General features: G+C 44.5%; 2 protein-coding genes across 2 annotated transcripts; one reads left to right on the forward strand and one right to left on the reverse strand.

The window, feature by feature from the left end:
• The first annotated feature begins 4,386 nt into the window (after window positions 1-4,386).
• On the forward strand, window positions 4,387-13,174 carry CT47C1 (cancer/testis antigen family 47 member C1). The gene is made up of 4 exons (XM_068532681.1): window positions 4,387-5,016; window positions 5,737-5,895; window positions 11,952-12,029; window positions 13,088-13,174. The coding sequence occupies exons 1-4, from the start codon at window positions 4,387-4,389 to the stop codon at window positions 13,172-13,174; spliced, it is 954 nt and encodes a 317-aa protein (XP_068388782.1).
• An 899-nt stretch (window positions 13,175-14,073) lies between these two features.
• On the reverse strand, window positions 14,074-42,565 carry KIAA1210 (KIAA1210 ortholog). The gene is made up of 12 exons (XM_068532682.1): window positions 42,538-42,565; window positions 36,738-36,906; window positions 30,132-30,258; window positions 29,691-29,816; window positions 26,185-26,340; window positions 23,332-23,395; window positions 23,036-23,140; window positions 20,298-21,260; window positions 18,561-20,072; window positions 17,229-17,392; window positions 15,714-15,816; window positions 14,074-14,249 (listed from the first exon to the last, which is right to left on the reverse strand). Exons 1-12 carry the CDS (start codon window positions 42,563-42,565, stop codon window positions 14,074-14,076), a joined length of 3,693 nt encoding a protein of 1,230 aa, XP_068388783.1.
• Window positions 42,566-71,887: the final 29,322 nt, after the last annotated feature.

Here is a 71,887-nt window from a genome sequence, read left to right on the forward strand (position 1 = left end):
AGTTACGGGTGGATGGCTGGAGATGGAGGGCAGGCAGCAACTGAACACCAGTGATAGGGAGTGGGACGTCCTGGATGGGTCTGCACCCCTGGGCAGGCTCAGGCAGATGACTGAGGCCCTGGAGACTGACCCATGGACTTCTGGGCCACGTACTTGCCATGAAGAGAGTCCCAATATCAGAGCTGGGAGGAGACTCTCCCTGTTTTGCTTTAGGTACTTACTGAAGGCACACTCGCTCAGCATTTTCTTTTCTTCTTTGTTTGCTGGTGCCAATTAGTTCTCACTCCCAGGGACTTGGACCCAACTCCAACCTCCTAGGGAGATAGCTTGCTGCCGCTGCAAAAGCACCATCTCCTCCAGGGTCCTCTTCACTCCTGTCATTTCATAGCTATAGTTTTTCATTGGCAACAGCTTGCTCCATGACAATAGCTTTCTCCATGGCAAGCCCAGTGCCCAGTCCCACCTCCCTGCACAAAGAAGAGGCTCTAGGTGCACACTTTGTTACCAGAGACTTCATGATTGACAGCAGTCATCATGTTGTGTTTCAGCCCTGTTGAGAAGTAGAGGAGACAACTGGAGAGGATATGATTGAGTGTAAATATCAATAAATCGTGGCAAATATATCGAAACACCAGCACTGTGTGCAGCTGGGAGGGCCCAGCTTCCAGAGGTCTCAGCCAACCCCTCCAAGAAGGGCCCAGGAATGACGGTGGGGGAGACAGTCAGATGGGGACCGTGGACAGTTCTGCCATCTTTGAGTTTCACGTGTCAAACAAGAACAGACACAAATGACAGTTCCAATGGCGAGTGGCATTGGTACATTGGAAGTTACCCAATAAATTTGGTAGATGTGTAAATGCATGATTTAATGAATAAAACTGATAGGTTTGGGTAGGAGGTGAAAAGGATGGGAGGGCACTGAGCTAGGCAAGAGAGGAAAGGATTGGTGGCACAAACAGGAATATGTGCTTATATAGGAGGTAGAAGACTTTCTTAGTAATAATTTTAGTAGTAATAATTATTAGTAGTAATAATTACGGCCTCAATCTGCTTTCCAGGCCCATCTGCCACGCTGCCCATGCTGGAGCCATTTCATTCCCTGGACAGGTACACATGCACACACATCTCTTCTACTATGCAGGCTGTTTCCTTTCCATGCAGAGACCTCCTTCCCCTTTCCCTGCCATCCTTCATTGCTAGGTAAACTCCCAGTGATCCTTCTAGGTCCAGGTGAAATGCCTCCCCTTGAGTACCTTCCCAGGCACCAACCCACTTCCTTCCTTCCCCTGTCCCAGTTAATCATTCTCTCTCCCATACTCCCATAGCACTTTGTGTTCATCCCTGTTTTAGCACTTGACACTTGTGTCATCATTGTCCAACTGTCTGCCTCTAGACCATGAACTAGAGCAAGTCATGAGACTTAGGCATCTGTGAGTGAGGCCTCTCTAACACAACCCTGGGTATATAGGTGGGTACTCAATACTTGCCTGGTGAATGATTGAATAGCTAGGATCTGTAGTGTATGTCCTATAACTTCATGGGTCAACAGATGGTATTAATATTGCTAGGCTGTTGTTGTTTATTTAAGGAGTCAACGCTGAATTGTTGTTTTTACATTGTTTATCTGGGACTCTCTTCATATATGGGTTTTATGAAGGGCAGACTGCATTGGACTGGATTTTTCCTAACAAGTCCATAGAACTATTGCCAGCTTTCTTGTCTCTGATCATAAGAGGTAGAGAAACTTTCTGATGAACTGGAAGTGGTGAAGCAGTGTGCTCATTCATGAATAAAATACTTATCTTTGCCAGCTAGACTTATCAAGAGTAAAACATCACAAAGAGAAATTGCAGAAACCACTATACAAAGGCCCGCATACCCCTCATGCTTTTCTACCAGTGGACATTTATTACCAAGTATTTTGATAATGGTTTGTCTGAATTCCTTGAATGTCTTTGATTTAGCTGCTGTGTCTGCTTCATATTGAGTGTCATAGAGACTTGACTCTGATGGTCTTAAGCTATGTAGCTGCTTTTTGTTAAATTGGGGTGAGCAATAAGGGACTTGAAGGTACCTTGAACTCCAAATGAAAGATCACCTTTCATTGTATGGACAGAAGCACTGTTTTAGCATCATATCCTATACCGGCACTACTGTTCTTTATGTGTGAATTAGGACTCAGCTCTGAAATCATTAGTCACAGTAATCTTGGCCATTTCATAGCTGTTTTTCATTGGCAGCTTCCTAATGAGCTCGTCTTTGGGGTGCCAAGTGGCAGAGCTATGGGACTTCTTTAACAGATTTGAGAGATATAGTCAGATAGTCAATTAGCATTTTTATTTACTTTGGGAGAGATTTGAATTCCAAGACCTGCCTGAGATTTTCCTGGTAGTACTTGCACTAACAAAACATGTCAAAAATTTCATACTTGTCATCCTAGGAGTTTGGCAGTAACAGTATTGAGCAGACTAGGACTGAGGTGGGTGACTGCTGAGTTTAAAATGACTGACGAATTAGTAGCTATGAACAGTCTGCATGGAACTACTCTGGGTCAAATATTTTTGAAGAAGTTGAAAAAACACTTAGTATAACCTGAAGTGGAATCTGCTAAGATGTGTTACAACCGATGGTGTTAAAAAATACGTGTGGAGAAGAAAAAGAGTTAGTGAACAAATATACAAAACTTGTGAAAACATAAGGTCTTTATCTCAGAGTTATTCATTATATTATTTATCAGCAGTTACATTGCAGACAATATTTGAATCTCTCATGTGTCATTAAACTGATAGTGTCAAAGGGGACCATCATTCACTCTCATTAACTTAACCTTCACAGTTCTGTGAACTTTTGTCAGAAATAGAAGCTGAATATCCTGAATTTCCCTACCACTGTGTGTGTGTCTGTGTGTATGTGATTTTTTGAGCTCAAGGTGGAGACTGAATTATTTTTGATTGAGAACATCTCCCTCAATTGTTATTATTGAACACTGAATGGCTTTGGAAATTAGCTTTTGGTGTAGGTTTGATAATATTTCTTAACGAACTAAACCTAAAATTACAAGGCAAACAGTGCTCATATACAAAACTTCTATCATGGTAAAGTCATTTCAATGACAACTAACATTATTTGAATCAAAGTAATGTCAGGCTGCTTTATACTCTTCACATGCTTTCTAAAGTTAAACTAAGAAGCAAATCTCTATTCCCATACAAATTTACAGTAGATATATATTCAAGCTCAGACTATAGTTCCAGCAGCTTTTTTTCAGACCTCTATGCAAGTACAAAGGAAATTTCCATATTTCAGACCCACTTAACTCTGCAGTTGAGGAGCTTCCACATAAACTTCAATTGGAAGGGATTATTCTGCAATGTAATGACATGCTAAAAGGCAAATATCAAAAGAAGAACCTAATAGAATTCTACAATTCCCTTCCAAGAGATGAATATGCTAAATTAAAATCATATGCTTGTGGATTGATACTAGTATTTAGAAGTACCTATCTCATGGACTGATATCAATATTTGCCAATATCTGTGTGAAAAGACATTTGCAAAGGTGAACTACATAAAACTTCATTTCAGAACAACAGATGAACATATGCTATTTTGATAACAGAGAACACAAACTCTGGTTGTCAATTAAGCAAAATGTTATCCTCCCAAAAGAATTCCATTCTTCTCATTAATAGACCTATATTATTAAAAAATTGTATGCGATTATTAATATTTTTTAGTTTCAACAGTAAAATATTTGTGGACATTTGTTTCCTCTTCTGTTATGTAAGTACCTACATAATAATCTCGATTTTACCCCTGAGCACCTCCAAACCCAAAATGTTAACTCTCTTCCCTTTACAGAAGTTTCCTCAAACCCAGGTTGTCAATATATTGGACCACTATGGTTTTTTGGACAATCATAAAATTAAAAGGACAGGAGCCTTGTGAACCTGAACTTAGGGTAACACCTGAGGCGTCAAAGAACAGGGAGGCGACTGAGCAATCCTACAACCGAAGGTCCTTGGTCGTTCGCTGGGCGCAGGGCACGTCAATCCTCGCTTGTCAGCAAATAAGCTTGGAGCTCGTGACGAGGGGGCACTGTCTACTCTTCTGGCCCCGCCCCCCGTCTGCGGCCTAGAGGAATCTTTCCCACACGGCCTGGCCCACTGCTATCTGAGGCCCAGCCTCGGTGGGCCGCTCCCGGCGTCGGCCCCCTGCCCTCCCTGTCGTGGGACCTCCTCTGTTGTCCCGTCAGCGGCCTCCCCGTCCGGCAGCCACAGCCCTCAGCCTCCCCTCAGGGCAGCCACCTCAGCGGCCACCGCCTCCGCGGTCGTCGTCGCCGCCACAGCAATCGACGCCCGCCTGGTTGAGGTAACTGCCCGGTGCCATGTCGGCCACGGGGGATGAAGACCCGGCCCCGGGAGGCCCAGAGGGCCCCGCGGGCGCAGCTGGGGCCCAGGCCGAGGCGGCCAGAGCCGGCGACCGGGGGCACCGCGACTCGGAGCCTCGCGGGGGCGACGCGGCGCCGGGGGCCGGGGCAGCTGGAGTCGCGGGGGCCTGGGGAGGCTCTGGGGAGGCGGCCCTGGAAGGCGGGGGCGCCGAGGAGGACTCGGACATCGGGCCGGCAGAGGAGGAGGAGGAGGAGGAGGAGGAGGCGGAGGCAGGGGGCCTGGACCTCGTTGTAGAAGTGCACCGGTTCCCCATGACGGGCTTCTACTTCATGCTCCTGGGGCTGGTGTACTCACTGCTGCGCCGCGTCCAATACAACGACCACGTCCTCGTCCCGCCCCCGCCGAGACCGCGCCACGGCTTGGCCTGGCTCCGCCAACTCCGGGCGCCCGACGGGCGGGGGCAGGGGCCCGCGGCCCAGGAACCCGAGGAGGCGGAGGAGGCTGCGGCGCCGGAGCCTGAGGAGGCGGAGGAGGCCATCGCCCCTGAGGGTGAGCGGCTGGCCGGGGGGTCGGTCGGGAGACCCGGGATCCCGAGGGACCCAGGCTCAGAGGGGGGGCCTCGGGAGGTGAAGCCGGGAGTCGGGGCCTCCAGGAGCTGAAGGCCAGAGGGGCCCAGTAGAAGCCCAACTCCATAACGACCTCTCCAGTTTCGGGGTTGGGGGGGGGAATAAGCTGCCCTCTACCAACCCCTGGTAACAGGTCTGAGATGATCGGTGCCATTTATGAGGCCACAGGTGAAGGTCAGTGGAGGCAGGTGTTCGGAGGGAGCTTGGGAGGAGATGGAAGAGAAAAGAGCAAGCAAACGGCTTTTGGATCCTGGCTTTTAAAAATGTCAAGATTCTTAGAAAGTTGATCCCAGTACATTATGCACTGATACGGGAGCACTTGGTCACGGTGAAATATCCAGGGGGGTGAGGAACTAATGAGCTTCACCACAGATTTTTGTCATCGAGGCAAAACATGTTTTTTGCAACAAAGTTCTGACCAAAACATACAGAATGCATCAGACCCCGACGATTCTGATCCATTCCCTAAAGGGCCAGAAGTAATCAGCAGCACAGGGTGACAGATTTACTGGAAAAAGAGAAATAATGTCACTGTGAAAATGATCAAGCAGGAGCAAAGTGAGGGCCCTGGAAGTGTGACAGCAGCCAGAAGGAAGGTGCCCAGCTACTGTTTTCTTAGTTGCTCCTATCCTTCTGCGTCTCCTGAGGGTAGAGTACTGGATGTTGGTTGCTATTCCTTTTGAATTGGGATTTTTTTTCTGTGAATGTCTCGTCCCAAAGTCTGTATTATTATTCACTAAAGGAACAACTAAATATCCGGATGAGAACGCCAATGAAGAGGCCCAAGGTGCTGAAAGTGAGGGGGAAAGAGAGAAGTTTAACGAAAAACAAGAACCTGAAAAGGATCTGAACCCAGCAGGACAGACCCAGAAAGTCCAGGTAGCTGTGTATAGCTTTGAAAATAACCCAACGGTGCCCAGGCACTTACCAATTTGTTTTCGTTTTTTCATTCTACCAGTGAATTAAGAAAAACATGTGTTTAAAATTAGTTTAACAGTTCAAATTTACCTAATAGAATGTTAATAGAACATTCATGCACCTAGTAATATAAAATGCATTATATACTGAAATATACTTCATGGCTACTCATTTGTCCTTGCGAGCTCTTTTGTCCTCTACCTGTAAGCCTACTAACAAGTTGTAAATGTATCAATGCCTAAGACCAATCTTTGTTTAGAAAACAGTTACTAGAAGCAGCAGCAAAAGTAGCTGGGCTGTGTGCACTAGTGGGGCCTTCATTACTTGGCCACAGAAGTGCAGTCTCCTGTACTAAGAGATGACGGCTTTTAGAATGTGACTACTTACAAATAGCAAAACGTTCAGAATTTCAGGTAGGACCACATTTAGTGATTAATACCTAAACATTTGTTCGGTTGTAGATTTTTTTATTTTATGTGACAGTCAAAAGAAAAGCAATTTAGTCACAGGATGACTCTCGTTTATCACTGAATTGGTAATGAAGTCTTAAGGTGTATCTTGTCTTTGAGTATATTTAAATGATTAACATTTTTTTCTGCATTTTCACAGCTGTGTATTTCATGGTAATAGCCTCTTTCTCATACGGTAGATAATAGAAACTGAAGGTCTGGGAGGGTAAGGGAGTATCATTTGTGGAATGAGCATAGGCTTTTAAGGTGGAGAGAGTGATTTAAATCCCAGAATCGCCTCTCAAGGGGGAAAAAAGCATTTATGGTGTGGGGCAAGAGGGAGACAAGGTCGGTATGATCACATGATTGAAGCCATCGGTTGTACAAGCACCCTGTATCCAAGGTGCAGGTTACAAGAGGAAAACGTGTTGTTCTTCTCTACTTGTTTAGATAGAGCCCTCAAATGCAGCACATACACAAAGGGCTGACCATTTTCTTAGATTTAGAAAGTCTCTGGTGCTGGTTAGTGCTGCATAATTGTTAATTTTCTCTCATTTTATCCTGCAGTTGGGAGGAATGGAAAGAAAATGAAGAAAGAAGAAAGGATCTGTTGTTCACGATTTTTAGGTTTTTCATTTTTCAGAAGCCCATGGGAATGTTAATAACAATGATTCCATTCCAAAGTTCGTTACCCCAAAAGTGATATCCAATAACATTTGACTTTTGTCTTTTACAGATATATTTGACAGCATTTTTTCTAGTTAAAAATAAATTTGTTTTAAATTAATAAAAATGAAATGCAGGCAGATTTTATCTACATAAATAATCCTGCCTCAAATCTCTTTTACCTTTCTTTAACCCACTTTACCTTCGTTGAAAGGCATCACTTTCTACCATTTGGTAAGCCTGTTTTAAATTCTTTTACTGCAGCCCAAAATAAACTAAAATTTCAAGTTTAAAACAATTTTTGTGAAGACAGAAATGGAGGTCGAGCCTTTAGAGTTGTGCTGTTTACTACATTAGTCACTAGCCACGTGTGGCCGCTGAGCATTCAGAATGTGGCTAGTCTGAGTTGAGATGTGCTGTAAGTGTAAAAAATACTGTAAAGTCTCATTAATAAACTACACACTGAAATGATAATATAGTGTTAAACAAATATAACATTAAAATTACTTTCTCCGGTTTCTTTTTACTTTTTTAATGTGGCTACTAGAACATTTAAAATTACACATGACTTGTGTTATATGTGTATTTCACAGTACTGCTGTGAGCTTCTGAAGGAAACCTGATGGATGGCCCAGCTTGCCTGGAGGCCAGATGGTGCTGCAGAGCCTGAGCCCAGACACTGATTTGGAAAACTGGTTCTCAAAGTTTGGTCCTTAAAATAGCATTATCAGCATCACCCAGGAATTCTTAGGCTCCACCCAAGACCTGCGAATCAGAAACTCCGGGAGTGGGGCCCAGCAGCCTGTATTGTAACAAGCCCTCCAGGGGACTCTGATGCAGCTAAGGTTTGAGAAGCACTGGTTTAGAGCCACACGGGGAGAAGCTGAGACCCACCTGTGGTGGGACCAGCCTTCGTTCACTGCCTTGGGACTGTTGTAGGTAAACTAAACAGGATGGCAAGGGCTGGACTGGGGAGGAGATTAGAACTCACAGGGGCTGAGACACAGAGAGGTTAAGAATGGGTGATGGCAGCAGAAAAATGCATAAGGGGAAAAGCTGGTTCCACAGGATAGAAAGCCCAGAGATAAACCCACACACATATATATGGTCACCTTATCTTTGATAAAGGAGGCAAGAATATACAATGGAGAAAATACAGCCTCTTCAATAAATGGTGCTGGGCAAACTGGACAGCTACATGTAAAAGAGTGAAATTAGAATGTTCCCTAACACCATACACAAAAATAAACTCAAAATGGATTAAAGACCTAAATGTAAGGCCAGACACTATAAAACTCTTAGAGGAAAACATAGGCAGAACACTCTTAAGACATACATCACAGCAAGATTCTTTTTGACCCACCTCCTAGAGAAATGGAAATAAAAATAAACAAATGGGACCTAATGAATCTTAAAAGCTTTTGCACAGCAAAGGAAACCATAAACAAGACAAAAAGACAACTCTCAGAATGGGAGAAAATATTTGCAAACGAAGCAAATGACGAAGGATTAATCTCCAAAATATACAGGCAGCTCATGCAGCTCCATATCAAAAAAACAAACAACCCAATCCAAAATTGGACAGAAGACCTAAATAGACATTTCTCCAAAGAAGATATACAGATTGCCAACAAACACATGAAAAGCTGCTCAACATCACTAATCGTTGGAGAAATGCAAATCAAAACTACAATGAGGTATCATGTCACACCAGTCAGAATGGCCATCATCAAAAAATCTACAAACAATAAATGCTGGAGAAGGTGTGGAGAAAAGGGAACCTTCTTGCACTGCTGGTGGGAATGTAAATTGATGCAGCCACTATGGAGAACAGTATGGAGGTTCTCTCAAAAACGAAAAATAGAACTACCATATGACCCAGCAATCCCACTACTGGGCATATACCCTGAGAAAACCATAATTCAAAAAGAGTCATGTACCACAATGTTCATTGCAGCTCTGTTTACAATAGCCAGGACATGGAAGCAACCTAAGTGTCCATCAACAGATGAATGGATAAAGAAGATGTGGCACATATATACAATGGAATATTACTCAGCCATAAAAAGAAACGAAATTGAGTTATTTGTAATGAGGTGGATGGATCTAGAGACTGTCATGCAGAGTGAAGTAAGTCAGAAAGAGAAAAACAAATACCGTATGCTAACACATATATATGGAGTCTAAAAAAAAAGGTTCTGAAGAACCTAGGGGCAGGACAGGAATAAAGAGGCAGACATAGAGAATGGACTTGAGGACACGGGGAGTGGGAAGGGTTAGCTGGGACGAAGTGAGAGAGTGGCATGGACATAATATGCACTACCAAATGTAAAATAGATAGCTTGTGGGAAGCAGCTGCCTAGCACAGGGAGATCAGCTTGGTGCTTTGCGACCACCTAGAGGGGTGGGATAGGGAGGGTGGGAGGGAGATGCAAGAGGGAGGAGATATGGAGATATATGTTTATGTATAGCTGATTCACTTTGTGATACAGCAGAAACTAACACACCATTGTAAGGCAATTATACTCCAATAAAGATGTTATAAATAAATAAATAAATAGATAGATAGATAGATAGATAGATAGATAGATAGCTAGCTAGCTAGCTAGCTAGCTAGCAAGCTGGTTCCGAAAGGACGCAAACCTGATACTGTGTATAGGAAGTCTAAGAAAACATTCAATCACCATATATTGATTGTGGATACATATAGAGAGTAACAGGCAATGCATGTGAAAGATGTATGCAAATGTAGCATACAGAAAGGCATGCAGTGGAAAGGTAAACACATTTAGGATGGTGGTCACCCCTTGGGGAAAGAAAAGGAGGGGGATCCTATTGGGAAGGGCTCCACAGGGGGCTTCAACTGTATTTGTAATGTTACATTTCTTAAGCTGGGTGGTGGGTATGTAGATGTTGATAGTATTATTCTCTATACCTCTGTGCAGGTCTGAAATATTTCATAATTAAAAATGAGAAAAATAAAAAGAGGAAAGGGAGAGAATAAGCTTAATATCTAGACTCCGTTTAAGAGGGAAAAAAGGTTAAGTCATATTTGATCAGAGGATCAGAGATAGGGAAGGGACTGGGGGGTTGAGACTAGACAGCCTCATTTCTGCATTTAGTTAAGGCTTCCTCAGTGCTCTCTTGGTAGCATTGATACCTTCTCTCATATTCTGTGGTAGCACATCTCATATTCTAACTTATATTAGCATTATTTTTTTATTTGAGGTGATGAGTTCACTTAAAAGCAACCATTTAAAAGTGAACAATTAAATGACATTCACAATTCTGTGCAGCCACCACATCTTTAGTTCCAAACATCTCCATCACTCCCAAACCCTGTACCCATTAAGCAGTCACTCCCCATTTCCCCAGCCCCCAACTCTCTGGCAACCACCCATCTGCTTTCCATCTCAATGAATTCACCTATTCTGGACATTTCCTGTAAACGAAATCATACAGTATGTGAACTTTTGTGTCTGGCTTCTTTCACTCAGCATAACGTTTTCAAGGCTCATCACGTTGTAGCGTGTATCAGTACTTCATTTTTATGGCTGAATAATATTTCTGTTGTATGTATATACCGCAATTTGTTTAATCCATTCGTCTGTTGATGGACATTTGCGTTGTTTCCACCTTTTGGCTATTGTGAATAGCGCTGCTATGAACATTCATGTCCAAGTATTTGTGCATTATTTATATATATGTGTATCTACTGCCCCCACCCCACCACCCCCAGGACTGTGAACTTCTGAATGGCTGGGGCCTTAAAAGCTTTTATCTTTCTTTCCCAAAGTCCTAGGCACTGAGTTTTCCACTTAGTAGGTGCTCCACTAATGCCTGTTAAAGTAAACTTAACACTTCCACAATCCTTTTTTTTTTTTTGTCACCAGTGTTGATATTTTAAAATGTATTATCATGTATTCCTTATGGCTAGAACCACATGGTGAGACAGAGGCACAGGCCCCTTGTCATCATTACTCAAAATGAAAGGGCAAGCCAATAGACAGTTTTCCATATAGGGTGATTTGAGGGGCTTCAAACTAGTTCTGATTTGTTAGCGTTTATGCCGTGCTAGTTGTTAATATAGTATTGCTTCTAGGCCCAGGCAAGAGATATCTCTGTCTTGAGCTCTATGCTTTAGAGGTCCCACTTTGGCCTTCTTCCAACCACACCCGTCCCTATAGGGCCAGGAGCCCAGCCCATGGGAACAAGAGGTATGCCCCTGCTAGCCCATTCTCCAGGCACCTGGCACCCCTGAACAGTCCCAAGCCTGCTTCCAGGGCCTGTGTGCTCCTCTTAGAGCTGTCCTGGGGAGGGCTGACTGCACTGCCGGGGTATGTGCTCCCAGGCCTTAGGGGAGGGGGGATTGTATGCCCAGAACAGGGGATGGGGCCTGGCCTAGGAGCCAGGGCATAGGCAGGGGGAGGGGAGAGGGGGCAGCTCTTCCCACAGCATTGGGGCAGAACTTAGAGATGTTGGCGAATTCTAAATCCCAACCTGGCCTTTCAGGTCATTATGAAAGTACATTTGTCTTGGAAGGAGATCCAGCATGTTTTATTTAATGGTTTATTAGGTGACTTAAACATTTCAAATATTCAGATATATCTTACGTGGATTCCCAACTGAACTCTTCTTCTGAACGCTGCAAATATTACAAATGTTACAGGAGGGCCAGGTTAAATATTCACTCTATCACCCCTTCCCCTTGCTCATTCTGTGTTACACTGTTACCTGAGCATAGCGGGGCCCCTTCCTTTTGATAATGGCTTGTTCCAGTAGCCCATCTTGCAGTAGGACTCAGGCCTAGTCCCGGGGCCAGGCTGGAGTACAACCACCATCTTGTCCCCTCTACTCATCCCCATCTGCATGTTCTCTCCCACCCGTCTCTTTGCTCCCCAGGTATTTACACATGTGAACACCTCCTCTTCAATACCACCTCTCCCCCATACAAACACCCACCTGGAGGCCATCAGCTTGGTCAGGCACACCTGCGTAGGGGTCCTTTATGCTCCGCACAACCTCTTAAGATCAACTTGGTTTTCTGGCAACCCTTGGGTCTAAGTTGTCAATAACCTATTCAATTTCCCTCCCCCCGTGACAGACGGAGACAGACTACAGAACAGGCTTTATTGAATTTATTTGCTTTGCATATAGCAGAAATCAAGAATGCTAAAAGAAGCTGAAAACTTGTCAAAATGTGCCTCTAGGCATTAAAAAAAGACTTAACCTCTTTACTGAAAACAGATTTTTGTTGCTAACTGTGAAAAGGAAATTGTTAATGGAGAGTTCTTAGAGTAAGAATAACCTAATAGTGGTCCACCCTGAGAAAAGGGGGAAGGGAGGTATAACAGTTAATCTACCAGCATTGCCTGGGTAAAGGGCATCTACCTTAATGAACTGTTCACTATGGGAATACAAAGGAAATCAAACCCAATCAATCAATCAAAAACCTAGCATTATCAAAAAGGTAAAGATATAGTATGAGGAAAAATAGATGTTTTACAGAGAAAACGCAAAACCAGCACATGATTGTACAATATCACATTATACCATCATCAGGAAAACCAAGCACCAAGGGTTTAAATTAGCTCTGGCACCTCACAGCCTCTCTGAATTTGTTTTTTGCATGAGGCAGCACCCTGCTTGGGAGTTAAAGGCACAGTTATGTCTAGGTCTGCATTTCTGTTTAAGCAAAGTAGCCCCAAGGTGACAGAGGCAGACACAGTGAAAGGTATACTAAGACACTTCTGGGTTTCCTGAGAAAATGAGCTAGGTACTGTCCAGGCATCCAAAGGGAGCTCTCCATTAGTGTTTAGTGTGTTTGGGGTTGGAATAGAGGGGAAGGACTTGGGGTGGCTGGTTCACTGGGGAGGTGGGGGCTGTCCAGCCTAGTGACTGTTGAGGTGTGTGTGCCTCTAGGAATGAGGGGAGGGAAAGGCTGCTTCAATCACTTCAGGCTTCCCGTTAGCAGAAAGTCAGTTGTTCTGTGGCTTTGAGGGTGCAGTCTTGTCTTAGGTTAAAATCTTCTGAAACAGAGACTGCTGAGGGAAACGGACAAGAAACTGGGCTACTCGGAGGTTTCCACCTTAAGGCTGGAGACAGGGCATAAGACAGCTCTCTAGTGGCCCCAGACTTCCTTGTGGAAGGCTTCCCATCTGCTCCATTGAAAGCACAGCTTTTGGAATTTGCAGAATTTTGAATTTCAACAGGGTCTTAAGTGCTTTAAAAATAGGATATGTATGAAGTGCAGTACACTTCTGAGCAACTAGAAAGGGTCACAGTGGCACTGGGGCAAAAGGTCAGACACTGATGGGCTAACCATCCAGAGGAATATGATAATCCCCAAGGAATGTTATGCCCCATAGGAAGGTGCTCACTGCCGCCAGACTTGTGACAGGTTGACATGGGACACGTGCAAAGAGAGGTCTGTATAAGTTGCAGGTGTTGGGAGCCCTCAGGGATACAAAGAAGGTGTTTCAAAGGGCAGTGGGCTGATTGGGGGACTGGCTGTGCAAAATTTTTCTTGGAGACCCAGAATTTTCACTTCTACCACCTCTTCTTAGGGGCTTTGCAAAGTTTGGAGCAGCAACCAAAGAACTGAAGCATTTAACTAGGCTCATAAAACCTAAAAGCCAATCCTTGGACCAAATCATCTGGACATTTCCATTAGCATGAATTTATTTGATCAAGGGAAATGACCACCTCTTAGTTGCTCCAACAAAATGCTTTCTCCCTTCTACAGCACATTGTTCAAAGTTAAAGTGTTCTCAGTTTGACAACAGTGCAAACATTTTACACAGTCTTTATAGAGGAAATGCTGGGTTTTCAGATGCTGGCAGTGACTGTACTGAAGGTTAGGCATTCATGGCATCTGTGTCATTCAAATAATTATTAGCTTTAATTCCCCTTTTAAGGCTCTTATGCTTAATAAAAATGGTTACAGTAAATAATTCACTACGTGGCATTAATACAGCTACTGGGAATTATCATTTAAAATGCTGACACTCCACCCAGGAGCTATTTATTGCATGAGTTTTGCTACATGGCTCCATGCTTTGGCTTTCTTCTTGGCCAGGGAGAACCAGACTGGCTCAGCTGGCTCAGCCGGCTGTTGTAGCATGGCTGGGAGAGTTGAAGACCTTCTGGTTTCTTTTTCCATAGAAGGTACTTGAAATATCTTCTCATCTTCGAATCCCACTGGAACCATAGCAAATAACACACAAGCAGTAAGAAGCCCCAGAGATACTGAGGTATGTTTATGGGATGCAGTAAAAATTTTCCTCCTTTCAGGTTTCCTCTGGCTTCGAAAAGTCAGTGCATGCGCAATGCCATAGGGTGGTATGTGAAAAGGGTAACATCAATATGGCTAGAGCCACAGGGGCCTGACATGGGAAGGCCTGAGAGAAAATACCTACAGCTATAACTGCCAATCTTTGGGTGGTTATTATTGGATTGTCTTACACTTTTGAATTGAGACCAGAGAGGAAACATGTTGTATGGTATCTGTTCAGTTTTTAAAATTTCATATTAGGTAATATTGTTTTTGTTTTGCCAATCCATTATGTTGTATGAAATGATTGTTGATGACTCAATAGATACACCCAGTAAAAGTCTACGCTAAATAACATTATATCAACTACTCCTACCTAGCAGCCTACTTCACTGTTCCCCAATCCTACTCCTTCCCTCATCCTGCTTTACGGTTGATTGACTTAGTGGCTTAGACTCAACCAGTGGTTCTCAACCCTGGCCACACAGTAGAACCACCTAGGGCTCTTTTTAAAAATACAAATGCACATGCTATTTCCTGAACTAATTGAATTAGAATCTCTAGCAATGGATCCAGGGCCATCTATAATTTTTAAAAAGCACATCAGGTGATCCTAATGCACAGTGAGAGTTGAGAACCGCTTGATAGGATTACTGTGCCCATGAGACTGTTCACAGCTATAAGCAGGTCAAGTGCTGCTATATCATGGCCAGATGGTGGGTTCCTAAATTCCTAGTTTAATTTCTTCATGAGGCGGACTAAGGCAGAGAACAAAGATGACTCAATATAAATCTATCCTCCCCTCCCCCTGCTCCTTCTGAAAAAAAAAAATTCCCTCTGGCACATGACTCTACTGATGAGACCCCATTCTGTTCTATCACAGCACAGTGTTTTTTTTCAGCTTTCAACATTTCCCCACCTCTCATACCTCTGCTCAGAATACAGAGGGGCTGAAACAAGCCTTTTAAATAGTTAAAAACCAATTCAATACCATTGGGCATTTATAGTGGATTATTTTCCGCAGTTTCACTGGGAATGTAGAAGGTGAGAAAATACCGTTTTGCTATGGACTAGAAAGTGGCTTGGTTCTTCCCTCTTGAATACCAGCCACAGGAAAGTTCTAGTGAGTGATCACCATTTTGTTCCGATACAGCTTCCTCGATGGGGTAAAAGACTGGAAGACCCACTGAAAATTACACATTGGACTGACTTATAGTAGTCATAATAATTGGATTTTCCTAAAACAAGCTAATATCTGTATCTAATGGAAGACCCATGAGAGAATCATAAGCTGATTTGGGGGAAGAGACATGTATTGTCTGAAACTGCATAAGTTTTACAACTTCTGCCAGGGCTATTTTGGGAGTGGGGGGTTGGGGTGTGTTTTTTACCTGCTTTGGTAGACTTCGGTGGCTTCGGTGCCACCTTCTCCCGTCTGTTGACATCAGAAGTGAAAACCCTCCTTGGTTGGTTTTCATCTGCAAGGCCAGTTCTCTTTAATACAAAAATGAAAACAGAAAGCTTGTAAGTCCTGACATGAAAACAGCAAATTACTTATTCAGATCACAAGGTGCAAGTCCTGTCCTGGGTATTATAAGTTCAACATTAATCAAAAGGAAAGAGAGAGATAAGGAAAGAAATAGCACAGAAAGCACCTTGGTTCAGAACTCATGTTCACAAAATCTAAGCTGGTTCAACTTTATCACCTTTCTGAGCTGGGAGAAAAGGCTGTCTAATCATACAAACAGTGTAAACAGGTTAACATGAGAATTATGTAACTTGACAACAACCTTTTCTCTAGGACTTTGCCAGCACTTAACAAAAAGCTAACAGAAATGCGGTGGTCACAAACAAATCTTATCAGTTAACTGACGTGAGTTCCATAGATTTCTACGTAACAAAACCTATTTACATCTGACGCGCGCTCCTTGCATTACAAAGTGATATAACGATAGGTCTTTTCAGAATTGTACAGTTTAAGCTTTTCAAATTAACCTCTCCACAACTGGTCTAAATTAATTAGTTTATATACCCTAGTGTATTTCCCTCTGACAAAGCTTTAACCAAGGTGGACTTTGCCCCCTGTATGAAAAGATCTTTAAAGCAAAGAGTTAAACAGATTTTCACATGATCCCACAACAAATTCAGTAAGCACCTAAAAATATAGGAACTTAGACATCTCGATATGTAAATTTCATTGAGTTTTCTTGAGTCAGTTTTATGTAGTTTTGACAAGAGGGGTTCTCATTCTAAAACTTCCAAAGACATTGAAAATGGGACATTGGAAGCAAGACATCATCCCAGCATGCCTGATCCACATGTGGTACCATTAGCCTAGTTCATCACATAACTTCTCTTTTAACCTACAGGGAGGTGCCAGACCAAACCAAATCAATATATGGAAACCCAAACACCAAACATTACCTTTATTTACGTAAAGTTAAATCATTATGTACTGACATGGAAAGGTGCCCAGAAATAAAATAAGTGAAAAATAATATGTATAGTTTAATTCCATTTATATTTTCTTAAATACATATTTATAGGCCTAAAATATCTGTAAGAATAGTTACTCAACTCTCACCCCAGTGGTGACCTTTGGGGATTTTTAATAACTACTTATTTCTCAACCAATTTCATGGAATCCTGCTCTAGAATGTTTAGGACAGGATTTGATTTACAGAATCTTCTCGTATTCATTACTTTTCACAAATCCTTTAAGAACATAAAGTGGAGCACATTTCTATGAGTATAAAGCAAGTCTTTTCCCCCAAAGAGTTCCCTTGCCTTGATTAATACATCCAAAGAGCTGGGGAGCTGCATGTCTGGGAAAGTTCCCAATGTAAGCTTAATCAGTTGGCTCCAGCACCCTTTTGGAGTGTTTTGTGGGCTGCTCCAGGTCTTACCCCATATCTAGGTTCCTTAGTCTCAGCCTTGGCTCCAGCTCTATTCTTGGTTTTTGGCTCTTTCACAGGAATGTTGGCCTGGAAACTCCCCTGCCTCTGCTTTATCATAGTTATCCAAGCTGGCTCTGAGGTGGCATGATCTGACTGTCGACCAGGAGCTTTTCCTGAGAAAGGAATGAAAGAAGTTAGAACTAAAGTGAGGCAGGGGCTTCCCTGGTGGCGCAGTGGTTGAGAATCCGCCTGCCAATGCAGGGGACACGGGTTTGAGCCCTGGTCCGGGAAGATCCCACATGCCGCGGAGCAACTAAGCCCGTGCGCCACAACTACCGAGCCTGTGCTCCAGAGCTCGCGAGCCACAACTACTGAGCCCGCGTGCCACAACTACTGAAGCCCACGCGCCTAGAGCCCGTGCTCCACAACAAGAGAAGCCACCACAGTGAGAAGCCCGCGCACCACAACGAAGACCCCCCAACACAGCCAAAAAAAAATAAATAAAATAAAGAAATTTATTTAAAAAAAAAATAAAGTGAGGCAGGCAGGGTCTTGAGACTGGCTGGGACCTACCCACAATAATGTCCCAAATGGGGATCCTTGTTAACTGCCAAATGAAAATAAAAAGATAACATACAGAGAAGGGCCCCCTTCTTTTGTGCCCTCCCCACAACTTGGCAAGGCAGGAGTTCCTTGAGTAGATAAGAAGCTGTACTTCAAAGTTTGCAAACCATCCTCTTACTGGTCCCTTTGCCTCCCTTGTCCATCCCTCTTCCTATCCCCATTTCAGGGTAGGACAATGGGTGCCAGGTGAGCTGGGAAAATTCCTAGGAGGCCAGACGCTTAGGTCACTGATGTCATTTCTCTAACTCCAAGGAAAATCTTATTGCATTTGTTACTTCGTGGTCTCTAATGCAAGTGTGTGGTTAAATGGATACGGTTACAGGCATGGACAAGACTGTGTGATGATGAGTCTGAAGGTACAAAGGCTTTGAGAGCGATAAATGCTCAAAAAATCACCTAGCCGTGGATTCTTAGACATTTCAGGTGAGTTAAGAAGCTGTGGAAGTACAAACATTTACAATAAATTAAGATTTCAAGCTGAGGGTCTGAACATAGTGCTCTGTTAATGAGCTGGCTTTTAAAATCTACATGGTGTTGAGGGGAGCATAATCCATGTAAAGGTATTTTGAGAAAAGCATAAACTCCCATCTACATGTAAGGTGTATGGGGAAAGGGGGATGGGGAGATGGTTATGTGTCCATTACAGAGTGTGGACAAATGTCCAGAGGGGACCCCTTTGGGAAACAGAAGGAAGCTTGGTAAAATCTTTTTTCTCACCCTTATACTTCTGTGAGGAAGAGGTTTTTCTCAGTCGGACCCCAAAAACGTTTTCAATGTCAGCCCAATTGGTGGATGAATTTGAATGGCTGTTATCTTGATCACCACTCTCAAGAACTTCCTCCTTAGAGTAAGTGCCCCCAGAAGTGGACGTTTGCCAGACAGGAGCATCGGTGAACTTCACAGCTTTGGTAGCAGGAATCAGGATGTTCTTAATGAGGTCTTCGGAGCCTTGGCTGTGTTTCTTGGTTTTGTCTGGAGAAGCTGGGTCTCTCCATAGGGACCAGCAGCTAGGATCGCTCTCCAAAATGGTTCCCTCAGCAGCAGCACTCATGGGACTTGAATAAGCCTGTTGCTGATGTGCAGGGACTGCAGGAGCCTGAAAAGGGTGTCTGGGATGCAGGTGCTCCTCCGAGCCGCTCCACTCCGCAGGTGCACTCACTGGGCCTGTTGAGAAAGCCTGTGGCTGAAATTCAGCCTCATCTTCGGCTTGGCCAGGGTGTCTGCCAGGCAGCTGCTCTTTAGAACCACTCCACTTTACAGGACTGCTCTCTGAACGTGAGAAGACTTCTTGCAGGCCTTCAGGCCTCCCCAAGCACGGTAAAGGGCTTTTCGTAGGCAGCTGCTTCAAAAAAATGCCTCCCTCAATATCGGTACCCTCGTAGCCTGAGAAAACTTGGTGCTCGACTTTAGGCCTCGACAAAGATTTGGAAGGTTGATTTGAAGACAGAGGATCCTCATAGGTTCCCTCCTCAGTAGAAGGGCTCTCTGAAAAGATTTCCTGGACCATAAACTTCATGAACAACTGGAAAAGATGATTGGAAAGCAGCGATTCCTTAGATATGCCTTCTTCAACTGCCATGCTCTCTAGACGTGAGGACATTTCCTCAACTTTAAACTTTTTAACCGACCGGGCAGGATATTTGGGAGGCAGTGACCTCCCAGAAATGCCCACCTCAACAGCAGCACCCTCAAAACTTGACATTTGCTGGAGTGTAGGTCTCACAGTGGACTGGGAATGTTTGGAAGGCAGGAGCTTGGTAGAAGCACCCCCTTCAATGTCGACACTCTCTGGACCTGCAGAGATTGGTTGTTTGACTACTGGTCTCATCGGGGCCTGAGAAGTCACTCTGGGAGGCCGCGGCTCCATGGAAATGCCCCACTCCGCAGCAGCGCTCTCTGGACCTGCAGAGGCTTGTTGCTCGGATGTAGGGCCCACCCAGGACTGGCAAGGGTGCCTGGTAGGCATCTGCTGCACAGAAGCACCCCACACGCCAGGTACGTTCTTTGAAGCCCAGGAGACTTCTTTTTGGTCTTTGGGCCTCCCCAAGGCCTGCGAAGGGGGTCCGAGAGGCCGATTTTCCTCACAGCTGCTCCAATCCTCAGCACTACTGTACTTTTCGACATAACTATTTGCTCCTGTGGAGACTTCATCTTCAGGCTCCCCCAGAGCCTGGGAAGCGCATCTGGGAGCCAGCTGCTCATGGGAACTGCTCATTTGCACGACAAAACCTGATTCTGCAAAGACTTCTTGGCCATCTTTGGACTTCCTCAAAGGCTGGAGAGAGTGCCTGGGAGCCCGCTGCTGCCCAGAGCCGCTCCCCTCTTTGGAAGCACTCTCGTAACACGAAAAGACGGCTTCCACTTCTGGCTTCCCCAAGGACTGGGAAGAGTATCTAGCAGCCCACTGCCTAGGAGACTGCCGCTGCTCGGGACCGCTCACTCCCACGGCTGAACTTTCTGATTCTGGGAAGACTTCTTGTTCATATTTGTGCTTCTTCGAGGGCTGGAAAAAATATCCAGGAGCCAGCTGCTGCTCAGAACGACTGCCCGCCTCTGAAGTGCTCTCTGAATCTGAGGCAACGGCTTCAGCTTTCAGCTTCCGCGAGGACGGGGAAAGGCTTCGGGGAGGCAGCCTCTCTGCAGAAATACCTCCCTCTACCAAAGCTCTCACGGTATCTGAAATGCTTGCCGTAAAGGCCTGGAGAACGTTTCCAGGAGACTTTTCTTTGTAGGTATCTTGATCTGACTTCATTTTAAATTGGACACTTTTCAAATCAAAGCTGGACACTTCTTCCTCTTCTGACTGGCTATGAGAAGGATCCAGAAACCCCTGATCCTCCAGTGTCACTGAGAAAATATCTTGGGTTGTAGAAGGGCTTCCTACCACGGGTAAAAGAGCAGCTCCGGCTTCCGTCTTCGTGGCTCCAGAAGCCCCATCTTCATGGGATGGTGATAGACCACTAACCATGGACTCTTCCATGTCTTCAGTTACGGGTTGTGATGCTGATGCTTTTCGGGCTTCAAAATCTATACCGGCACTTCTCCTTCCCATGTCATCTTTACCTGAAAGCAGCTCCTGAGGAGTAGCGCTTTCTGTTCGTGCCGTTGGGGGCTGCTCCATGACTTGCTTCTCCAAGGGCAGGTGCCAGGAGAGGAAATCCCTGGCAGTCTTACCGGCAGGTGGGGACCCAGCTCCATTACCTAGGCCAAGTGCTCGACTGGATGGTTTAAAGCTTCTCCCTTTGGATCCACGCTCACTTGCTTCTGAAGTACTTGAGCCTCTTCTGCCACATTGTCTTCTGTACGCTGCTGGAAATGCGTAGCCCTGACTCTCAGCAGCATCTCTGTTTGCAGCCTGACCTGTTGTCTTCTGTTCATAAATCCCAGTTTTGTTTCTCTGTTCCCAGCCTGAGGCACCTGTACCAAATAGAAGTAGGGAAAGGAAAGATGGGTACTTTTGATTTTGTAAAATAAGAATACTCCTCCCTGGCCCAATGGGTACCTATCTGCTATTGAATTCCCTAGCGTGGAGAAGTAGCTATTCAGAAGACAGAGAACAACTTGGTCACTATTAGCCTTCTGTGGTGGGAAATTTTTAAATCAAAGTGAAATCCTGTTTTATGAGCTGATTCCAAGTTTGGCACGTCACCATTATATCAATACTCTGTTCCACCATTAGATGTGAGACACAGCAAAAGGCAATTTCTGAACTTGTAACAACGATTACCTTTTAGGAAACTGACTGGGGCAGGGTGAAGGGAAATTTTACTTCCTATCTAGTATTTATATTTTCTACTTAATTCTACTGAATTTTTAGATAATATGCAGGTATTGCTTTATTTTTTAGAAAGGTGTCAACAGGGGTTATCTGGAAGGTAGGATTATGGCCCCCCATTTCTTCTGCTTTCAAGTCTCTTTATTAAAATAATCTGATGTAATATACATGCAAAGCCATTCTTGGAAAGCCTTAACAATTGCATCGGTCCACAGGCTTCAGGTCAAGCACAAGGCAGCAGTTCTACAGACTGCTCCTCTCCTCTCTACTACTTTTACTAAGGAACTTATTTTAATCCCCAGGTGGGAGGGTCCTCGGGGGCCTCCCCTCCCTCCCTCATCATCCACTGGTCCCTAGCTCCATCTAGTGGTTTCACATCCAGCATATAGTGCCAAGCATGGGGTGCTGTACTCCAAACCACTCCCATGACATGGAAAACCAAAGTATCTGCCCTCATGGACACTGAATAAGTATTATCCTCTGTGTGTAGAAGTGACAGCTATTAAAAATAAATATGAAAAGAGGATAAAAAGAAAGCAAAAGAAATTACTCATTTAATTTCTTTCTTGTTTTGTCGTTGTTATGCAGAAGAGTTTTGTGGTTTTGTTACTTTTCATGGGAAAACGTATTTAGGGATATCCTGCCTTTGAACCCACATGTGAAATCCTTTGTGGCAAAAATATGAAATAGCTGTTTGACTTAATTTGTGGAACAGGAATTTTGGTTTATCAAGTATTGCTTGAAATTAGATTGCCATCAGCTGGAGCTAACATCCACGTACACACACACACACACACACACACACACACACACACACACACACACGCGCACACACAGAGATGTTCACTCCAGTGGTATTTGTTGTTTGGGGATTTGATGGGTGTTGGCTGCCAAGGACATCTGTCTGCATCTGCCCAAGCCCTCTTTGCCCATGGATATGGGAACTGGTCTCACTGTTAACACAAGACCTTTTCTCTCTACTGGAAGAGAAAAGCAACTTTAAAAAACCAGGGTTTTTTTTCGCCAGTTCTGTTATTATTATCTGGTTCTGTTGCTGAGGGGGAATGCTGAAGGGGAAATCACTGGCTGCCCTCAGATATCTGGGCTCACCGAGGAACTCAGCATGTACATTAGACCTAGAATTAAACAAACTTACAAACAAACATAAAACACCTCTCTGGTTGGAAATTCATTTAGGTACAATAGGAACCCAGGTAGGACCCTTTACCTAAATCTCACACAAGTGGCAACTGTATTAATTGGGCAGTTTAGATGGATAAACTTGGACCACATTAGTATGCATCTTAAACTGAAAGCTCTCCGAGGACCAACAACAGCAGGCCTGGGTTCCTGTCGCGTAGCACCATGCCATTAAGCTTGAGGACATGTTTCTGGGTGAGGGTGAAGATGTGCCAACCTGTACTGTCTTTCTTCGGCTTCTTTTGGTCAGCTTCTTTCGGTTCGGTTGTGCTTTTCTCTTCTTCAGAAGCCAGTGGAAGGCTTGGCTTCTCCTGCTTTGGTTTTGCCTAAAAGAGGGAAAGAAAGAGCTTGAATCAGACTTAAGTGCTCTGAACCCACCCCTGCATGGTTGCCGAAGAAAAAAGCATCAGGAAAAAAGTCCTTACTATCCAAATGGCTCTGTTGGGAGCATAATAATACAATTCACAATGGAAATTATTTCCAATGGCGTCCATAACCTGGTGATCATTTTACCTATTGGAAGTGGTTCACCTAGATTTGAAGTTTCTGATCTCTGAGTGATATGCTGCAGGGAACTCTAGAAAACACCCCAGAAATCACTGACCCACACTGCAAGGCCATAAATCTGAAAACAGGGTTGCTGGGCCTGACAACAATCATACTCAACCAAAACAGGTAATTAAGAAAACACTTCCATTTACAATAGCATCAAAAAGAATGAACTAATTGGAAATAAATTTAACCAAGGGGTTCAAGACTTGCACACTGTGAACTACAAAATATTACTGAAAGAAATTAAAGAACTAAAAAAATGAAAAGACATCTCATGTTCATGGATTGGAAAACCTAATGTTAAGATGGTGATACTCCCCAAAGTGATCTACAAATTCAGTGCCATCCTTATCAAAATCCCAATGTGTCTTTTTGAAGATATGGAAAAACTGATTGTAAAATTCATACAGAATTTCAAGGGATCTCGAATAGCCTAAACGATCTTGAAAAGGAAGAATAGAATTGGAGGACTCACACGTCTTGACTTCAAACCTTACTACAAAGCTACAGTAATCAGGACAGTGTAGTACTGGTATAAGCATAGACATATAGAGCAATGGAATAGAATTGAGAGTCCAGAAATAAACCCATTCATCTACGGTTAAGTGATTTGCAGAAGGGTGACAAGACCATTCAATGGAGGAAAGAATAGTCTTTTCAACAAATGGTGCTGGGACAACTGGATAGCCACATGCGAAAGAATGAAGTTAGACCCTTATCTCACACAATATGTAAAAATAAACTCAAACTGGATCAAAGGTCTAAATATAAGAGCTAAAACTCTTAGAAGAAAACATAGGGTAAATCTTCATAATCTTAGATTTGGCAATGGTTTCTTAAATATGACACCAAGAGCACAAGTACCAAAAGAAAAAAATCAATAAATTGGAATTCAACAAAAATTTTAAAATTTTGTCCAATTTCGTTCTCTTGATAAAGTTAAAAAACAACTCACGGAATGGGAGAAATTTTTTGCAAATCGTATATCTGATAAGGGTGTAGTGTCCAGAATATAAAAAAAAAACTTTTACAACTCAACAACAACAACAAAACAACCCAATTTAAAAATGGGCAAAAGACTTGAGTAGACATTTCTCCTAAGAAGATAATACAAATGGCCAATGAGCATATGAAATGATGCTTCACGGCATTAGTCACTAGGGAAATGCAAATCAAAACCGCAGTAAGATACTTCACACCCACTAGAAACACTGTATATAAAAAAAGGAAAATAACAAGTGTTAGCCAGGATGTAGAGATATTGGAACCCTCATATATAGTTGGTGGGAATGTAAAGTGGTGTAGCTGCTGGGGAAAACAATTTGGTGGGTCCTCAAAAAGTTAAGTATAGAATTACCATATGACCCAGCAGTTCCACTTCTAGGTATATACCTAAATGAATTAAAAACAGGTGTTCAAACGAAGACTTGTGTATGAATGTTCACAGCAGCAATAGCCAATGGTGGATAGGACCCAAGTGTTCATCAATGGATGAACAGCTAAACTAAACATGGGACATCCATACAATGGAGTATTATTCAGCCATAAAAATGACTGAAGTACTGATCTGTGCTACGACATGGATGAACCTCAAAAACATTATGCTAAGTGAAAAGAAGCCAGATACAAAAGGCCACATATTGTATGATTACATTTACATGAAGTATCCAGAATAGGCAAATCCAGAGACAGAAAGCAGATTAGTAGTTACCAGGGGCTGAGAGGGAGGAGGAATGATGAGTGACTGCTTAGTGGGCCTGGGGCTTCCCTATGCAGGAACCAAAGCTACTCTGGAAGTGGAGAACGGTGATGGTTGCACAACACTGTGAATGTACTTAATGCCACTGAATTGTACACTTAAACATGATGAATTTTATGTTATGTGTATTTTACCATGATAAAAAATGTTATCTAATTCAATCCTTCCACCAATTCAGACTGTTCCAATTTGTCTGACTTAGTGCTATTGTTGTAGCCTAAATTCATAAATCAGTGAGCATACTAATTTGGCTTTGAGAGTTTGACGGCCATCTGTCCTGAGCAGGAGCAGAGCCTATGACAGAAGCAAGCATGTCAGCTCCATGACAACAAGGAATGTTAAAGCCTGTGCTTTAACTTTGGTCCTAACCAAATTGTTTTTTTGTTGCCATATCTAACTGAAGGCTGCTTCCCTCCATAGAATCTTTTAACATCAAAACAGAGTTTTGCGCTGACTGGCCAATTATCTTCATAATAAATTACCTTTCTGTATACTTTTTAGTCCCCAAGGTTAATTGTTCTAAACTCTACTTCACTCTAAAAGCCCTCTCAAGTTCAAAAACAACCAATCAAATTAACCGCACAATAGTATGAGAATGGAAGTGTTGATATGAGCACAATCTGCTGATTTTCCAATTGTTGATCGGTATTTTTTGGTTGGCAAAGCTAGACATATGAAATACACATACCTGCCCTCTTGTGTCAAATGACTTTTCATACGAATGTGTGTCTATCAAACAATACTACATGACCTAACCTTTGAGATTTTGGCATTTGAATCTGTAGAGGCTTTACTTCCATAAAAATCTCTATTGTTTTCTTTGTGAAATAACTGAAAACATCCACAAACTTTTTTTTCAGAAATACGGTCTTCCATTGCTTATAAATTACAGTGCTAATTATTTGGTTTGTAGAATTGGACAGAAAATGTAAACCACCAGGCAAATCAAAAGCAAGAATGGCAGCTCCTTCCCCAGACATCCCCCTAGTATTGAGCTACAGCAGGAATAAAAGCGTCCCCCACAACCTGCGACTTAGGATGGAGCTAACACTTGCCTTCTTCAATGTCAAGGTCATGTGTGATGAACGCTTCTTTCGTGGGCTCTTCGGTGACTCATCATCAACAGAGATTTCTTCAAAATCCTTAGAGACTGTGTCAGATCGAATAAGAGGTGGGCTGATGCTGGGTTGGCGTGGGCGCCATGGTGGGATCTGTCAAGGAGGAGGATAGAAGGAAAAAGTTAAAACTTGTGTGCCTTCCTCCAAATTACTTGTTGCTTAATGATTGAAGGGCTAAGAACCCAAAGTGAAAACAATGAGCCAAGGAAAGAATCTCCTACCTCCTTGGATTCCCTTCCAGTACGTACTCAAACCAAAGACGAATAGCCTCGGTCCACTCTCTGGGTTGCTGCACACTTTTGCCAATCCCCAAAGACAGAAACTTCAAATTGCTTGTTTGATCAAAACCAGAATCCTGGTGTTACCTCCTACTGATGCCAACTATAAATCTTGTTTGAGTCTGATCTTTGTTTTGATCTTGGCCCTGTCTTTGGAAGTCCAGATCTTGTGAAGGTGAGTCTTTGAGTTATGATCTGGGCTTGGCATCCAAACTCCAATCCTGATTTCTATCACTCTATCAGTCCAGGAATTGTCTGGATCAAATCTTGACCGTGGTGGTTGCTTATCTTAAGCCTGTCAAGATTGATTTTCTGGGATTTTTAGAAAATCTACAGAACTAGTCCTGGTTAGAACTGGTTTACTAGTTTTCTGAAGTAGATAACATTGATCATTTGGGTTTACCTTGAGCTTCAGCAGACTGATTTAGCTGATTCCAGTTTGAAGTTCATGGTACACTTGAATTTGAGGCACTGGTCCCTGACATGGTCCTCTTGATGTGGATCAGAATACCTGATTTTATCTTTAACAAATGCTGGCTAAGCATGTACAGTGTACCATACCCATTTTAGGCAGTGGGCCTACAGCAATAAACAGAACAAAATCCTTGTTGTCATGGAGCTGACATACTTGCTTCTGTCACAGGCTCTGCTCCTGCTCAGGACAGACGACAGTCAAACTCTCAAAGCCAAAGAAAAGGGGCCACAGTGAGTTTCTGCCTGTGGGGTACTCCCAGCCAATGTCTAAGGTGCCCTCTTATTACTACCAGGCCCCACTGGGGGCTCTTGAGGAGAGACCTTGGGGATTAACCATCTCCAAGCCCAACTGTGATAATAATCACTATACTAATGGCAGCTAACTTTTACTGAAGGCTTTACTCTGCTTTAATCTTTATTATTTCCTTCCCCTTGCTAGCTTTGGGTTTAGCTTGCTTTACCCTTTCTAGTTCCTTAATCTGGAGAGTTAAGTTATTGATTTGAGATTTTTCTCCCTGCCAGGCAGGGAGTGCTCTCCATAGATGTATTTCATTCAAACCTTACAATTCTTTGAAAGCATTTGCTCTTGTGGTCTCCATATTACCGATGGGGAAAACCAGGTCTGAGAAATTACATGACTGGCCCTAACTCTCACAGTGGCAGAGCAAGCATCTGAAAAGGTCTGCTTGTCTTTAAGCCTATGTTCTTAACCCATCTGCACTCCTGTCTCCTAACTACAGGGGCCAGGAAGGGGATGTCCCATACTCAAGTTCAGGAAGTTTAAAGGCAACAGCCAGAAGAGGTGGTGCGCCTGCTTCCTTAAGAAGGGCTGCAGAGGGAGAGTTGGGTCTGTGAGCAATAAGAAAAGCTGCTTTGTAGTCTCAGTTTCTTAAATTACTGAATTCAGTTTGATTCAACAATAAGAAGATGCTAATAATCTGCTATTACCTCTTCTTGTCAATTTGTCCGCAAATAAAAAGAACATGAAACATCTTGAAGAGTAATCTAGGCACCCACATTCCTAACACTTCAGATAGGACGTCAGGTGAAAATTTGCCAGTAGCATGTGCTTGTCAGAGATGAATCCATGCGTGTCTAAGTATGCACAGCTGGGGCGGTGAAACTCCGAATGGCTCATGAAATCACTTATGGGTCCTTTGGCCGTTCACTCCTCTCCTACTTAGATAACTGTGGTAATTCTAGAGCTAATACATGTCGATGGGCGCTGACACCCCCTCTCGGGGGGTGGGGGATGCGTGCATTTATCAGATCAAAACAAAAAATTGGCTCGGTCTTGGTATTTCTAACAAAACTGTATGCCTGGATTTCCTCTCCCGCAATCTCCCAGTTGCTCTGAATGTCACTTAATCCATTAAGAATCCTGCTCCTTCAAGGGACCCAACCATTGGCCAAGTCCGTATTTACCCCAGCTTCTATGCAACACTGCATGTCAGGACCATTGACTTAATGCTATCAAGCACCCTGTCATTTAGGAATGTCACCCTGGCACTTAAGGGAAGTTTCCCGCGCAAACATCAATCTGGTTGTTGATGACTCAGCTTCTGTTAACACCCTACTCCATCTTCAGCCCTGTTTCCCAGGGGAGGGACTAAGGGAGCAAACCAAAAGTATGAGGTGTGGGCCCAAACCAGACATTTAAGAAAACCTGTCTTTGGGCTACTGTAGTTTTCCCTGCCCCCTTCATTGTGGGAAGAAATGCCCCTAGAGTCTTTTTCTTATCTTTTTTTATTTTAATGGGCTATCTCTTCTATAAGAGTCTCTTTGTTTCTGGGACTGAGAGGAGGAAGAGAAGGAGGAGTCCAGGAAACAGTTTTCCCCTTTCTGAATGTGAGAAATAACCCCGTGGCATTTCGTCATGTGTACCTGGATTTTTGCCACTGGATGCCAAGGGAGTATAGCTGTGGAGACAAGGGAAAGCTGGTGTTGATGTTTAAAACTGAAGAAGACTGGAAAGTTCATGGAAGTGACTTTTCCTGCTGTAGTGCAAGAGGCCAACAGTCTGCTGACCTAGGGGCTGCTCTACAACCATAAGATCAGCGCTACTGGTGACCATCTCAGTGTTTGCTTCTCCACCCTTCATGGCTAACGTACCCAGCAGAACTTCCACACACAGTATGAAAACCAGAGCGAGAGATAGGGGGCCTTAAGCAGACATGTCAGAAATAAGCCCCAGTTACCTCTTGCCAAATGCAAAATAATCAGCTCTCTAGTGGAGAAGAGTCTGACTGAGCAATGGGTAGGGGTAACTGGAGGTAAGAGACTTTTCTACGTATGTGTTGCATTTTACAGAGACTAAAGATGTACCCTCCTTCCTGTGAAGGCAGGGCCAGAGAAGCTCAACATCTTAGAGATTGGGGTAAGGGAAAGACTATGGGTTTGGAGGTCAACACATCTGGGTCAGAGTTCCAGGTCTACCACTAACTATATGGGTCAGCTTGAGCAATTTCTTTAATCTCTCTGAATCTTTATTCAATCCTCACGAGCAACCCTTTGAGGTAGATATTAATATTATACCCAATGTAGATGAGGAAAGGAAGGCTTAGAGAGGTTAAGCAATCAGCCCAAAGTCTCAGAGTCAATAAGTAGCAGAGCAAGGATTCAAGTGTAGGTCTATCTGTCCAACTTTGAACAATTCTCCTCGATTACCTCAGTGATCTTGGAGCCTGCTACCTCAGTGATCTTGGTGCCTGCAACCCAGACTCCACTTCTGGGCACATATTGCGGTGTAGCTCCAAACACAGCCCCGTGCGTACTACCAGTCCAAGCTCTAGGCAGAGTTCTAAAATCATGAGATCTCTGTGGAAGAAAGAAAAAACATGGGGGTTGGAATGCCTGCACATTAACAGTGGAATGTCACTGTCATAATACTTAAAGCATTCTTGGGGTGTGTAAAGAGAAGTGAATATGGTGATACCAGCCAACACTGTGTGCCGGGCACTAGGTAAGCACATCATGTATTTATTTGTTCTCTCATTCAATGTTTCCAACAGTGGGGTAGAATCAGCTGAGAAGCAGGTCCAAATTCCTCCCTCCTTGTTTTTTGACAGGAGAGGAGTCGGGAATGGAAGATGAGTAGCCCAATTAGGCACTGATGCTCGAGTTCACTATTACCTGAAGCAGTCTGCCTCTCTGGACCTCTGGAGAGGGGCATATTCTGCTTCCTGATCTTTCAGACTCACACTCCAACATGAAGATGCTGTCATGGGACAGGGCTTTGTTCCCCATGCTGCTCTTGGCCCTGGACAGGAAGGAAAAAGTCTTATGAAAGCAGCCAAGGGAACCAAAGGAACCAAAGACACATGTATCAATATGTCTATAATATGGCCCACCATAGACACCTCAGAAGCATATGTGCTGACACAGAAAGTTGTCCGTGAGATATAGAGTGAAAAAAATAAAGAATAGTATGGTCCCATTTAATACATATACATATATTACATACATACGTAGTTTGTGTTCATAGAGAAAAGCCTGGAAGGATATCCACCAAATTGTTAGTGGTGGTTCCCTCTGAGGAATGGCACTAGGAACAGGAGGGGCATTTTCATTTTATACTCTATGTACTTCTGCATAATTTTGATTTTTTTAAATGATCAACACGTATCTTTTTTATATAATAGCTTTACTTTTACTGAGATATAGTTTACATACCATACAATTCACCATTGAAAGTTCAGTAGTGGCAACACTGTGGAAGGGGAGGGAAGACCCTGAATCTTGCTATTATTAAGATGAGAGTTATAAAATATCTTTCACACCCAATTTGTGTCTAATGTTTTTGTTTTGATTAAAAATATCAAATATGTGCCCAGATGCTGGATACTTTCATTCACCAGGTCTTTTCCTCTTTCACACAAGGGTTCTGCAATATATTTGTCCTGTTTTCAAAGTCATCTTATGCACCCACCCTACCCACCTCCAGCTTGCTAAACCCAGATGGAAACACCTTCTGATTGGGAATGGAACCAGGTTGATAAGAATTACATTAGGACAAATCAGGGGAAAGTTAGAAGCAAATGAAAGGCTAAAGGCACAAAACACTCCTTTGGGGATGTGGGAATATATTTCACCTTTTAAAGTTTTCAACCAAAGACATCACAAGAAAAGAAAACTACAAACCAATATATCTTATGAATATAGATGCAAAAATCTTCAATGAAATACTAGCCATCTGAATCCAGCAACATATAAAAAGAATTATACACTATGACCAAGTAGGACTTGCAAGGAATGCAAGGTTACTTTAATATATGAAAATCAATTAATGTAATATACAATATCAATAGAATAAAAAGAAGAAACCACATACATGGTCACTTCAATAGATGCAGAAAAAGCATTTGTAGAATCCAACACTTTTTCATGAAAAATACACTCAACCTTGACGGAGAACATCTGTGAGAAGCACACAGCTAATATCATAATGATGAAAGACTGGATGCTTCCTCCCTCGGATCAAGAACAAGACAAGGATGTCTGCCCTCACCACTTCTAGTCTGCATTGTACTGGGTTCTAGCCAGGGAAATTAGGTAAGAAAATGAAATAAAAGGTATCCATACTGGACAGGGAGAAGTGAAATTACCTCTAATCACGGATGACATAATCTTGTGTATAAAACTCCTAAGGAACCCATTAAAAACTACTAGAACTAATCAATGAGTTCAGCAAGGTTGCAGGATGCAAGACCAATGTACAAAAATTGATTGTATTTCTATATACTTGCAATGAACAATCCAAAAGTGAAATTTAGAAAACACTTCCATTTACAATGCCACCAAAAAGAATAAAATATGGATGGACCTAGAGATTATTATGCTAAGTGAAATAAATCAGACAGAGAAAGACAAATACCATATGATCTCACTTACATGTGGAATCTAAAAAACAAAACAAAAAACAAGACAAAACAGAAACAGACTTATAGATACAGACAGCAAACTGGTGGTTGCCAGAGAGGAGGGGAGGTGGGGGGCTGGGCTAAATAGGTGAAGGGGATTAAGAGATACAAACTCCCAGGTATAAAATAAATGTCACGGGGATGTACTATACAACATAAGGAATATAGTCAATAATACTGTAATAATTTTGTGTGGTGACAGATGGCTACTAAACTTATCATGGTGATCATTTCATAATGTATTTGATCAACTCAGTATGTTGCACACCTGAAACTAACATAATATTGTATGTCAACTATACTTCAATTTAAAATTTTTTATAAAAAAGAATAAAATAGGAATAAATTTAACAAAAGCTGTGTAAAACTTATACTCTGAAAACTATAAAACACTGATGAAAGAAATTAAAGAAGACCTAAATAAATGGAAAGACAACCTATGTTCACAAATTGGAAGACAATCTTGTCAAGAGGGCAATACTCCACAAATTGATCTACAGATTTAATGCAACCTCTTTAGAAATTTCAGCTGCCTTAAAAAAATTTTTTTTTGCAGTAATGGACAAGCTTATCTTAAAATTCAAAGCGAAGTGCTAGGGACCACAAATAGCCAAAACAATCTTGAAAACGATGCATAAAGTTGGAGGACTCACACTTGCCAATTTTAAACTTACTACAAAGCTACAGTAATCAAGACAGTGTAGTACTGGCATGATAGACATATAGATCAATGAAACAGAATGGAGAGTCCAGAAATGAACCCATTAATCTATGGTTAACTGATCTGCAAGAAGGGTGCCAAGACCATTCAATTGGGAAAGAATAGTTTTTTTAATAAATGGTGCTGGGACAACTGGATAGCCGCATGCAAGAGAATGAAGTTAGACCCTTATTTCATGCCATATATAAAAATTAACTCCAAATAGGTCAAAGACCGAAATATAAGAGCCAGAACTCTTAGAAGAAACCATAGGGGTATATCTTCATGACCTGGATTTGGCAATGGATTCTTAGACATGACACTAAAAACTTAAGCAACAAAAGGAAAAAAAACAGATAAATAGATTTCATCAAAATTACAACCTTTTGTACTTCAAAAGACAACCCACATAATGGGAGAAAAACTGTATACCTGATAAGGGACTTGTATCTAGAATATATAAGAAACTCTTACAATTCAATAATAAAAATAAAAAAGAATGAAATTTTGCCATTTGCAGCAACATAATGGACTTGGAGGAGATTATGCTAAGTGAAATAAGTCAGACAGAAAAAGACAAGTACTGTATGATAGCACTTATATGTGGAATCTAAAAACTACAACAAACTAAGAATAAAACAAAAAAGAAGGAGACTCACAGATACAGAGAACAAGCTAGTGGTTACCAGTGGGAAGAGGGAAGGTGGAAGGGCAATATAGGGGTAAGGGGGGAAAAGGGTTACTATGGGATTATATGAAATCATGTGTGTGAAACTTTTGAAAATTGTAAAGCACAACAGAATTTAAAGAATCTTTCATTCAAAAAATAAAAAATAAAAATATAGATAACCTAATTAAAAATGGACAAAGGATCTCAATAAACATTCCTCCAAAGAAGGCATACAAATAGCTAACAAACCCATGAAAAGATGCTCAACATCATTAGTCAGCAGGGAAATACAAATTCAAACTATAATGAAATGCCACTTCATACTCACTAGAATGGCTAGAAACAAAACTAAGATAACAAGTATTGGCAAGGTTGTAGAGAAATTGGAAACCCCATACACTGCTGGTGGGAATGTAAAAGAATTCAGACACTTTGGAAAACAGTCTGGTGGTTCCTTGAAAAATTAAACATTAAATTACCATGTGACCCAGCAACCTCACTCCTAGGTATATACCCAAGAGAAATAAAAATATATCTATCCAAAAACTTATACACAAATCTCCACAGCAGCATGCTTCATAATAGCCAAAAGGTAGAAATAACCCAATATCTGTCAATTGATGAGTGCATAAAGTGTAATATATCCATGCAGTGGAATACAATTCAATTTTTAAAGGAATAAAGTACTGATACATGTTACAACATGGATGACTCTTGAAGACATGCTAAGGGAATCAAGCCAGTCACAAAAGACCATACATTGTATGATTCCATATATATGAAATATCCAGAATAAGCAAATTTATAGAGGCAGAAAGTAGATAAGTGGCCACCTATGATTGGACTGGGGTTAGGCAGGAATGGAGATTGACTGCTAATGGGTACAGGGGTTCTTTTAGGAAGGGATGAAAATGTTTTTAAATTAAAGTAATTTTTAATACTTCAAATACTTTTTTTCCATTTATTATCTTTATTACCAAATTATACATGTAGGTTGGCATTTTTAAAAAGAATCTGTAAATGGTAACTAGAGTAGCAGCTCAGGCAGTGTAGGGCTAGCACCCACCTTGTCATTGTGCCTGGCTGAGGGATGAGCACGTGGGATATTTGACTGTGACACACTCCGAGGACAATGTGGTGCTCTGGGGATTAAAATGGCACCCACGCTGAGGTGGCTTGTGGGCCAGCAGGGGAGGAGAGGAGGCAGATGTCTGCCACTTTGAAGTAACGTCCTACCCACACTTTCCCTAAAAGGTGGCCCTGGTGGCGAAGGTAAGATTCTCTGCTTTATGAAAATAGCAGAAAATTAACGTGACTCTAGAGAAACACAATGGAGTTGTTTCTGATGCAGCACTGGGAGAGCATCTCTACACGTTCGCTCATTATGCACACATACACACTTCCATTCACTGCTTCTCTATGACCTGCTGGCTCAAATCAGGCTCGAGACCAGTGTAGGATCTGTGACTACCCCACCTCCCCTGCTTTGTGCAGAAAAACTGCAAGGAAATGTTAGGCCATAAGTGGGCTTAGAAACTCTGGCCTTTCCATGCCGTGCATCAGCCAGAGTATAACCATTGAACTGGCTCTCTAGTGTCAAGCCCTCCCTGATCAAAGGATTACGTTAGCACCAGCTGTGGTCAGGGTTGTCGGAAACCAAACCTCCTGTCCACTCCCTGGAGGCAAAGAAAAGAAAACACATCCAAAATCCAAATAAAATCTTGGCCTTAATTAAAGGCAATAAAGTGTAGTACACCAGCACCCACGAAAAAATCAAATAGAGGAATGGGATTTGTCCGTTCTATCAGATACAGCTTAAAACACTCTTGGAAATAGATACTGGACCTATTGTACAGCACAGGAGAGGGCTGGCCATAAGTTTTGTTATGACTGATCGCTTCAATGGATGAAAAAAGCTGATCTCCCTAACTCCCGAGTGATATTCTCCAGGGTTTCTCCCCTAGCAATTAAGCAAGAGGTTCGGGTCAGGGGTGAACTTCAGGCCTCCTAAGGTATATTCTTAATTAATTTACGCTCCTTGCAAAAAAAAAAAAAAAAAAAAGACCAATCTCAGGTCCTTAGAAAAACACACTTCCTCATGTATGAACTAGTTCATGCACTTATACTCACTCCCTCTCACTCTCCCTTCCCCTCACTCTCCCTTCCTCCCTTCCGCCCCGCCCCAGAGGTGCGCATGCACACACCTTCTTAGTCTGGAGAATACATCAGACTAAGTGGACCATTTTGCAGGGAGAGGCGCAAGTAAAAAGGGGCAAGGTAGAACTTCAGTAGAGAAAGCCCTTGCCAATTTGTAGAGACAAGGCAGAATAAACCCAAACTTCCCTCTCCCACCTCACTCTCTGGTTTTTTTGTAGGGCTAGTCTTAGTTTTCCTTAGACCTCTAATGCAATGGTCTATAATGGTATGATTTGTGAGGTACGAGGCAAGCCCCTTTGCAAAACCATCTCCCTTGCTAGTAAAGCTATCTGAAATACCTCACATTCAATGCACTCATTAAGGTCCTTTTTAAGGAGACCTACGTGCTGTTAGTGGGCAGTATGACATGTTTGCTAACTGTCCCATTACCTCCAAGTAAAGCCTTGAGGGAACGGATAGCAGTACACGTGAGCTCTGTAGGGAGTCCAGATAAGTCTGGAGTTTAAGGCCAGGGGAACAGACCCAAGTGGAACTCCATAGACAGGAATCCAACTGATCCAGGAACAGCTGCAGGTACTGGGTGTCCAGATTTTCCACAATAAGATGTGGAAGTTGAGGCTTCAAAGATGAAAATTTGAATAGGAGTGGCAATGGTGGCTGAGAAACAGCCTTCCTCACCTCCTGTGACCGCTTAAGGCGTTTCCCCCAGTCTCCCGGGACGGAGGGAGAAATGAATTTGGATTCTTCGCTTGCTTGCTTTTTTGTTCTTACATTAACACAGTGATTTCACCCTTATGCCCCAACCCAGCTAGATGGCTTCACTATCTAAGACTTTAATCACGCATTACGAGATCTGGAGTCTGAGGGCTGGGCAAGCAAACCAGATCAAGCTTCCTAAACGACGGAGGCCATCCTGACCCTATGAAAGAGAGTCCTCCAGCTCCTAACTAATGGTAGGCCCCTACATCTCACTGTAGCTGTGACAGCGCAGGTTGCCCTGATCTACCCGCACCCTCTCACGCAGCACTCTTGGGGGAGTGGGTAGGCATTTGTCACGCTCCATCCAACCCACTGAGCTGTGCAGCCCAGACAGCAAACATATATATATATATATATATATATATATATATATACGCGCACAGGGAAAGGCCTCCAGACCCAGCTCCCACAGGCAGGGAGGCCGAGAGTCCCTGGGACCAAAGGCCCACTGGAGATTTGGCTGCCAAAGGGGGACCTGGATCTAGCTACCTGCCCCTTGCCCCGCCCCCACTCCCCGCCCCACCTGAGCTTACCCAGGCTTGGTTTGTTGACGTTCCCAAACTGGCTTCACAGAAGAGATGTTAATACTGTCACTGGACAAGCTTGGTTTGAGCCTCCTCTTTCCCTGGGTATCTTCAGGCTCTTTTTTCTTCTTCTTGCCAAAAAATCTCTTGAAGCCTTTAAATTTGGATTTCTCCTTTCCTGGAAGTTAGAATTGAAAGTGAGGCAGAGTGTGATGGTGGAAGGGAAGACAGGAGAGGAAACGGCCCTTGTTGCAGGAATGAGCACTATGATCCCAGAAGCCCTCCAGGTCTCGGCCCTCGGCCCCAGTGCCCACAGCACCTTTCATCTGGTTTGTTCTCTTCTTAGTAACTCACTAACAAAGTATCTGAGTCTCTGGTGAAAGCAGAAGCTCAGATCCCAGCTTGTGGCCTCTGGGCAGCCTCTATTCTGGCTCAACTCACCGTGCGTTCACTTGCCACTCAATTTCAACTATTAACACACACCTCTTTAGAAGTTCATTCATATGCACTAAGGAGTTCATTCATATGCAGCAATTCTTGAGCCAACATAAGCACTTGGTACCCCGGTCGCTGGAGTCATGGTGATCCAGTTGGGGAGCGAAGCTTCCACATGTGACAAACTCTTCAGGACCCTTGGAAATCCCTGTGGGAGTTGGTACTGCCCAACCTGTGCGCTGAAAGGATGCAGACCCAAGGAGTGAGTGCAGTGGGGTTGGTGCAGTCAGGGAAGACGTCCTCAAGGAAGGGATTTATGAGCAAGGGAGAGGGCTGGGAATGGGGAAGAAAGGGCTGCTGGGCAAAGAAGCTCCCCGTGCAAAAGACATGACAAAATCACCTACCAAAGAGTTTTGCAAGGGAGGATGTGTGTGAGTGTGTGTGTGTGTGTGTGTGTGTGTGTGTGTGTGTGTGTGTGTATTATGTGCATTGTGTATGTTCTTCAATTATTACTGATTGGTTCAGATTATCTACAGTGCTGATGCCCTCTGCACATGCAGATAATTGAAAGTTTGCTCTATCATAATAAAAAACCAGGGCAGCAGTGAGGAACGTGAGCTTTAAATGCTCCTCAGGCTCTGTTTGGGCTGATTAAACAGAGTTTAAGGGTGTGCTTTGCAACAAGACTCTTCTGAAACTTCAGCATGCCTATGTGTATGGTGAAGCGCCAAGAAACGGGGTAACGGTGTTGTCTCTCCAATGCATGTATGCAGAACGTCTGGCAAAACACACTTTGGGAAATGCTGAAGTAGGGCTCCTTCTAGAGCTGAATGCTATGGCCAGTTTGTGTACTGATTAATTCTAGGCCTGCCTATTCAAAAGGTTTCTAAACTTCAAGGCCTCTCTTAAGTCCAGTTTCCCACCATCACTACAATTCACGCTCCTCTCTGTACACCTAAAACTTGACTGTCGGCACCACAAGTTTTACACCTGAATGTTCTCTAGTCTGCGCATTCATTTATTCATTCACCTATTCAATGAACGTTTATTAAGGTCAAGCACTTACTATGTTTTGGGTATCAGTGAGAAAGGAATAAGATACAGTTCTATGTCTTAGCTACTGTCCCCCACATCTAGGCTGTAGGCGGGCCCTCTTTAGCAGCCTCTTTAGCAACTAGCACAGTGCAAAGCACGCAGTGACACTCAAGAGACAACTGAGTCCATTGAGGGGTGCAGAATACCAACACAGCTTGTCACTTCCCTTAAACTGAGATCACTGAGCAGAGCCATCCTTAAGCATCCTATAATTTATACACTGGCCCTTATTGGGGTTGACATAAATTATAAATAATGTGGTAAAGAGCTTGGCATAGGATCTGGCATGTAGTAAATGCTAATAAATGTGAGCTAAAATTAGGGAATCAATAATTGTCTATTAAGACCAGATTCAATTCTATCTGTAGAAATGATCTATCAATTCTATCCATCTACTCTATCTATCTAGCGATAAGGGGAAGAACCCCATATCTATAACTCAATAGTTAACTCTAAAATATACATGATTAGAAGCAGAAGCCAGGACGGGTTGGGGCAATACAAGAAGATGGTAGGGCTGTGTGCTTGGTAATCGTTGCTTAAGTAACTTCAGTTTTGAATGATCTGAGGAATTTCTCATCTACTAGGATGTACCTATATAGATAGGGTCATGGTTAGGATAAACTTGGCAATTCTACCTTGAGATAGACAGAATAAAGAGCAAAGGTACAATAGGAAACATGTTTTCCCAAGCTTCCTTCTTCAATTTTTTAAGGAAAAAAATTAAACTAATTTCTATGATAATAAATTATTTTAAATGATATTTGACCTCATAGAACCACTGTGAGGATTCAACGTGAAAGTGCTGAAAAGTATACAGGATGGAGTAGGCTGGCTCTAAAGTAATCTCTATTTTGCTCTCCGGCCTTCTTTCTTAATCTTCCCACCCCCAAAGGATTTCTAAAATCCATGAAATAGTGAGATTTTTATGTAAAATCCTGATTACTATACTATACTAATTACTATAATCAGTTTTTTGCTGGGATGTATTTACCAACTGGACCTCTGGGGAAAATGCCCTTATTTGTAATATTTGCCTACTTCTGTGGTGTAAATCCTCCCATCATGGTCAATTTCAAGCTACTAACATGACATTTAGGGAGAGATGTGCACAGCCTCCCAAGCCAGTGTAAGGTAGCTCCAACACACCACTAAATAACTCCTGCCCAGTGAGGATGAACTGGGCAGTGTCCCCTCACAAACGGGAAGGAGCCTTTGCAGGCACTGCCATTGTTCAAACAGAAGGAATGAGACTTATTGATTCTTGACAGGTGGATCCTCTTCTGGCCTTCTGAAATGAGAACAACTTTCTGCTCAGAGTGTTTGGAAACATAATGATTATTGCCCTCCTTGCTTTGAAATCCCAGAATGGAAGGGAGGAGGGCAAAGCTAGACGATTTGGAGTTGCAAACCTGCTTCTCACAAACCAGCAAAGACAGAGGGGACAGAATCAGTAGGTGGTAGCTCAGTCTGTGACACAATCTACAAACACTTAATAACTGAATAAAAACACTTCTAATAAACTTTTCAGGCTGTAAAACTGAATGTACCAAACATAGTCATTGTATGAGCAAACCAAATTATGCATTAACACATTTTTATGTTCCTAAATTAACCAAACGACTAGTGACTATAGAACTGGAAAAGGTGTTAAAAATTAAGTATGCATATATTCCAATGTTTCCCTAGTCTTCCATTTTTGCTCAGCAGAAACAACTTATTTTCCCACGAGGATTTAAAATACCTTAAGCAATGCATGTTTCTTTCAACCCTGGCCACTAGGAGGCAAAGAATGTTTCCTTTCCTCCCTCGGGGGTAGCTCTGGGTATAGTGGTGGTATAGCTTTGTTGGTAGGGAGTTGGGGAGACACCAAGAGGTGGGTGGGCTGCCCATGGATCTGGGGCAGTGACTTGAAAACTGGACATAGCCTTACTAAGCAACCCATTGCCAGACATCCAGTTCAGCTGCAAGAGTCCAAGTCTTCAGCCTGCTCTGGCTTAGGAGAGCTCTCCACCCCCAACAGCATCAGACCCCGTGTACGGAGACCCTGGGAGTGAGATACAAAGCTGGGAACTGTCCATGTGCTATGTTACTTTCGAAACCCTAATGGAATCCGAGACACTTGCCATATATTCACTGGTGTAAATTGGCCTTTCAAACTTTCTTTTGCAAAGGGGTGCCTTTAAATTGCCAGCAGCTGGGGCTTCCCTGGTGGCGCAGTGGTTGAGAGTCCGCCTGCCAATGCAGGGGACACGGGTTCGAGCCCTAGTCCGGGAAGATCCCACACGCCATGGAGCAACTAAGCCCGTGCACCACAACTCCTGAGCCTGTGCTCTGGAGCCCACGAGCCACAACTACAGAAGCCCTCGTGCCACAACTACTGAAGCCCGCACGCCTAGAGCCCGTGCTCCGCAACAAGAGAAGCCACCGCAATGAGAAGCCCTCGCACCGCAACAAAGAGTAGCCCCCCCGCTCACCGCAACTAGAGAAAGACCGTGTGCAGCAACGAAGACCCAACGCAGCCAAAAATAAATAGATAGATAAATAAATAAATAAATAAATTTATTTTTAAAATAAAATTGCCAGCACCTGAGCCCTGTGTGGGCTGGTTTCCAAAGTTGCTGAAAGTGTAAAGGTAGATAGACCTAGACAGCAGGTTTGGGTCAAAACCCACATTTGTATCCAGCAATGTCTATGGAGGTCATCTATACACTGGGTAGCTTATGCCACCACAAGGCACAGCAGTGGTGGTCAGTGAGCTGACAGCTGTTTGGACTTCTCCTGTAACAAAGCCATTGACTTCCCTGTCCAAGCCCAAGGACTACATATTCCCAAACAGGCAGTAGCTTTCAACATCCTCATCCACCGAGGCCCTGCAGTGCATCACATACCAGAAAACAACCCATGGAAGCAGTCCTCTCCCCTTCCCCCAGACAAGAACACACTTAAATCCAATGAAGAGATCATTGCTTTGGGTTGTATATTTGCTTATTTACCATGCACACAGGCAGCCCTTCTGGGTTGAACTTGAGCTTTCAAAATGCATCGCGCATAATGGTGACCTTGTTCTCTTGTGTTGCTGCTTGGAAAGAAGACTCCTCTAACCAGCCTTTCTTCCCTTCAACCTCCCAACAGCACCTTATTCTCTGGCTGGCAATGACTAATACTCAACATGTACCCAGATGCTTGGTCTCTGTAAGAAAAACATCTTGGGAACAGAGAAAGGGCACTTCCTTACCTCCACTCTTTATCAAGATGCAGCGCATTGACATCTTTTTTTCTAGGCACCTGTGTAGCTCATATCCAAAAAGATAGATCAGTTCATTTGGCAGTTGGGGTTGCCTTGGTGAGGAGGCCTATCATTCATTTATTTATTCGTTCATTCATTACAAACTTTTGAGTGTCTAATCACTCTCTCTGAGACCCAATACTGAACAATGGTGACACAGAGATGAAGCGCCAAGCCCTGCCCTCAAGGATCCATGCACCATGTTGAGATTCCCCAACTCACATCATTAGTGACGTCAGGCCTCCGGGAAGCCACAAGAAGGTTCCCCTCTCTCTGTCCTTCCAGACCAAGTCTTCTGCACCACACTAAGAAAACTCAGCAAACATTGAAGAACAACCCAGTGAACTGTTAAATTCAGTTCTGCCTTTAAGTTCAATGGCTCATCTTATGTCTTATGCTTCCTCCCCTTCCCCCCACCTTTTTTCAGTGTCAATAAAGCTTATCATTGTTTAGTGACCTTTGCCTCTCTATTACCCCACTCATGGTCTCCTATCATTCACAGGTGGCACCATAATTTATGCAATGGATAGGTTTTGTGAAAGAAATTTTTGTAAATTGATTCCCATTTAACAGAAGCCTATGGTGGCTTCTTCGTTACTATCCCCCCTTTACTCCTCAAATTACAAATTTATCTGTTGGTTAAGTCTGGATTATTATCTACAGCAAAACCTCGGTTGAATCTCTCAGGTCCTGGCCTGCTCTGATTCTTTTTTTTTCTGATTAAGCAGAAATACTTCGCCGGCCTCAGTAAATGGAACCTGCTAACCATCCCCAAAGAAGATTGCAGGGCCTAGACAAAACTCTTTTGACTATCAGAGTTTGAGATGAAAGAGAAGAGATTAGAAGATGGAAAGCTAAATATGGGCTGAGTCTAGTGTCATTAGAAATTTGATATGAACTTGTTTTCTTGTGACTTGATTCTTTTTTCTAGGGGTTAAACACATTAAGCAAATCTAGTTCTAGTTATCAGGATTTTATTGGGTTACTTACCTTCATCACTGGCCTCCAGAACTTCCATACTGCCAGAAATTTCACTTAGTGATTCAGCTATAGTTCAATCACTAAAATAAAATATAGAGCAAAAAACAAAAAATCATTTACTATCTAGGATATAATACAATCATTTTACCCTACTCCTTATCCTCCAGTTAGATTCTTAAACTATGCAAGAAAAGATATATAAAGGGAATTGCCATTAGAGAGAATTATTCTTCCTTAAAAAAGACAATGATTCCACATATATGAAATGTCCAGGATAGGCAGACACATAGACACAGAAAGTGCCTTGCTTAGGGCTAGAGGGACGAGGGTGATTTTTTGAGTGATAGAGGACAGGGTCTCCTTGCTGATGACAGTGTTCTAAAATTAATTGTGGTGATGGTTGCACAACTCTGTGACTATATTAAAAAGCATTGAATTGTACTCTTTAAATGGGTGAATTGTATAATATGTGAATTGTAGCTCAATAAAGCTGTTACCAAAATATAAAAGACAAATGTACAAAACCTGATCTATTGCTTTGTGTTGGGGCCCATTACATTTGGAGGCCTGTTACTATTCATGGGTGTGCCCAGGCAGACAAAATTGTATTGATAAGCCGTAAAGAAAAAAATTGAGATATTTGACTACATAAAAATTTTAAACTTTTGGCCAAAAAGAGTAAAGAGTCTACAAAAGAATAACAAACGAGGAAGCAATACTTACAACAAATATAGATAAAGGTGCCAATTTTCTTAATTTGTCAAGAGTGCATGGAAATCAATAAATGACCAGCAACTGGATATAAAATGGGGCAAAGGATACAACAGGAAGTTTATAGAAAAAGAAATACATAAAGAAAAGCTCAGTCCTACTCATAATTAAAGAAATGTAAATCAAAGTATCAAGTTAACATGTTTACCTATCAGATTGTCCAAAAGTTTTAATTTTGATGATATTCCATGCTGACAAGGATGAGAAAAATGGACACGCTCATACATTATGGAGCGTAAATTGCTCTCTGAAGAACAATTTCACAGTATCAAAAGTTAAAAATACACATACCGGGCTTCCCTGGTGGCGCAGTGGTTGAGAGTCTGCCTGCCAATGCAGGGGACACGGGTTCGAGCCCTGGTCCGGGAAGATCCCACATGCCGCGGAGCAACTAGGCCCGTGAGCCACAACTACTGAGCCTGCGCGTCTGGAGCCTGTGCTCCGCAACGAGAGAGGCCACGATAGAGAGAGGCCCGCGCACCGCGATGAAGAGTGGCCCCCGCTTGCCGCAACTAGAGAAAGCCCTCGCACAGAAACAAAGACCCAACACAGCCATAAATAAATAAAAATTAAAAAAAAAATACACATACCTTTTGGCCCAGTAGCATCACCACTAGAACTTCACCCTGTAGCTGTACTCACACTTGTACACAAAAATATATATGCAAGAATGTCTATCACAGCATTGTTCTAAGCAGCCCAAAGTGGGAAACAACCAAAGTGACCATCAAAAGGATAATCCTCCCATGACTCTGATTCTATATCACGGGAGAATTGTCTGTCCCTGGGCTCCTTTCCATTAGTGCAGATAATCAATTGAGATCCCACTGTGCACTTTCAGTCTAGCCTTCTAGCCAGGGAAGCATGTCAGTTGATAATCAAACCTTTATACATCAATGCTGACATTTCTGATGGGAGTCTGTGGGTGGACGGGAGGGGGGATCTGATGAGCAGGCCCAGAGAAAGGAGCAAGAGCACTGCGGAGAGGCCAGCAGAGACTGCCCTCATCATAGCTCGCCTTGGGGTCTGGATGTGACTGACTCAAGTACCATCAAGTTGGATTAAGTAGATTCTGGAGCCCCCCTCCCTATACTAGATCTGTCCTGCTCCCAGAAACAGTCAAGCTGCCATTGCTGTTTCATGGATGGGCTCCAGGCCCATCCCGTGCTGCCCTCTAGCCGTTAAGCCCCTGATACTTCTCTGGAGCTAGACAGGGGTGACCACAGGCTCTGAGGTTAAGGTGAATTTGAGAGGTCACTCACTGAGAGTGACTGAGGCCTTGGAAAGCAAAAGCTTCCAAACCACAGGGAGAGCCGACAGGGTCCTGGTGTCAAGATGGCTTGAGACCCTCTCACTGAGAAGTCCTATGGTTCCCCACAGTGTATGTTCTCTCTCGCTGCAATGAGTAATAAACCTAGCTTGTTCAACAGCAGGTGTGTTGCAGGTGGGCTTTGGCTGAAAGGTATTGACACTTTATTCAAGTCACTCAAACTCTATGAGCCAATATCATAATTCTACCTGAAGATGACAACCCCAGGCCCACACAATGCTCACTAATTACCACACACACATATACACACACATACACAAGTTCCATCTGGAGATCTGGACAGAGCAAAGGGGTAGGGGAATTCAGAAGGCCCTCAGAAATTCAGCAGGAGGACAGGAGAATTCCTTGGACCAGGAACAATTCACATCACTGGTGAGTCCCTAGGCCATCTTAATAAACATGGCAGCACCCCAGCCCCTGCCACTAAGAAAGGCTTCTTAGACACTGGGGAAATAAACTACCTCTGAACTTTAGAGAAGCCCGTGGAAAAGGAGCCCATTTTCCAAAATGCCAGGCCACAGCAGGCTAACATTGCCCCTGACCCACCACTGTCAGGGGCAGAAGAAGAAAGGGGAATGATAACCAAAGAGAAAAATATGAAAGACAAAGGCAGAACAAAGAAAGAGGGCATCATGGCGGCATCTGCATCCCTGGAGCGCTAATAGAATCATTGGATCTAACTAACTTTTGAATTTAAACTGTCTCAAATTCTTTCTGGCATACGTACCTTGTATCCCTGACTGCAGGCCCTGAGGACAGTAGAACCATCGGCTGAGCTATCTCCTCTTCCAAACCAACCAACCAACGACCACAACAAAACATATAAACCTCCCCGTGATTCGAAATCCTCTTCCTGTTACCACCCATTTCTCTGCCTCTCTTTAAAGCCAAACTCTGAAAGGTTATCTATACTTACTACCTTTATGTCTTCACTTCTTATTCTTCTGCACTCTCTCCAGCTGGCCTTCCAAATCCAACTGCTTCCAAACTGCTCCACTAAATCTGCTCTCGTTCCATCCACCCGTCTGTTACTTGACCTCCCGGCAGCGTGTGACACTCCCTCTTTTTTGAATAATTTTATCACTTGCCTTTCTGAACATCACATTCCCTTCATTTTCCTCCTACCTCACTGGCTGTTCCTTCTCAACCTCCCTTGCTGTACCTTTCTCCTCTCCCTGTTTTTGAAATGTTGTAGCATCTGAGGGCTCTACCCTTGGCCCTTTTCTTTATCTACAGTCATTTCATAGACCAGCGTCATTAAATAGAAATGTTAATGTGAACCACAATTGCAAGCCACATAGGTAATTTTAAATTTTCTAGTAGCCACGTTCAAAAAAGCAAAAAGAAGCAGGTGAAGTTACTTTTAATAATATATTTTACTTAACTCAGTAGAACCAAAATATTATCATTTCAACATGTAATCATTATAAAAATAATATCAATGAGATATTCTATGTTCTTTTTTTCATACTAAGTCTTTGAAATCTGGTTTGTATTTTTCACATATAGCACATTTCAATTCGGACTTAGCCACGTTTCAACTGCTCAGTAGTCACATGGGGCTAGGGACTACCATATTCTAGATGATCTCATTCACACCTTATGAATACTATCTAGACACTGAACTCCAAAATTTCTATGTCTAGACTGGATCTCATCCCTGAACTCCATATTCCTATAACCAACTGTCTATCCAACATCTCCACCTAACGGTGCATATCGGCCGATTGGGTCCCCTCACACTCACTCCCCCTGGGTTTTATGTGCTCTGGCCCCATGCCCATGCCCCCCGACTGACCACCCATCCTGCTACCCTCCTACTTTCTCCCTGTGCTCCAGCCTCACTGGCCTTCTGGCTAATCCCCAACACAGCCAGCCCCTTTCAATCTCAGGGTCTTTGCATTTGCTGCTCCCCCTGCCCGGAGGGCTCTTTCCCCAGCTAGCTGCATGGCTGCCTCTTTGATGGCATTCAAGTCAGCTTAAAGGGTCCCTCCCAGAGAGGACCTCCATGATCAGCCTAGTTAAGGCGTCTAGTCTCTCTCCATCACATTATCCTTTACTAACATCTTCGTAGCACTCATCGATGTCTGAAATTATATTCTATATTAATTTAGTTACAGCCTCTTATCTGTCTCCTCTACTAGAATGTAAATTCCATTAGCGCAGGGGCCTTGTCCATTTTGTTCAGCACTGGATCCCCCAGCACCTGGAATGGTACCTGGTACATCTGTCAGGCACTTGCTAAATGCTTGTTCAATGAATGCGTAGATTCAGTGAAAGAAGGAGAAGTAACGTAAGAACCATCTTTGTGGTCAGAAATTTCTTAGAAGTCGAGGCATGCTACAGGACGCAAAGGAAGACCTGTTGTGGGGGGAAGCTCCTTATTTGCCAGCTGAGCAGGACCTGCCTTCCCTCCCGGCAAGGTGGGCCCCTCTTGTCCTTGTCACAGACGGCCTACTCCCGGGTGCCCCGGCCACGAGACTGCTGCGTGTGGAGCCCCACTCAGCTGGGCGAGGCCCAGATCCTCCTAGAGGAGGCTTCAGGAACAGACACCACCACTGGCAAAGCTTCTTTCCATCTACCCCAGGCTGACTTATTAACCAGAGCTCTGCTTCCCCAGTATCTCCTCACAGAGGACGAAAGACTGTATTTCTTTCATGTGTCTCATTGTGGTTAATGTAAGTTTAAAGTGAACTGGTTCCTTAATTATACCAGGGCTCTTTAATAGCGGCCTTGGCGCTGCCTCCAGGCTGGTCTCTATTTTTATTTATGATATTTAGCAAAATGTCACCTCAGTGGTATCTCAAAAAAAAAGTCACAACGCTCTCTCTAAAATACCAATCTGACCATGAGCTTAGACTAGTTCACAGACTTCCCGCTGCCTGCAGGACAAAAGCCAAGTTCTTCACAAAGTTCTCAGCGATCGGGTGCTCCCTGCCCCCCTCCCTTCTCCAGCAGTCCAACCCCACGCGCACCCTCATGGTTTGGTCTCCCAGAATCACCAGTCATTCCCTAAATACACCATGTTCTTTTGCATTCTCTGTGCTCTGCACAGGCTGTTCCCTTAGCCCGGAACCTCGCCTCCCTCAGCTCCACATCCTTGAAATCCTACACATTCTTCAAAATCCAGCTCAAAGGTTACCACCCTTGCCTCACGCTCTCGCCCCTTGTACGTGCCCCTGTCATAGCTGATATCCCCTTGAAGACAGGGACCCCATTTCACGTATCTGGAGATCCCCAGCACCTAGCACGACACCAGGCCCGTGGAAGGTGCTCGCTGTGTGTTTTTATGGATGGATGAATGCAGGAGTTGGGGGAGGGATGCAGTGACAAATAGGCATCAGTGGGGAAATGACCCCCTTTTTTAAACATACAGGGACAACCTAAGACACACTTGCAGCAAAAGACCCCTCTGCATGAAGTCCCATGAAAAAGCTGGCAAGCCGTGTAAGGAAAGAGGAAATAATGTACGTTTGTATCCAGTAAAGGATGAGGGGCCTCCAGAACCACTTCCAAAGAGCATCAAGTCCTGTAATAATGGTCATCAGGAAGTCTGGCCCAGCTGAGACATAAAGTTGCATTATCAGTCATTATTTAAATGCTTGCTTGCTCTCTCTAGGCCAACCTCAGGGGCTTAAGCCTCAGAACTGCCTTTTCCTTCTCAAACTGACTGAAGAGCTGAACAAGGGCTCTAGGGGGAAAAAAAGAGAGAGAAAAACAAGGAAAAAGGCCTGTGTTCCAAGGTTGTTGAAATTTTTTAACCACAGCCTGGTTCAGATTCAAGGATTCAGAAGACTTCGCTTGACAGATTTTCTGCCTTCCCAGAGTGGGGAATGCTAATGAGAAGCAGCTGGCCTAATTTTTTAAAAAATCCGATAGGATGAAATGTTTTTCATAGAGTCTGTGGTAGGCAGGTGGCCCCCAAGGTTGTTGCCTCCCTGGTTTGTATGCCCTGTAAATCCCCTCCCCTTGAGAACACTGTGGAGGTTCCTTAAAAACTAAAAATAGAGCTACCATACGACCCAGCAATCCCACTACTGGGCATATACCCTGAGAACACCATAATTCAGAAAGTGTCATGTACCACAATGTTCATTGCAGCTCTATTTAGAGAAAAATACTGTATGCTAACACATATATATGGAATCTAAAAAAAAAAAAAAGAAATGGTTCTGAAGAACCTAGGGGCAGGACAGGAATAAAGACGCAGACATAGAGAATGGACTTGAGGACACAGGGAGGGGGAAGGGTAAGCTGGGACAAAGTGAGAGAGTGACATCGACTTATATATACTACCAAATATAAAATAGATAGCTGGTGGGAAGCAGCCGCATAGCACAGGGAGATCGGCTCGGCGCTTTGTGACCACCAAGAGGGGTGGGATAGGGAGGGTGGGAGGGAGACGCAAGAGGGAGGAGATATGGGGATATATGTATACGTATAGCTGATTCACTTTGTTATAAAGCAGAAACTAACACACCATTGTAAAGCAATTATACTCCAATAAAGATGTTAAGAACAAATAAAAATAAAAGGGCTCTGGTTTTGCCTCCAGTTCTGCCTTCCCTTCCTCCTCATTGTACCTCACCCCTAGAGTAAACCAGGAGAAGCGCAGAAAGACCCAACTCATGCCACCCCTAACCCCTTAGATCTTCTGCTGGGGGCGGGGGTTAGTAATGCAGAGAACTTGACCTCAAAGGTTCTTTCTGCCATCTCCTTAGCGGCCTCAGAGCCTTGTTGATGGGGAGTTTTATTCTGTCTTGTCAATCCACATAGCCTCTAATTGAAAGCTCTGCTCTTTCACAGTCAGGGGCAATTCATATTACACAATTAATACAATGAATGAAATTGCTGAGTCCTAACTCTGTGCCAGCCTGGCACTGTGAAAATGGTTTTCCATGCATTATCTCATTGAATCTCACAAGAGCCCTATGAGGTAGGCTTTGTTATTTCGTTTTTATTATTTTCAGCCCCATTTCCCAGATGAGGAAACCGAGTCTCACTGAAATTAGGTAATCTGGACAAGGCCATACAAGTAATAGAGCTAGGACTCAAATCCAGTTCTGGAGGATTTCAGAGCCCATGATTTGACCACTACACTCTGCTCCCTCCTTACTTGGCAAAATCTGATAAGTATTAAATGACCACTCACTCCTACCCCAAAGAATCTCATGTATTAGCCCATTCCAGGACTTGAAAGCAGGATAACTGGCCAGGTCATTATCAGCCCCTAATATCTCTGCCAAAGATTTGTTGGTCATTTTAACAATAGAGAGTCCTGCTAAAAATGGCTCACTGGACACATACATTGTGATGAGAGATCACACAATATTAAGAGGGGATAGGTCTGTAGCATGGGCCCCTTGGGTGGCCAGGCTGAAGTGGGGTACCAGCAAGGGGCGCGAGAAGCATGGGGACCCTGAGAGACTCAAGGAAGAGCCAGAATTGAGTTGAGGGGCCCTGAGGATAGATGTCACAGCTTTAAGTGCATGTTGGATGCCAAGAGCTCTAGACCCAAACTCTCCGCCAGCTCTCAAGTCCATCCCAAGCAGAGTATGTCTGAGGCTTTTTATTTTATCCTGTATTTGTTGTGGCTGCTGTTATCACTGCTCCCAGCAGTCAACAAGCCATCAGTTGGGGGTGGGGGAAAAATCTCCAAGGAGGGAAAAAGGGCAAAAGAAGAAGAAAAGAGGTTGGCGGTGCTGAGGCAGGCTGTGACTTCTACGTGGCTGGTTAGATTCTGGCGGGAGATGCAGGGGAGATAAAGGAGGAAGAGAACTCAGTCACAAGAATGTGCCCCCCTTTCTGTTTGAGTTAAAAAAAAAAATCCCGCAAGGACTCAGAGGCAAAAAATATACAAATCAATTTTCACTGCAAAGTAAAGGAGCTGTTACAGTGGAGGATTACTGGACTGAATGTCAATATTACGACATAGTATGAGTGTGTTTCGTGTTTGGTAATTGCAATCATTGTTGCTTTTGTTGTGGTCATCCATTTACAATGCTTGGTGTCAGTCTATTTACCTCTTGTAAAAATAAAATACAGTGTGTGTGTAAAAAAAAATAATAATAATAATTCCTTATGATGCAAAAAAAAAAGAACGTGCCCCCAGCCCAAGCTGAACTATCTACTATCTGTGACTTTCGTGAAGCCAACTTGTACCTTTGGGGTTTTATCTAAGGTCCTTTAGCCCACAGGGAGGGGGCTGGAGAGGCAGTCACCTCATGGCTATGATGAATAGCCTTTGGTCTCCCGGTTCCGGGCTGAAATAGAGAGAGGTCTCAGAGTGAACTGTGTCACCCCAGGGAGGGAACGGGCAGGAGGAAAGGTGTGCCGCTGTCGCCTAGGGGCCCAGGCCCGTGGAAATAAACATGCCTCCAAGAATCTGAGAGCCCTGGCCAATCTCAGTCAAGGTCATATTTAGGGGTCTTTAAATCCTCAGATTTCCTTAGCCCTTAACCCCACAGACAGCCCTGCCACAGGGCGAAGAAGCAGCTGTTTATCTGGGGCTGCAGGGAGAGTTTTCCAAAGGTTCTCTGGTCCCCAGATCTCCCCCTTTCTCCATGGCCTAAAATACCCACCATTAGAATTAGGACCATTAGAGTTAGAACCCACCGTTAGAACCAGACAGCAAAGTCAGAATATTATTTCCCAGGGCCTCTCTCTTTGCACCCCAAAATCTTCATGCAGACCTACTATATACTCAGTCTTGTTTTGGGGGCCATGGAGACAATGACAAAATAAAACAGTTAACATTTACTGGGCATTTAATATGTGCAGACACTGAAGTGTTTTGCATACACCGTCTCATTTAATCCTCAGAGCAATCCTGTGCGGTAGGTACTATTTATTCTCACTCCTCCCCCATTTGGTAGATGAGGAAACTGAAAGGCTAAGTAACTGCCCGGGGTCACATGCAAGTACATGGTGAGGGCAGGATTTAAACTGAGGTAGTTTGACTCCAGAGCCCATTAAGTGCTATGCTAAAACAACCCACTCCCTGATGACGAAGAAAAAAATACACATGAAAAATTGAGAGCAGTGCTTGATTGGGAATCAGAAGGCCTGGGTCCTGATTGTGCCCTTCCTACAGATTATCCTTGTGGCCTTGCCCCAGACATAGCTCCTCGCTGGGCCTCAGTTCCTGCATTTGTGTTCTTTTGTTGTTGTTGTTGCTGTTGTTTTTTGGCCACACTGTGTGGCTCGTGGGATCTTAGTTCCCCGAACAGGGATCGAACCCACGCCCCCTGTACTGCTAGCGTGAAGTCTTAACCACTGGACCACTGGGGAAGTCCAGTTCCTGCATTTGTAAAATGAGGAGGTGAGAGAAACTTGCCATGTGTTCTCTTAGGATATTTTAGGACAAGTATTCATTTTAAGACGAGGACTCAAAGGCTAAACTCTTGGGTACTGACTCCATATAGGAGGGGTCTGCAGGGCCCAAGAGTCGTGGCACAGGAAGCCAGAGTGTGTGTTGCACGCATGCGTGTGGTACAGGGGACCGGGAGGCAGAAATGAGGCAGAGGGCCAAGGTTAAGCTGGAGAAGTGTGTCCAAAACATATCACCAAGCCGAGCTGGGCAGGGTGTAGCAAAGCAGGGCTAGAACGCTGAGATCTGGCTGTAAGTGAGGTCAAGGAAGAGGGGAGGGAGGGTGAGAGTGAAGGGGAGCCTCAGATGGGAGGACTGGGGGATGGAGGCAGCACGGCCACAGGAGGTTCTGGAGGGCGCTTGTGTTGGCGGCTCCATTCAAAGCGAAAGGGACTGGAAGGGACCTCTCGGTGTAGGCTGCAGTCATAATGAAAGGCCTGGGAGGAGAAGCCCACCTTCAGAAGGGCCATTTGCTAGGCAGAAGAGTTTGACAGCTTGCGGCCGGAAGCACTGAGTGCCAGCATAGGTGAGCTGGGGATGAGGGCAGAAAGGGCAGGTGACAGCCACAAACGCTGAGTGACCAGGAAGAGCCTGAGGACCCTGGCCCGGAATGACGTGCTTGGGGCACTGAGGCTTGGGTGGTATATCTGGCTCACCTACACCCCTTTTGCCCGAGGTCCAGTCTGCTCTCACACCTGACTCTCATGCCTCTTTGGTCCAGTGCCTGCAAGAGAAGCCAGAAGCTTCTGGAGAAATACTGACAAGCCACAGGAAGGAGATTCCAGGACAAGGGACACCAGATAGCAGTGGACTGGAAAATGGAGTGTCCCAGGGCCTGGGGCTAGACAGGACACCAAGAGGGTGGAGAAAGAGGGACCCCCTAAAAGAGGGCCCACAGCTGGGCCAGGCTAGATGGCAGCTGGTAGGGGAGGAGAGAAAGGCCCAGATTGCCCAGGGCAGAAAGGAGATTCCTGGTTCCCTCCGGTGTTCACTGCGGGCCGCAGAAGCAGAGGGGATCCCCACGCACAGCACTCAGGGCAACCTCACACTCATTCCCTCATTCGGCTGCCGTCACTCCCGGCAGGGAAGAAGTCAGTGACGTGTGCAAGGCTCTCTCCCACCCGGGTGACCACCTCATAGGAAAAGAAAAGTGGCAGTGAGACCCAGGAAGGAAGAGAGCTACCAGGCTTCCTTCAACTTTAAGGTGTAAGAATTCCTAGTCAGAATGGCCTGGGGACAAAAAAAGCCACCCTGGGAGCAGTGCCCGGGGGGTGGTGCTTACGTGGCGGTGCGAGGTGGCCGGCCCCTTCCCAGGCTGGACACTGCTCTGTGGTCCACTTGAGAGTGAGAGGGAAGCACGGAGCCAGCATCTGAGGAATACATGAGATAATGCATGAAAAATAGCACAGCACCTGGTACAAAGTAAGTGCTCAAGAAATAGTGGGGGTGGGGGGGAGGGATAAATTAGGAGATAGGGATTAACAGAAACACACTATTATGTATAAAATAGATAAACAACAAGGACCTGTTGTATAGCACAGGGAACTATATCCAGTATCTTGTAAAAACCTACAATCGAAAAGAATCTAAGGGACCTCCCTGGCGGTCCAGTGGTTAAGACTCCGTGCTTCCAATGCAGGGGGCACGGGTTCGATCCCTGGTCAGGGAGCTAAGATCCCACAAGCTGCGAGGCGTGGCCAAAAATAAATAAATAAAAATTTTTAAAAAAGAATCTGAAAAAGAATATATCTCTATATATCTATATATATCTGAATCACTCTGCTGTACGCCTGAACTAACACAACTTTGTAAATCAACTATATTTCAATTTAAAAAAAGAAAAGAAATAGCAGGGTTTTTAAAACTACTAGTACAGATATGGACAATGGTGCGAGAAATGGGTTCGAGGAGAAAGGCTGTAAGTCACCAGCCTGCGTGACAATCACTGATTCCAGGGACCTCACCCCCAGGGATTCTGATTCTTCCATTGGGACGGGGCCCAGAGATCTGCATGTTCCGTAAGTTCCCGGGTGATGCTGAGGTACAGAGTTCAAACACCCCGCTTTAAGGAGACCCTGCTATAAATCATGTTGGCTACTGGGCCTGGCTGGAACAGAAAAGCTGAAATGGGAGCCATAAGAAATGGATGTGGTGGTGAAGAAAAAGCAACTCGAATGACATCTAGAGAGAACTGTGGCCGCAAAGGAAGGCATTTTGTTTTTCTAATGAACGTCTCTAAGACTTGAACCTCCAATGAGTCCTAGAGCAGCTGATGGAGAGTTGACACCCCAGCCCTGCTATGAATTAGCTGTGAGGCCTCGGGCACACTGAGTCCTCTCTCTGGGCTGCAGTTTCCTCACCTAAGAAGTAAGGGATTGGGCTGGACTTGGATCTAGGGGTCCTGTTAGCCCAGGCGTTCCAGGATCCTATGATTCACCGAGACAATCAATCAAAGTTCCCAGTTGATCCCTAAAGAAGCCAGATTTTGAAGAGGCCCCCTATAAGCCTTGCTTGAGTTGGCCATCAGGGGACCAGCCTTCAGAAGCCTGTTGATATTTTCAGAAAATGCTCCTACTTTTAGCTTGTTTAGAAACCTAAGCTATTTTTCCCATTTAAAAAAAGTGCACAGGGTCACAGGAGATTTGATTTAAAATTCACCATTCATTTTTTCTTCACCTTTGAAAGAAATTTTTAAAAGTTTTTTTTTCAAATCAGGAGTTCATCCCTATCAGAGAATTAATATCTCATCTCAGAGTTTCCTTCAATTCTGAATAAGCAAACATAGGCCATTTCTACATGAAATAAGGTCTTCAGGTCATTGACATTTGGCTTCGGAAACCACAGGCACAGAAGGAACAAACACTCTTCACAAGTAAAAGTAAAATTATGTCCTTCAAAGACTGAAGATGAAGGTTTAGTGGGGATTTTTTTTCCATCTCATTCCCTTAAAGGGCTTCTAAAGACCCCCTCCAAGTATCACAAATGAATAGTGAACTAGTCCAGAAACCTCTGTTCATACGTTTTACGCAAACCCAGGAGAGTAGACTTTTCCTGCCTTACCTACTGGGCTCTGCTCAAAATGTGAACAGGCAGATATGCCTGGGTTCCCAGGGCCCTTTCTGTTCCCTAACCTCCATGGGGCTCAGAAGAGTCTCCCTCTGACTTACTTTCCTCTCCATTCTTCCAGAACAGTTGGGCTTATGGAAAGGGGAGATCTGGATGCAATAAGGAAGGGGAAGTAACCATGACCCACAGCTTACAGGATGGGCTGGTCCCTGGGTCATGAGGCCCCCGGGATAGGCATAATGACCTTGTCGATGTGAAAATGTAACATGACTTTATCAGTCTTTAGTAGAATATTTTCTGAAACACAGTGCCTACCATTTGTTGCTTTTTTCCTATCCATATCTAGACTTTCCCATGTCTGTATCTCTTCTTTTTCTTATCTAGACTTTCCCATGTCTGTATCTCTTCTTTTTCTTTTTTCTTGTTTCCATTCCTCATTTTGAACATCTACTGTATATGCTATAGTAGATAACTGAATTGTATTGTTATAATGTGTTGTATTCATAACAAGGAATATAGTTCCAAATGTTCAAATAAGATGAGTACACTGTTTTATGTTTCAACTTTTTAAAAAATTCAAGCAAGTTGCTTTAACAATATGGGGCCCTTTGTTTATTTTTTCCCATTTAGCCTTGGCCCCAGTAGATAACACCCTTCCCCTCCCTATCAGGCTCTGAGTTCTTTGAGGGTTAGAACATCAAACTAATAAGGATCCCGACAAGCTGTGTGACCTTGGACAAGTCATATAATTTGTTCATACCTCAGTTTCTTTATCCACAAAATGAACCTGTCTGGGGACAGAACTGGGGGGATGGAGGGAGTAGGTGGGATGAAGGAGGTATGGATGTCACAGTATCATGTCTTTTTGTGCAGTGTTCTTGAGTCTCTGATCCAGTAGTTTCTGATCCAGTAGTTCCTTTGTCACAGAAAGAGAAATATGGCACCTTGACCTTCTGAGGAGGAAGCATGATGTAGTTGCAAAAGGTTTAGGCTACAGAGTGGGGCAAATCTAGGTGTGAATCCTGGCTCTTGTCAATGACTAGCCTGTGATCTTGGGCAAATCACTGAACTGTTCAGAAATGAAATTTCCTCATCTGTCTAGTGGGGCTAAGAGTACCTTCAGCATAAGCTAACTGTGAGGACTCATTCACTTAATAACTGTTTGTTGAGCACCTACTGTGTGCTGAGAAGAAATCAGAATAGTGCTCAAAAAAGAGAAGGGCCCACTCTCACAGACAGTTTGGTGAACTAACTCACATAAAGCTCTTGGCATGAGGCGTAGCACATAGTAAGCTCTCAATACGTGGTAGCTACCATCATTGTTACCCTCCCTTCTCCACGGGAAGGCTGTCCTTCCCCTGGTGTTAATGACCTATGTCCCCCTTTGTCTTCATTGGTTTCCCAAAAGCAGGGGATAAGACTCCCTGTGTTATCCACACTCTCTCCAGCAGCCAGCCCTCTGGAGACCAGCAGTGTTGTCAAATGGCTCTGCGCACTGGGGTCTGGGGCCTGGGGCTGTGTGAAGACAAAGCCAACTGCATCCGGCTTGTGTCCTTTGCTCGTTAGCTGTCACTGGGTCAAGCGGCCACAGATATGGCTTGAGTTTAAATTCCAAATGCCTGGAAAACCCACTGTCCCCAGAAAGCCTCTCTCTGGGCACACAGAGTATGGTGACTTCTCTCAGGGGAACTCCTGAGCCCAGGCGAGGCTGTTCAGGCTCCTCATTTACACTGTATCGTGACTAACTCAGAGCCCTGTGCTTTAGCCTTCATCCTAGTCCGTCCCTAAACAGTTCAGACTGCTCTTCCGGACAAGGTAGTAGCACAGCAAGAAGAATCCTTTCCCCCTTTCCTCTTCTCAAGAAAGATCTGAACAGTTCTCCCAGGCCACCAGCAGAAAACTCTCATTTTCCTTTTCCCTCTCAGAAGAACAAAGACGGGATTATGACTCATTAGTTGGTTCAAAGTTGTTCTTTTTTTATCAACATTAGGCGGCAAGGGAACTCACATTCACTAAGGGCAACCTATGTGCCTGTCAGTTACCTGATTGAATCCTTGTGACAACCCTGTGAGGTAGGAGTCATTCTCTCCATTTTACAGATGAGACAACTGAGGCCCAGGAAGGCTCTGGCAGTCACCCATGGCCACACAGCTAGTAAGTAGCACTGTGAGGATTCAAGCCCATGTCTGACTCCAAAGCCCCATGCTCATTTCTCTATATGGTGCCAAACGCGTTCAGCAATTGTACGTGTGTATCTCTCAGGCCAGACACTATGCCGGGTGGCCGTGCCCTGGGGCAGCGTGGCCTTCGATAGCACACCGTAAGCTGCTGTGAGGTGCCGTCTTCTCTCCTTTTGGGCCAGATGCCTTGCTCCTTCATTAGCAGCCTGGGGGCCAGGCTGGTCCATACACTGCTCTGGTTTCCCAACCCCAAACGCCAAACTTCCACGTATCCTTAAAGTGGTACCTGGGCTCTCCCGCCACATTACTGGCTGGGTGTCAGACTGAGGAAGGCCTGACATTGTGAAGAGCTCCGAACTTCTGCTGCTCTCCAATACAACCTCCCCGATTCAGGCGCTCCCATTCCGAGCTTAAGATGGTTCTACCAAGGCAGAACTTTTGCACCGAATGTAAACAAAAGCACACTTGTGAGCAAACTTATAACATAAACCTTATACATATAGACGGCCCTGTGCTCTTCAAAGAACTTCCACATCCATTTGACCATCCAGACAATTCTGTGACATAAACAGGGAAGCGACATTGTTATTTTTATTATTCCCATTTTACAGATAAGAAAACCAAGGCCCCCAAAAGGCATGGGGACACATCTATGGTAATGCTGTGAGAGCTGAGTGTTAGGGCTCTGCTTCTGAAGTGACCTTTAAATAATACCCCAGGGGAGGACCCACTTGTAAGCCCTGCAGAAGCCCTATTTACATGATGACAATTACTATATTAATCATAAATCTCTGGCAATAATTACTAACATCTCTCAAACTCTTACTGTGCTGGGCACTGCACTACATGCTTCAGTTCTCATGCATTATTTCTCAGTGGATACCATAATCCTTCGAGGACTAGGTCCCATTATTACCCCCATTTTACAGCTGAGGAAACGGGCTCAGAAGGATTAGAGGAACATACACAAGGCCACAAAGCTAGGAAGTGGTAGACAGGGGACCCAAGCCCAGGACTGTCTGATCCCTGAACCACACTCCACTAGACTACAGGGCCTCTAAAGTTGAGTCCAATATGGAAGCCACTAGCCACATGGGGTTATTTAACTTTAAACTCATTAAAGTGAAATAAAATTAAAATCTCAGTTCCTCGGTCACATTGGCTGCACCGCATTTGCTCAATAGCCATACGTGGCTAGTGGCTATTGCATTGGACAGCACAGATAGAGGACATTTCCATCACCACAGAAACTTCTACTGGAGAGTGCTGCTCTAAACACTTAAGGGCGGGCCTCCCCAGACTTCTACTTTGGTAAAATGCTACCCACTGAAGGCAGGGTTTCTCAATCCTGACACTGTTGGCATTTGGGGCTGGAGAATTCTTTGTTGTGAGGGCGGTCCTGTGCATTGCGGGACGCTGAGCTGCATCCCTGGCTTCTACCCACTAGATGCGAGTAGCACACCTTCCCCCTAGTCTTGATGACTGGACAAGTCTTCAGATATTGCCAACCACCCCCTGGGGGAGCCAAATTGCTCCCCACACCTCTGCTAAGAACCTCTGGGTTAAGGTTAGCGTATGTATTTGAAGAATCAAATGGCAAATCTTATCATTACCTTACCTTAGCCTCCTGAAGACAAGCCATTTCACTGACACTCATTTTTTTCTAGTGAATCACAGTCTATACAGTAATTTGCAGTGAATGAGTGGGTTTAAAAGCTATTGAAGATTTCATGAAAGAGTAAGACCATTTAACGCAGCAGGATGAGCGTGAAGATGCCAAGAAGGGATCACTACAATGTACTGTACGATTAGTTCTTCCAATTTGCTCTCCATTAACCTTATCTATGAAATTGCCAAGGAAGGATAAGAAATGAATCGGTTTAAAAAGCTAAAGGAATGTCAGCGTAGAAAATCAATGAGGAAACCACAGGAGCAATCACATCACATACTGCATTTTGGCTACCAATTTCCAGAAATAACAAAATATTGTGCTATTTGAGAAACTGGTGAAAGAATCCCCAAAATGCTAAAGTTGGCCCAACAGAATATGGGCTTTCAAGGGATTCAAAAGAAACTAGTGTAAACATTCCCATACAAAATGCTGAAATTTTGGTTACTGATGAAATAATATACTTTTCCACATTTTTCGTACATTCCCAAGGAAGCTAAAGCTCCTTTCAACAAATGGAACACTCCTTAGAAAGCTGCTAAAGACCAAATGGAATTTGTCAACCGCATCTGCAGAGAAATCTCTGAACGCTTTTATAATCATTCCCTCCTAAATGAAGTTTCACAAAGAATTAAATATTTTAATGATGTTATAGTCAAAGGAGACAAAGTTTTGGTAAACCGGTAAATATGGCAAGTAGTTTATTCAAGAACTTTCCAGAGAGCCGGCTTTCTCCCCACCTCCCCAGCAGAGGGTGAGGCTGGGGGCCTAGGGCGGCGCCCCCTGGGTAGGCACCTGCCACCCCATGGCTCCCTTATCACGCTCATGAATGGACAGGGCCTCAGACAGACGCCACAGGGTGAATGCAGGTTAGCAAAATGCAATAGCCAGTCTGGGCCCCTTGCCAGGGGAGCTGGAGTTAATAGCTTTTTTTCTTCTAAAACTAGAAGAAGCAAAAAAAAAAAAAAAACAGAAGAAGGGAAGGAGAGAAGGATGCAAAGTGCCACAGGGATCTCTAATGACCACATTAAACACTCTTAATAACAGTAAGGAGTGGAGGTTGGGTCTGAGCTGGCAGGCTGAGGGGCTGCAGCTACGTGCACATTTCTGGTGCTTTCTGCTAGTTCATATTTGCCTGCCCCAGCTGGAAGGTCAAATGGAGCCAGGCTTCAGGTTCATCATAACTCCCCGGATGCAGGTCGGCCTCGGGTTCAGGAGAACAGATTGCAGGTGGGAGGGGAGATAGCCCTGAAACCGTCAGCCACTGGAAGGACGTGGGGGTAGGTCTCCTCCAGCATCTGGGTGCCAGGGGGCTACCCAGGGCCAAGAAAGAATGCATGGGCTCCCTGACTACCAACAACTGGAATTCAGAAAAAGTCAACATGTGTGTCCTCTAATCTCAAATAGCAGCCTGCACTGCTTTGGGGGGCATCAGGGAAGTTTTGCAGCCAAGGGGAGAAGACTGGCACATCAATTACAATAGTTCTTCCCTGGTTGGGGGTCAGGGGCTTGTGGCAGAAGCGCTCAGCCTCAGCTTCCTGCATCCTGCTCTTAGAGTAGAAGAAGCTGGCCAGCATGATGTGAGGGACCCACCAACCTGCAAACTCCCCCTGATGACCCCCGAGCATCAGAGTGACACAAATGCATCCAGGTCATATCGAAATGCACATCGTCTGGAGTAATCCATCCAGGCCCACTAACCTAGCATCCATCGGCCAGTCTGGCCAAGAGCTAGCCCCTGGGCCACAGGATGGCAATGTGTTAGCCAAGGGGAGTCCACAACCTGGGACACCAGAGGCTGGGAGAGGAGGGCAAGATTCAGGCCCAGAGCACCCGGAGAGGGAAGGGGCTGAAATGGGAAAGGGTTGTGACAGGACAGACTGAGGTTGCCAAAACCAAAGCTGCCCTAGCTCACTATTTTGCCTCGGGCTGAATCGACATCTGCAGCAGCCCACTGAGGGGCCACTGTATCCCATGATGCATGCTTTTCGTCCTTTGCTCAGGGGATGATTTTTCCTCTTTCCCAGGCTGTACAGCTCTACACCGGAAGACGGGGTACCAAGGACTCTAATCTTACATTTGTCATTGACTGTGTGACCCAAGGAGAATCACTTAACATCTTTGGGGTCCGGTTTCCTCACCCTTACAAATGAAGACATTTTCACCCATCCCACCATTACAGGATCTTGTCTGGTTAAGACAGTTCTTGGGCTTTTCCTCCATCTCCTCATGTACTTGTACAAAACGGTCTCGCATAACTCAAGAAGCCTACTATTTTCTCCCTTCTACCAATACACATATTAATTGATCCCTTGATAATTTGCCTGTCACCTGCTGTCATTCTATGTCTATGAAAAGAACAGAACTTAACAGCTAGTTATCTTAAGCAAGAGCTATATCTAACAAGAGCTAGTTCCGAATTTAAACACCAAAACCGGTACCCTAGCAACTCACTTGGTTACAGTGAGGGGCCAGTGGGGCTAGTGGCATGGAGTCAAGCCTATAAGGATATGGATGCCTCTGAACATATTTCCGCCGCTGGCCAAACAGCTCCAACTCATATCATAAATGTAGCTACCTGTATATAAAATCTAGAATGCAACTGTGATGTGCAGAGGAAACTGTGAACCAATACTGTGTTTCCACCCAAATTCAACTTTCAAAGCCTACTGGGCTTCCTTGAAAGGGTGCAACTCTCCTGAGGTGGCCAAGCTGTGATTCTAGGAAACCCCCCTCGGGGGGGGCGGGTGTTGAGGGGATAGAGGGTGGCAGGAAACCCAAGGCTCACAGGGGGAGCAGTGAATGTTCCAGCAGCCCAATTTCCCTCCTGGTCTTCCTCTCCCACTACCCCCTCGAAAAATCTCAGAGAAGGGACCCTAACGCCACATCAAATAACTGGAAGACTGCATATTGTACAGGTTGGAACAAATTTCAAAAATGAAGACAACTCAGAAAACGTAAGGTGATTTTCTCCACTAACCCAAATTCTGCCTTATGTTTCCATTCCTGTCGCCTCCTTCTTCTGGTCTCTCTCCCACTTGTCGCCCCAGGCTTGTCTATCTCCTGTCCTCCTCTACATTCTGTCCTACTGAGCCTACACCTCCCACCCCACCTCCTGCAAACTGCTGCTGACGGGCCGACAACTCCCTAAAAAGGCAAGCTCCTCAAGGACATCTTGGTTCAGTCAACAACATTCCTTCAGCAAATATTGGTGCCAGGCACTGTGCTCGCTTGGTTCCGGGAGAGGAAAGCGTAAGTTTCTTCCACGATGCTCAGCACAAAGCTTGCTACAGAGCAGGTGCACAATATTTTTGACTGCTTACTGAGTCTCCATACCGTCTAGGTCCCGCGAGGGACTCCAAGCCTCTTATTTATAGAAGCCTTGACTCTATAATAATCTCCTCAAATGCTCTCTTATCATTTCTCTTATTCCTTCAGCCCAGATTCCATAAATCATCAGATGAGCTCGGGCCTATAACGGTGGCCACAGGAAGTGGCCATTTGGGCCACTGAGTCCCCTTTTTCCACCCCCAAAGACCTCAGGCTGGCCCAGATCCCCTGCATGGAAAGCGGACATTCGGACGAAGGGCCCCTGCTGCATTTGCAAGCAGGAGGATCTAATAGAAGCCAGCACTGAACCCCAGGGAGGAAGGGCTTGCACACCACCTGGGAGCAGCAACAATGCCCTTAGCATCTCCCACTGTAAGGACTGTCACCTCCCTCCTCCTCCCAAAGGCTTCACCGTCTACCTCTCTGTCATCTGGTGCTATGGCGAGTTCCACAGAGAAAGCCTATAATTTCCACAGCATCCATCCGAGGCCAGAGGTTGAGGGCACAACAGTGAGCCCGGGAGCTGGGGTGATAAAACAGTTGCAAGGACGCTTTTCAAGTTTCAAGAGTCCAGGCCCATTCCCCACCGGAAGCGCGGGAGCGCGCTCTGGTGCCAACCATGAGGAAGCCGCAGAAGGGGCAGCCAGCCTACCCACACCTCCATGCGTGAACCTCCCGTCTTTGGCGCCTCAAATGGAGTGCCACGAAAAATCACATGGAATACCACGGTGGGCCTGCAGGCCAGGCCCTGTCCGGTCCCTGCCACACGGTGCCTTTCCATGAAGGCAGAGGACTGCAGGGACCCGCCGAACCCGTGCAACTCTCGACTGCTGGAGACCTGCAATGAGTGAGGTGAGTTTCTGGCATGATTCCAGATTGTGATAGCTGAGGGAGAAGAGTGTTAGCTTCATGAACGGAAATTGCAAATAACTGCACACCCACTCATCAACCATATGACTAGCTCTATGGTGCTTCTTTCTGCTGTCACTGCTTGAAATACGTACACACGACATCCAAAATCACCTCCATGGACACGTAGTGAGCATAAACTGGAGCTAACGCCACATCAAATAAGTGGGAGACTGCGTATTGTACAGCTTGGAACACATTTAGAAAATTAAGACAACTCAGAAAATTTGAGGTGATTTTCTCCACTCCCCCGAATTTCCCTCTCTCTTTCCATCCCTCTCTCCTCCTTTCCCTCCTCTTTCTCCCATTTCTTGCCCAAGCTCCCGGGGACTCAGGTGAGCCAGGTGGAGACGGCGGCGGAAAGCAGAAAGCCTGCAAGTCGGGAGCCTCTGGGTCCAGCCACCCCGCCCCGCCCCGCTCCGCCCCGCTCCGCCCCGCTCCGCCCCGCCCCGCCCCCTCCGGGCCGGCCGAGTCCTGGAAGCGCGCGCCCCGCGCCCGCGCCCGCGCCCCCGCCGCCGCTTTCCCACGCACGCGCACACGCACGCACACCTGCGCGAGCCCTCCTAGGAGCGGGCCGCCCGCACGCGGCAGGCGCGTCGCCGCGAGTTCGAGCCCCGGGGACAGCGCGTTCCCCGCCGCGCGCCCTCGGCTGGCTCACAGTTGCTCCTCTTCGAGGCGGGCGCCCCGATGGGGCGGGAAGCGGTGCCCGCACCGGCGGCCGGCGTTCTGCCACTCTGCACTCCGTGCAGTCCGGTTGCAGTGCTTACTGCGCCCACCACTTACTCTGGAGTCTTCAGGCAACCATAAAACCCAGCCATGGTGCCTCCCAGGGAGCCGGAGGCCGGTTACGCGCCCTGTCCGCTGGGGTGCCTGGGAGCCCGCGCTGTGGGCCTGCCCTTGGGGGCTGCCACGTGGGGGCAGCTCTGTACGCCGAGCACCCACGCGCACGCAGCCCCAAAGCCACCGGCCAGTGCAATCACCAGCCAGATAAAGTTTCTTCTCGGAGGCCTCTCGCTGTCTTCTGAACTAGTTCCAAAAAGGGCTGAGCTTGTTCCTTACATGGTTAGGAACTAACTCTCCCTTTTTCCTCTGCCTCCAACTTCCCGCCACCACAGCATCCTTAGTGCAAAATACCAGATGCTCTTTCTTAGCCTCCCTGTGTCCCTGCAGGGCTGACGAGTGTGAGGAGTAACTTGGAGCGGAAGCCCTGAGGAGTTAGAGACTTTGATCCAGGCGGGAAGGACACTCAACAGCTCTGGGAAGGAGATGTAAAGGAGTCGCTTTCTGGCATTTTAGATCTGCAGGCTGAGGGCAGGGAGGAACAGAGGGAGGGAGAGAGAGGTGAAGCCTCAAAGGGAATTTAAATAGCAAGGCTGCAAGTATTCCCACCTCAACCTGAACACTATTTTTTGACCCGTTTGTTCCTGTTAAATCTCAAGGGAAACGATTTACTCCCTAAGCAAGTCTGGGGTCACAAACAGAAAGAGCAAGAATGTCTTTAAAGTTGTGCGATCTCAAGGGATGCCCATGAGATAGAAGTCCCCACCAAAGGTTGCGTATACACAGTGGATCCCAGTCATAACATGGCTCACCTTGCATGGATTCATAGATACTGCTGATCAGATTGTGTCTGCCCCAAACCAAAAGGTCTGGAGAGAGCGCAAAAGTGTGACCTAACGCTGGCTACCCAGAAGGTCCAGTAGGGCATCTCTCCCAGTCCCAGTTCGATGAAGGGGTGTCCCTGCCTTGGCATCTGAGACGCAGAGATTTGCAAGATTTTCACTTTTGCAGTGTCTGGTGAAAGCATGAAAAGCAAAGCAAATGCAGATGCGGGCTTTAGCTTCTTAAAATTACTGAGCGAAATCAAGGATTTTAAAAGGTCAAGATTTCTCCTGTGACTGCATTCAGGGAGGTCATTAAGCACCGCAGGACTGGTCTAATCTGACAGTCTTTCTAAATCTGGCTTCCCTGAATAAAAAGAAAGAAGAAAGCCAGGTCAGAGCCCCTCAGGGGGTTTTGGCTGATCTGCAGCACAGGGCCTGCTTTCTCCTTCAGGCTGCAGTGGGCAACACCCTGCTTCTGGAATTTTATTGGGTGAGTAGACTTGGGCCTCTGGAACAGGGCAGTGCATGGAACTCTCTCTTAACATAACTGACCAAGGACTAGATTTATATTGTGGATACTGAACCCTGACCTGTGGCTAAAATTTCTAGCTAGAATTCCTTTTTAGCTGGAATTTGTGGTCAGTTCTCTATTATTCGTATATGGCTTACCTACTTAGTGGACTTTCTGCTATTGTGCTTTTTTTTTTTAACATCTTTATTGGAGTATAATTGCTTTACAACGGTGTGTTAGTTTCTGCTGTATAACAAAGTGAATCAGCTATACATAGGCATATATCCCCTCCCTCTTGCGTCTCCCTCCCACCCTCCCTATCCCACCCCTCTAGGTAGACACAAAGCACCGAGCTGATCTCCCTGTGCTAGGCGGCTGCTTCCCACTTATGCTATTGTGTTTTAACCAAAGAACTTCTGGGGTAGCTACCCCAGTTGTAATGTCAGTGGGTGGTTGGGAAAGACCAATTTTAATATTGGCCAGAGAAGAAACTAAGTAGGAAGGCAAATCTGTGTCATTCCCCTCCCACCCAAATAGAACACACTCCGAAAACCATGGAATTTGGTTTTTTGATTATGCACGCTTTGTGATTATTTGGCCAACTCCTTTCTTCCATTGCTATGAATAATTAGGAGTAAGGGTCCACAGAAAATCCATCCTGTAATTCCCAGACTGCACTGATGGCTCCTTCTGCTGAACTCTCACGGAACTTGCCATTTGTACTCTGGAGTGAGAGCTGGGTTCAAATGCTGCCTCTGGCTAAGTTTGTGAGATGTGATAACTGCATTGGCATTTTGTGGGAAAATGTCTTTGTTCTTAGGAGATACACGTTGAAGTATTTAGAGGTGAAGTGAATGATGTCTGCAATTTATGCTCCAATAGTTCAGAAAAAAATGTGTAGGGGTGTGTGTGTGTGTGTGTGTGTGTGTGTGTGTGTGTGTGTAGAGACAGGGAATGATAAAGCAGAATGTGGTAAAACGTTAACAGTTGGTGAATCTAGGTGAAGCATACGAATATTATACTATTCTTTCAACTTTCCTGTAGCTTTGAAGTGTCTTTAAAATTAAAAGTCGGGAACAAAATCTTAGCTCTGCCTGCCTGCCTTTATCAAATATATAGCAGCAAATTATTTACTCTTTGCAAATCTGAGTTCCCTCAGCTCTAAAATGGAGATATTAATAGAACCTACCCCATAGGGTTGTTAGGAGGATTAAAATGAGATCACAAATGTAATGCCCTAAGCATGGTGCCTGTTCCTTAGGAAGGTCTCAATAACTGAGCGGAATTGCTATTATCATGCCGCTGTCATTTACCATTCGGTTATATGCTGTTTTTTATTGTTCTTAAGGTGTTTCAAATGCATATATCCTATCTCCTTAACTTTGGTTTTAAGCCTTCAGAGGCTAAAACGCATTTCTTACATTTTTTTTCTTGTATCTACCATAGTGTCTGGCACAGCACTTTGTGAATCATAGATAGTGAACAGAATGCCTTGTTGAGTTGACTTTGAGGTTACTGTTCTGTGGGATCTGACGTCGGTCATAACATGACTTGAAAATGATCACATGCCCAAAGGCATGTTGTTTATGACAGACCAGTAGAAGAGAATGTTAACATTGCATGGTGGGAGCTGGGTAAGAAGATAGGACTACAAAAACAACTATTTTGGGGAATAGATTTTTTTTTAATTCTTAAAGTTGAAGGTAGATACCTTCATGCACATCCAGAGTTTTGGGAAAAGCATCGCCTTTTGTAAATGCCAGAAAGGCATACATTCCATTACTTGGCTTTCAGGATGGAGATGGCCTCTACTAAGCAAGGTGGGCACATCCTTAGGATGCCAGGCCAATAAGGCAGATTTCCAGAGGTAGCAGGGTACAACTGCTCCCTCCCAACAAAAGGGGGCGTGCAAACACTGCGAGTGACTGCCCCCGTTCTTGGATAAATGCCTCCATTGCTTTTGGAGGGAGTCTGAGCTTCCTGGCTCTAATCAATCATTCCAGTGAGTCTAAAACATGCAGGGTAAATTCAGCTGAAACCTTCAGGACTGACTTTAAAACCATGCCAAGACTTTTAAACATCTGGCTCTTGAAAAAAAAATCTGTAATCACTAGAGCCTGAAATAGAGAATGGTGAGACTCACTTCTGAGCAGATGCAAACCATTCCAGAAGGTTCCTCTCAGTCCCGTGGCTTGTGGCTTCTGTCTCCCTCCTTCTCCTTTCCCTCTCCCCTCAGCTTACCTCCTGAGGCTCACTGTATGAGTTCCCATTAAACGCTGGCAAAGAAATGGTGGGTTTAGGGGTTAGGAATGAGAAACACAAAGCAGTTTAGTGTCTGAATCCATGTGACCCTGCTGGTCACAGCATCCCTGATGGAGTGACATCTCAGAAAGCCTGGGAAGATAAGCTAGAGAGCTGACTTACGGCTTCTATGGAGCCATTGATCCAGACATTTCAGAGTGCCTTCAGAAAATCTGACCTCACAACACCCTAGGGAGTCTGGGGGCAAGTGAGATTCAGGAATTAAAAACCAACAGAGCCAGAGCTATCTCTAAGGGAGCTGGACTGGGGGAAACTTCACTTGGTGGGGCAAGGACCTCCCCCAGTCCCCAACATTTTTAAACAGGTCAAGTCTGATGCAAATTCACATTCAGGGCAGAGGAGGTAGGAATGGGGAGGGGAAAGCCAATAAGATACTGTGGTGGGAGAGTGGCGAGGAAAAGATGCCTCCCTGGGATTGGACGGCTGAAAGGGAGGAATGCCTACATAACGAGGCTTATAAAGCCATCGGCTAACGGTAGACCGCAGTCCTGACTACTTCTTCCTTCAAACCCTCCTCCCCCTTTCCCTCCTCCTCCTCTTCCCCCTTCCTCTTCTCCTCCTCCTCCTCTATCAGGCAGTCTTCAGAGCCATTGATCATCTCCTTCTGCCTCGACACCTTGGATTGGGGAGGGGACAACCAGGAAAGTCACCGTCACTTGCCACACTCCAGGCTTGTTCTTGTGGTGGAGGAGAGCAGCCAGATTTGGAGGAAGTCTGTATTCTATAGAATGTTTAGGATGCAGTTTTATTACTTTCAGGCTCTGTATCCAATAACACAAACTTGGCTCCAGGTGTGGTCCTAGGGGACCCTCCTGACTGAGCAGAGATGAGAAGAGTCTGTAAATAGACATTGTGAAATGTTTCTAAATGCACACCCGTCCATCTGCCTGCCTGCTTGGTTTGCCTGTGTTTCAGATTTTCCCTTTCCTGAGTGGAAACTGGAGCTCAGATGGGGCCAATGATGTTGGGAGTGAAGGTGCAAGGAAGTGGGAGATCCTTGCCAGTTTCTTGCTGGATGCCTTCATTTCCTTTCTCCTGGCTGTGTGAAAACTCTAGAATGATTCCCCCCACTGCCACCCCAGCTCCCCGGCCCTCAAGAGCCTGAGGATGCAACAGTGCTCAGGGAGGAAGAGGAATCCAATTTTCTTTTTCCTTGCTTCCCTCGTGGCCAAAATAATGATCTCCAACCTGAAAATCACCAGGAAAGAGAAAGCACACACGTTTATCACTCACAGTTTACTTAGCCCAGAGCTAAGAATGAAGGCTTCCTTGCCCGGGCAGCTGAGAAGGAAGCGACCCCCCAGGTCTGGAGTCAGTGATTCACACTGGCCGACCTCAACAGCCTCCTGCTGTCGTTTTATTTCCTTCATTACTTAACATCCTGGAGAAAGGGTTCCTAATCCTCCCTCCTAGGCCACTGGCATCCTGAGTCGAATGACTGGTCAGTTGGACAAGTAAAGGCATGTAGCCAGGGCAGCTGGCCTTCAAGAACTCCCAAGAAAGAAAGAAAAAAATGGTTGAAAATTCTAATGGCACACAAAGATAGAACATGATGAAACTTGAAAGCCCTTCTCTACCCTTCATACCCAACAAGTCCATATCCTCATTCTTGGATTCTTTCCAGGAAACAAAAGAGTTGTATGCATATATAGTTTTGGTTCTTTTTATTTACAAAAACAACCACCAAACAAACAAACAAAAATGAATCACGCACTACACTGCTTTTTCATTTGCTTTTTTTCCACCTAATAAGCAATCTTGGCAATCTCTCCCTCCCAGGCCAAGGAGGTGTCCCTCCTTCTTTGATAACTGCACACCAACAGAGTCTCAATTGATCTTTGGGAATGAAAATTTGAGAACTGCTCACTCCCAAAGTCTGTCCTGTTTCCTCAATAACTTGCTGTGTGGCAGGTGACAATAGCTGATAACAGTAATCATGTCAACAAATATGTTGCTTCTCTCAAGCCACAAAGAGCGTAGGCCTGCTAAGAGACGGTCCCAAAGAGTGGTGTCAATGGTGGGAGGTTTAGGTATCATGGCAGGTCCAGTGCAGAAGCTATTTGAGTTGGGGTGGACTAAGGAAAGGATATTGATTTTCAGGCCACCTCCTATATGCCACCTGCTTGACTGCCGTGCTCTGGTGAATTACCACCAGCCTCAAGATGACTTAGCTTTTATACATCAGTGCTGACCCAAACAAGGGCCCAGGAGAAGGGGATAAACAGAGGAACAGAAAGGTCTTTTCTTTCTTGATTAAACTTTTTATTTAGGGCTTCCCTAGTGGCACAGTGGTTAAGAATCCGCCTGCCAGTGCCGGGGACACGGGTTCAAGCCCTGGTCCGGGAAGATCCCACATGCCGTGGAGCAACTAAGCCCGTGCGCCACAACTACTGAGCCTGCGCTCTAGAGCCCGAGAGCCACAACTACTGAAGCCCGCGCGCCTAGAGCCCGTGCTCCGCAACAAGAGAAGCCACCGCGATGAGAAGCCTGTGCACCGCAACAAAGAGTAGCCCCCACTCGCCGCAACTAGAGAAAGCCCGTGAGCAGCAACAAAGACCCAACGCAGCCAAAAATAAATAAATAAAATAAATAAATTTTTTAAAAAACTTTTTACTTTAAGCTAGGTTTACATGCAGTTGTAAGAAGTAATACAGAGAGATCCCATGTACCATTTGCCTAGTTTCTCCCAACGGTAACATCTTGCAAAACTATAGTGTAATGTCACAACCAGGGAAATAACATTAATACAATCAAGATATAGAACAGTTTCATCACTAGAAGGATCCCTCATGTTGCCCTTTTACAGTTACATCTACTTCCCTCCCACCCCAACCCTCACCTCAATCCCTGGCAACCACTAATCTGTTCTCCATTTCTATATTTTGTCATTACAAGAATGTTATATAAATAAAATCATATAGAATTATTTTATAAATAAAATCAACCACTATGGAAAACAGTATGGAGGTTCCTCAAAAAATTAAAATAGAACTACCATATGATCCAGCAATCCCACTGAGTATATATCCAAAGGAAATGAAATCACTATCTCAAAGAAATACCTGCACCCTCATGCACATTATTCACAATAGCCAAGACATGGAAACAACCTAAGTGTCCACCAACAGATAAATAGAGAAAGAAAATGTCTCTCTCTCTCTCTCTCTCTCTCTCTCTCTCTCTCTCTCTCTCTCACACACACACACACACACACACACACACACACAGGAATATTATTCAGCCATGAAAAAAGAAGGAAATCCTGCCATTTGCGACAACACGGGTGGACCTTGAGGGCATTATGCTAAGCGAAATAAGTCAGACAGAGAAAGACAAGTACTGTATGATCTCACTTACATATGGAATCTAAAAAAGTTGAACTCATAGAAATAGTAAAATGCTGGTTGCCAGGGGCTGGGAAGTAGGAGAAATGGGGAGATGTTGGTCAAAAGGTACAAATTTCCAATTGTAAGATGAATAAGTTCTGGGGATCCAATGTACAGCATAGTGATTATAGTTAACAATACTGTATTATATACTTGAAAGTTGATGAGCGAGTAAGTCTTAAATGTTCTCACCAAAAAAAAAAAAAGTAATTATGTAAGGTGATGGAGATGTTAACTATCTTTATTGTGGTAAGCATTTCACAATATATATGCTTATCAAATCATCACACCCTACGTCTTAAACTTATACATGTTATATGTCAATTACATCTCAATATAACTGGAAAAAATCATGCAGTAGGACTTTTCTGGTTTTTGGTTCTGCACACAGGGAGCTGGGATGGCACCACTCTGTTCTAACAACAAGTAAAAAGCTGAACAAACTATAAAATCAACAACTCTTCCTGGATCCATAAGAGAGGGGAGGGCTCAGGGCAAACTGCTGCCCCCGAGACTGGGAGTCAAATATAGAGAGTCATGGCTCCCCAAAGCCAAGATTCACAGGCAGAAACTGCTGCAGGAGCCAGTGGCCGGGTAGGAAAACCTGAACAAATTACTGAAGGCTTCATGTGGACAACTCTGACAGTTAAAACCAGCCAGGCTAACTAAGAAAAAAAAGAGAAAGGGTACAAATTACTAATATCAGAAATGAAAGAAGGGACATCACTACTGATCCTATGGACATTAAAAATATAATAAAGGAATACTGTGAACAACTTTAAGCCCGCAAATTTGATAACCTACATGAAATGAACCAATTCCTTGAAAGACACAATTTGCCAAGTTCATACAAGAAGAAATAGATAATCTAAATGGCCTATATCTATTAAAGAAATTAATTATTGAAATTAC

The sequence above is a fragment of the Eschrichtius robustus genome, chromosome X (genome assembly GCF_028021215.1).
Source record: "Eschrichtius robustus isolate mEscRob2 chromosome X, mEscRob2.pri, whole genome shotgun sequence".
Classification (NCBI taxonomy): domain Eukaryota; kingdom Metazoa; phylum Chordata; class Mammalia; order Artiodactyla; family Eschrichtiidae; genus Eschrichtius; species Eschrichtius robustus.

What these genes read in the sequence shown, in the direction of transcription:
- CT47C1 (XM_068532681.1), top strand. Translation starts at nt 4,387, where the DNA reads ATGTCGGCCACGGGGGATGAAGACCCGGCCCCGGGAGGCCCAGAGGGC. An exon ending in CAGAGGGGGGGCCTCGGGAG is followed by an intron (nt 5,017 to 5,736) that starts GTGAAGCCGGGA and finishes CTCGTCCCAAAG; the next exon opens with TCTGTATTATTATTCACTAA. An exon ending in ACCTGGAGGCCATCAGCTTG is followed by an intron (nt 12,030 to 13,087) that starts GTCAGGCACACC and finishes CTTCTGAAACAG; the next exon opens with AGACTGCTGAGGGAAACGGA.
- KIAA1210 (XM_068532682.1), bottom strand. Translation starts at nt 42,565, where the DNA reads ATGGAAGTTCTGGAGGCCAGTGATGAAG. An exon ending in CAGGCACCAAGATCACTGAG is followed by an intron (nt 26,341 to 29,690) that starts GTAGCAGGCTCC and finishes CCTCCTTGACAG; the next exon opens with ATCCCACCATGGCGCCCACG. An exon ending in TTCCTCACAGAAGTATAAGG is followed by an intron (nt 17,393 to 18,560) that starts GTGAGAAAAAAG and finishes TTCCTTTCTCAG; the next exon opens with GAAAAGCTCCTGGTCGACAG.